At 45.0% G+C, this 72,089-nt stretch overlaps 1 long non-coding RNA gene across 1 annotated transcript; it reads right to left on the bottom strand.

The window, feature by feature from the left end:
- Positions 1-10,642: 10,642 nt before the first annotated feature.
- LOC121004404 lies at positions 10,643-42,394 on the bottom strand. Its single transcript, XR_005779710.1, has 2 exons — positions 42,220-42,394; positions 10,643-10,679 (listed from the first exon to the last, which is right to left on the bottom strand). It is a non-coding gene; the product is annotated as an uncharacterized LOC121004404 (long non-coding RNA).
- Positions 42,395-72,089: the final 29,695 nt, after the last annotated feature.

A 72,089-nucleotide genomic window follows, 5' to 3' on the forward strand; every position in this document is an offset into this window, starting at 1 on the left:
GTTATTCCTTGTTTTAATTTCCTTTTTTCATTTATATATCTGAAGAATGTTTTATCCCCTTTTTTCATAGACTGAGCTAGTTTTTCTTCTGTGAAGGTACGAGTGGGATAACACTTCTGTAGTGGACGGGGCCAAATCTATAGCTCTCCTTGGCGCATGCGCAGATGAGGTGAATTCTGGAGTCATCATGGTGATTCTGAAACCGGGTAGTGTACAAATAAATGCAGAGACTTCTAAAGGCATCAGGGCCTTGTAATATAAGAAGCTGGTGCAACCCTATTATAATGCAAGTAGCAGCAGCGGGGCATGCTATACCCTTCACATGCAAATAGATTTAGTCTCATTCAGAAAGTCACAGAAATTGCACGACAAGTCTGCCGCATATGAATCTATCTATAGGCGTTGGGATACAGAGACACCGTATAGCCTCATAGTCTCGTACCCTTGTATATGAGGCATTATTCACACATGTAAGCTATCTCTGATGGTTGGAGAGGAGATTATGTGATAGTCCATAGAATTCCATAGGGAATGATAAAAACAGCGGTGTGGCTACAGCTTTCACATGAGAACTTTAAAGAAGACCTGTCTGCAGGATCAACACTATTAAACCATGTATACTGCCTGGTAGGGATGATCCTGCCGATTAAAAACCCTAATCCTAATCCTAACCTGTCTTGTGAAGATCGGTCTTGGTGTTCCCAAGAAAAAAAGACTTCTATGGCTTATGCAAATGAGGACTTCAGTGCACAGAGGGGCAGGTTCTAGCTTCTCTGTGCACCGAAGCTTTCCAGTGCTGGCCCCGCCATATGGTGCACTGAAGCCCTCATTGGCACAAATAATAAAAGTCTTTTTTTTGGGGGGGGTGGGGATAGGAATCATGCCACCGATTTTCACAAGACAGGTATCATTGTAATCAGCAGTATCAATAGTACCAGGCATGCCTAGTTTATTAGGGTTGATCCTGCTTACAACCTAAGAGCTTATGAACATGACCGTATTATAGCTCTATCTTGTACAGAGCCGTAATAGGACTTTAATAGAAGTGCACAAGGTGTGCTCCATAGCGCTGTGTATACAGTGGCAAGAAAAAGTATGTGAACCCTTTGGAATGATATGGATTTCTGCACAAATTGGTCATAAAATGTGATCTGATCTTTATCACAACAATAGACAATCACAGTCTGCTTAAACTAATTACACACAAAGAATTAAATGTTACCATGTTTTTATTGAACACACCATGTAAACATTCACAGTGCAGGTGGAAAAAGTATGTGAACCCTTCGGCAGCAATAACTTCAACCAAACATTTCCTGTAGTTGCAGATCAGACGTGCACAACGGTCAGGAGTAATTCTTGACCATTTCTCTTTACAGAACTGTTTCAGTTCAGCAATATTCTTGGGATGTCTGGTGTGAATCGCTTTCTTGAGGTCATGCCACAGCATCTCAATCGGGTTGAGGTCAGGACTCTGACTGGGCCACTCCAGAAGGCGTATTTCCTTCTGTTTAAGACATTCTGTTGTTGATTTACTTCTATGCTTTGGGTCATTGTCCTGTTGTTATACCTATCTTCTGTTGAGCTTTAGCTGGTGGACAGATGGCCTTAACCCCTTAAGGACACAGGGCGTACCTGTACACCCTGTGTATTTCTGATCACCGCCGCCCGGCGGGCGGTGATCGGAACCCGGTGCCTACTCAAATCATTGAGCAGGCACCTTGGCTAAATGCGAGGGGGGGGTTCGGTGACGAGCCTGTGAGATCCAGCCCCCTGGATCTCACAGGCCGGAAGCTGTATGAGTAATACACACTGTATTACTCATACAGCCAATGCATTCCAATACAGCGGTATTGGAATGCATTGTAAAAGGGATTAGTTGAAATCCGAAAGTGGGACAAAAAATAAAGTAAAAAAAAAAGTTGAAAAAATAAAGTTTTCCCCCCCAAAAATTAAAAGTTTCAAGTAAAAATAAACAAAAACGTCATTTTCCCCAAATAAAAATAAAAAAAATAGGTAAAAAATAGGGAAAAAAAATTGACATATTAGGTATCGCCGCATCCGTATCGACTGGATCTATAAACATATCACGTGACCTAACCCCTCAGATGAACACCGTAAAAAATAAAAACTGTGCAAAATAAACCATTTTTTGTCACCTTACATCACAAAAAGTACAACAGTAAGCGATAAAAAAGGCGTATGCCCACCAAAATAGTACCAATCTAACTGTCACCTCATCCCGCAAAAAATGAGACCCTACCTAAGACAATCGTCCAAAAAATAAAAAAACTATGGCTCAGAATATGGAGACACTAAAACATCATTTTTTTTGTTTAAAAAAAGCTGTTATTGTGTAAAACTTAGTAAAGTAAATTAAAAAAGTATAAATATTATGTATCGCTCTATAAAAATATCACACGACCTAACCCCTCAGGTAAACACCGTAAAAAAAAAAAACGGTGTAAAAAAGCAATTTTTTGTCATCTTACATCGCAAAAAGTGTAATGGCAAGCGATCAAAAAGTCATATGCACCCCAATATAGTGCCAATCAGACCGTCATCTCATCCCGCAAAAAGACCCTACCTAAGATAATCGCCCAAAAACTCAAAAACTAAGGCTCTCAGACTATGGAGACACTAAAACATGATTTTTTTTTGTTTCAAAAATGATATTATTGTATAAAACTTACATAAATAAAAAAAGTATACATATTAGGTATAGCCGCGTCCGTATCGACCATCTCTATAAAAATATCACATGACCTAACCCCTCAGATGAACACCGTAAAAAAAATAAAAGGTGTAAAAAAAGACATTTTTTGTCATCTTACATCACAAAAAGTGTAATAGCAATCAAAAAGTCATACACACCCCAAAATAGTGCCAAAAAAACGTCATCTCATCCCGCAAAAATCCTACCCTACCCAAGATAATCGCCCAAAAACTGAAAAAACTATGGCTCTCAGACTATTGAGACACTAAAACATGATTTTTTTTGTTTCAATAATAAAATCATTGTGTAAAACTTACATAAATAATAAAAATGTATACATATTAGGTATCGCCGCATACGGGACAACCTGCTTTAAAAAATTCCACATGATCTAACCTATCAGATGAATGTTGCAAATAACAAAAAAAACTGTGCCAAAACAGCTATTTCTTGTTACCTTGCCTCACAAAAAGTGTAATATAGAGCAACCAAAAATCATATGTACCCTAAACTAGTACCAACAAAACTTCCACCCAAATGCGGTCACTTTTTGGAGTTTCTACTCTAGGGATGCATCAGGGGGGCTTCAAATGGGACATGGTGTCAAAAAACCAGTCCAGCAAAATCTGCTTTCCAAAAACCGTATGGCATTCCTTTCCTTCTGCGCCCTGCTGTGTGCCCGTACAGCAGTTTACGACCACATATGGGGTGTTTCTGTAAATTACAGAATCAGGGCCATAAATATTGAGTTTTGTTTGGCTGTTAACCCTTGCTTTGTAACTGGAAAAAAAATATTAAAATGGAAAATCTGCCAAAAAAGTGAAATTTTGAAATTGTATCTCTATTTTCCATTAATTCTTGTGGAACACCTAAAGGGTTAACGACGTTTGTAAAATCAGTTTTGAATACCTTGAGGGGTGTAGTTTCTTAGATGGGGTCACTTTAATGGAGTTTCTACTCTAGGGGTGCATCAGGAGGGCTTCAAATTGGAGATGGTGTCAAAATAACCAGTCCAGCAAATCTGCCTTCCAAAAACCTTATGGCATTCCTTTATTTCTGTGCCCTGCCGTGTGCCCGTACAACAGTTTACGACCATATATGGGGTGTTTCTGTAAACTACAGATTAAGGGCCATAAATATTGAGTTTTGTTTGGCTGTTAACCCTTGCTTTGTAACTAGGGAAAAAAATATTAAAATGGAAAATCTGCCAAAAAAGTGAAATTTTTAAATTGTATCTCTATTTTCCATCAATTCTTGTGGAACACCTAAAGGGTTAACGATGTTTGTAAAATCAGTTTTGAATACCTTGAGGGGTGTAGTTTGTAGAATGGGGTAATTTTTGGTGGTTTCTATTATGTAAGCCTCACAAAGTGACTTCAGACCTGAACTTTGTCCTTAAAAAGTTGGTTTTTAAAAAATTTCTGAGAAATTTCAAGATTTACTTCTAAAATTCTAAGCCTTGTAAGGTCCCCCAAAAATAAAATGTCATTCCTAAAATGATCCAAACATGAAGTAGACATATGGGGAATGTAAAGTAATAACTATTTTTGTAGGTATTACTATGTATTACAGAAGTAGAGAAATTGAAACTTGGAAATTTGCTAATTTTTCAAAATTTTTGGCAAATTTGGTATTTTTTTATAAATAAAAATGATTTTTTTTAACATCATTTTACCAGTGTCATGAAGTACAATATGTGATGAAAAAACAATCTCAGAATGGCCTGGATAAGTCAAAGCGTTTTAAAGTTATCACTACATAAAGTGACACTGGTCAGATTTGCAAAAAATGGCCTGGTCCTTAAGGTGAAATATGGCCGTGTCCTTAAGGGGTTAAGTTCTCCTGCAAAATGTCTTGATAAACTTGGGAATTCATTTTTCCTTCGATGATAGCAATCCGTCCAAACCCTGACGCAGTAAAGCAGCCCCAAACCATGATGCCCCCACCACCATACTTCACAGTTGGGATGAGGTTTTGATGTTGGTGTGCTGTGCCTCTTTTTCTCCACACATAGTGTTCTGTGTTTGTTCCAAACAACTCAACTTTGGTTTCATCTGTCCACAGAATATTTTGCCAGTACTGCTGTGGAACATCCAGGTGCTCTTGTGCAAACTGTAAACGTGCAGCAATGTTTTTTTTGGACAGCAGTGGCTTCCTCTGTGGTATCCGCCCATGAAATCAATTCTTGTTTAGTGTTTTACGTATCGTATATTCGCTAACAGGGATATTAGCATATGTCAGAGACTTTAGTAAGTCTTTAGCTGACACTCTAGGATTCTTCTTCACCTCATTGAGCAGTCTGCGCTGTGCTCTTGCAGTAATCTTTACAGGACGGCCACTGTGCTAGGGAGAGTAGCAGCAGTGCTGAACCATGGACTGATGAACAGCAAGGCTTTTGGAGATACTTTTATAACCCTTTCCAGCTTTATGCAAGTCAACAATTCTTAATCGTAGGTCTTCTGAGAGCTCTTTTGTGCGAGGCATCATTCACATCAGGCAATGCTTCTTGTGAAAAGCAAACCCAGAACTGGTGTGTGTTTTTTATAGGGCAGGGCAGCTGTAACCAACACCTCCAATCTCATCTCATTGATCGGACTCCAGTCTGCTGACACCTCACTCCAATTAGCTCTTGGAGATGTCATTAGTCTAGGGGTTCACATACTTTGTCCACCTGCACTGTGAATGTTTACATGGTGTGTTCAATAAAAACATGGTAACATTTAATTCTTTGTGTGTTATTAGTTTAAGCAGACTGTGATTATCTATTGTTGTGACTTAGATGAAGATCAGATCACATTTTATGACCAATTTGTGCAGAAATCCATATCATTCCAAAGGGTTCACATACTTTTTTCTTGCAACTGTATGAAGCTATATTGCATAGGGAGAATATCTATGTACAAAAACCTCTGTGTGTCCTGTGTTTTATGTTTCCCCTGACATCTGGAGCTGACATTTTTTACTGCAAAAAACGCAGGGGCAAAAAAAGCCAGCAAAAACACACAGAGCACAAAAAAAATCACAAAAAACCTATGTGTCAACCCACTGTCATAGAGTACTTTGTTTGCTATTACGTCATTTTGTATAAGGCATCCTGCACACGAACATTTAATTTTTTCAGTTTACGGGCCGTTTTTTGCGTTCCGCATACGGTCCGTATACGGAACCATTTATTTCAATAGTTCCACAAAAAAAACAAAATGTACTCCGTATGCATTCCATTTCCGCATTTTCGTTCCGTTGAAAGAGAGAACATGTCCTATAATTGTAAACAAAAATACACTGGGCACTCTCTGATCTCGACCAATACTGAATTTATTATATATACTAGAGATGGGACGGGGGATTCGTCGAATCCACGAATCCCTCGAATCTTGCTGGATTCGTGGGATTCGTGGACTCAAATCCCGACGTAATTTGCCTGAAACGAATCCGACGAATCCGGTGGGAGGGACTGGGAGGCGGAGCTGGGGGCCGGTGCGTTCACTGTGCTCCGGCCCCTCCGCTCCAGTAGTTATAAAAAATGTGTAATTGTGATTAATATTCATGCTGCCCCCTCTGTCAGTAGTATTACATTCTATAAATCTTACTTACAGGGCTACTGCTATCGTGACAGGCCGGCCGGGCAGACGAGCGGCAGCGTCACTGACTGACGTCACCTGCCTGAGCCGCCTGCTTCATTCATAAAGCAGGCGGCGCAAGCAGGTGACGTCAGTCAGTGACGCTGCCGCTCGTCTGCCCGGCCGGCCTGTTACGATAGCAGTAGCCCTGTAAGTAAGATTTATTGAATGTAATACTACAGACAGAGCGGGGCAGCATGATTATTAATCACAATTACACATTTTATAACTACTGGAGCGGCAATGGGGGGGTCTGTGGATGACACTGTTAAGGGGTGGGGGGGGTCTGTGGATAGCACTGTTATAGGGTGGGGGGTCTGTGGATGGCACTGTTATAGGGTGGGGGGGTCTGTGGATGGCACTGTAATAGGGTGGGGGGGGTCTGTGGATGGCACTGTTATAGGGTGGGGGGGTCTGTGGATGGCACTGTTATAGGATGGGGGGGTCTGTGGATGGCACTGTTATAGGATGGGGGGGTCTGTGGATGGCACTGTTATGGGGTGGGGGGGTCTGTGGATGGCACTGTTATGGGGTGGGGGGGTCTGTGGATGGCACTGTTATAGGATGGGGGGGTCTGTGGATGGCACTGTTATGGGGTGGGGGGATCTGTGAATGCCAGGGGGAGAGGTGAGAGGCACTATGATACTACTGGCACATTGGGGGGAGGCACTATGATACGGGCACATTATGGGGGGAGATGGCACTATGATACGGGCACATTATGGGGGGAGATGGCACTATGATACGGGCACATTATGGGGGGAGGTGGCACTATGATACGGGCACATTATGGGGGGAGGTGGCACTATGATACGGGCACATTGGGGGGGAGATGGCACTATGATACCGGCACATGGGGGGGAGGAGAGAGGCACTCCGCACTTGATACTGGCACATGATTAGGGGGGCATCTATGGGGACACTTACTGGCACATTATTGGGTGGAACTGTGGGGCCACTTCTTATTGGCACATTATTGGGGGGCACTATGGGGGCATCTACTGAGGCCACAAAGAAGGGGTATTTTATATGGGGGGCTCTGTGTGGTACTAGTATTATCAGGGGTATTATCTGTTTCTGCAGTATAGTATTGGGGAGCACAGCGGCACAGTATTGGGGGTGTTAGGATGATTTGTCCAGAAGATGGGAGGATGATGGAAAAGTAGTAAACTAAGATTTTTTTTTTTGTCAAGCTGCAGAGACGAAAAATGGCTGAAAACTGGTGGTCTGTTCTGAAGGTCTGAAAGGAGAAGATGAGGAAAGAGAACATCTACAAGAGACGTCACTGGATGTAAGAGGTATGGGGCTGTATTACCCTGTATGTTCTGTAGTGATAGGAGCAGGGGTCATCGCGGTCATATAGGGTGCGACCGTGACTGGGAGGTGGAGGTTCAGACAAACTGACGCGGTCTGACTTTGTTTCTTACACCGTGCGTTCATACAATTATGTACAGGATTCGTAGGATTCGAGATTCGAAAGATTCGATATATTCGAGAACCTTTTCGGATTCGGAAAAAATTGGATTCGTCCCACCTCTAATATATACTAAGTGCTACCCTATAGTGAAGGGTACTGGGCACAATAAAATATCACATAAAAATCGAGGACATTAACAATCAAACATCACAATAAAATCGATAAAATAATCGATAAAAGAATCGCTGAATAAAATGCCTATGCTAATTTTCTAACCATTAATGAAACAGCATACACAATAGTAGCATTCACAGGTGTGGAATATAAAGCCTTTCGATCATAAAGATCGATGGTTGTTCGATCAAGATTTATAGCATGAAGATAAAAGTCTTAATCCCATATGAATCACTTTAGAAGAACAAGATTAGTCACTGGGAACTCATATACAGCTTGTTGTAAGCTATTCCCCAACAAAATCTCCTAGCGGCGTCCCGCTATATTAGAATCTCAGCGGCGTCCCGCTGAAACACTTAGCTGTGTTTTCCCAACACACATAAGACGGCATAAAAAAATCGAACAGTCTTACCATTCGATGAAGCGAATGCCCATACGTTGCTCTGGACTTTGGTCTTTCAGTAAAATCGACCGTAGTCTTACGAGTTTTGCGAATTTCTTCCGTCTGGATCCCCACGCCGGCGGGCTTGTTTGCACGTGAACCTCGATAGTTGTGCACGATCTTTACTTCGACAAGCTATAGGTCACCTATTGCGCGGCAGACGGTATTGGACGGGCAATTTCATATAATATTATTTCATCACACTTGGCAAGAGATCCTTTGGGGGGTTCGAACCAGACGTGTTTCGGGGTATTGAATAACCCCTTCCTCAGTGGTTACTAGTCCCCCCAGAATGTCCCTCTTTTATAGGGGTTATGATGTCATACAAAATCCGGTCTGGATCTTCTTGTTCTTGGAACCAAATGATAATTAGATATTAATCGAATATAGTCAATGCTGCTATGTATGAATAATACTTTCAACATCAGTTTATAAATATAAAAAATCTAACCATCTGATTAATCATAAAATTAAAATAAAAAAATAATGATCAAAAATATTTGTATTTTTTTATATTTTTTATTTTATTTTATGATTAATCAGATGGTCAGATTTTTAATATTTATAAACTGATGTTGAAAGTATTATTCATACATAGCAGCATTGACTATATTCGATTAATATCTAATTATCATTTGGTTCCAAGAACAAGAAGATCCAGACCGGAAGATAGACTGTCATTCTGCACACTGCCTATCTGTCCTATTACATTTTTTGTTTGGTGGTTGACCTATGGAGAGTCAGGCCCTCTATTTAAATCCCCTTTTGTAATGTAACTATTGCCAGTGATAGTCTTTTGGCTCACTAACGTTGTCCCTGGTTCCCTGTTTCTGGTTTACTGATTGATATTCTTAGCTTCTGACCCCGGCTTGTCTCCTGACCCCAGCTTGTCTCTCGGTTTTGTAGCCCGTTCTGGCTCTGACCCATTTCTGACGACTTGAACTTTGTGTTTGTCTGTGTGTTGTTGTTCGTCTCTGCACCTATATAGAGTAGGGACCGTTGTCCAGTTGCGGTTCTGCCTTTTAGGGCTTATACTGCAAGTGGCTAGTAGGATGAGTTTAGTTCAGGGATTCACTGTCCTCGTCTGTCCCTGCTCTGACATAATGGAGTTAAAAATGTAAATAAATATTGTCTGAATTTTGGTCCAGTTTTTACTTCAACATACTAAAAGGGGGCATGTATACTAAAAGGGGGCATGTTTAAGGGGCTTTCCTGGACTTAGATAGGTCATCACTATCAGATTGGTGCAGGTCTGAAACCTAGCACCCCGGCCATTTAGCTGTTTCGGACTCAAAGCTGTAGAGTGGACAGAGCCAGACTGATCACTGTATAGTTTCCAGCACCAGCGTACTACACTCTATACTACACTATACAGTGGACAGAATGATCTGGTTCTTGTTCTGGCCACTATATAGTCTCTGACACTAGCGGCTGCCCGAAACAGCTAATAGGTGGGGTGCCAGGTGTCGGAGCTCAGCATTATGATATTAATGACCTATCCTGATACTTTAAAGGTCTAGTCTGTTTTAGACATTCACTTCTTGTTCAGCATCTACAGCACCTCTAGAGGAGAAATTAAGTATTACACAGTGATCTCTAAAATCGATGTCATACACATTGGTCCTCCAGAGATGCTCTATGTAGCCATTTTGCTGTCCACCCCCAATCAACTCCCTTTTTCTTAATACGGTATTTGAAATTGGGTTTTCAACCCATTGAATCAGTTTCTATTGGTCTAAACATATCACAAGTTTATTTTCTAAACATATCACAAGTTTATTTTCTAGGAGTACATATGGGGCAGGCTAAAGCCTGTTATAGTGGAGGTCTTTTCCAGTTTAATTTGCAAGAACATGAATCGTCCTGTAAGATTTTCATTATCTAAAGCAAAACAAATGTGTCCTACTAATTTGACCTCAACTGTCCTACATTACAAAGCAATATATTTCTCCCAATCATGTCATGTCTTCGGTTCTGGAGAGCATAGGTATCATGGTCTTCTGCAGATTGAATATAATGGTGCAGAACCCCAAGCAACCAGACAGAGGTTAAACAATAGGGGATTTGTTAAATAAACTTCAGTACAGTCCAAACCAGTAAGCGTATACAGGTAACCAACCCAAATAATAACCTGTGCAGGGAAACACCAAGGGGACAGCCAGTGACCAGGCCAAAGTTCTTATGCGCAGTATTAGTCCGTGTAACGTGGTACCTAGGAATGAGACGTCAGGATTTCCAGGGTCTGATCCAAGGTCATACACGAGACAGTTTTGTCTACCATAAATAGCCATTCTATGTAAGGCCATATACCTGTAGATATATAAGAAATACACTGCTATAACCACCCAGTGGACTATCCCTGCCTGTTCAGTCAACTATTAATCATATTACGGATCAACTAACAACCTAACATCCGTATATTCACAGGCTATATTGACTGTTAACCAACCAAGGGGCTTCCTAAGGGCAATTCCACCACTGATGAACTGAGACTTTCATACTTTAAGCCCTAGGAAGGCAGGTGTCGAATATTGTACTACCACAAGTGATTAAAATTTTAAAAAAAATCCTTTGTTCTCTTTTTTCTGTTTATATTTATTTTTTCTGCCACCGTACTGATTTTTATATACTGTATTTTAAAAGGCAATCAATTAATTTATAATATACCCACCCTGTCTGCTCTCTACTTGTCTCCAGATATAGTGTGCCAGTCTATCTACCACACCTTTCGTTACGCAATTTTCCACTGGCTGGGTGAGCCAGTTAGACTTAGAGCACCTTACATGACAATAGACGGGTGAGCATCTGCAAAACCCAGTGTCTTTCCACATACACGAGACAAACTGTTCAGCAAAGATGAGGTATCCAGAGGCAGTTTCTAGAGATAAATCAAGGAAGTCAGAGGTCATGCACAGGTAAGTCTGGGAGAATATGAACCGCAACATACACTTGGGGTGTCAAAACAACAGTGGGCACTGACCAGCCAGGGAGATCACCTTTTAAGTACCTGCTAGCCAATCACAAAGTGCCATGTGTCTATTCCTCATAGGTCATACAGTCCTGATCAAAAGTTTATGACCACTTGAAAAATTGCAAATAATCATATTTAGCATGGCTGGATCTTAACAAAGTTCCAAGTAGAGCTTCAACATGCAACAAGAAGAAATGGGAGTGAGACAAAACATTTTTTGAGCATTCAATTTAATGAAAACAACAAATAAACTGAAACAGGCTGTTTTTCAGCTGATCAAAAGTTTAGGACCACACCTCCAAAAAAAAAAAGAAACCCCCAAGTTTAGAAATCCAACTTCCAAACATGAACTCAGTAATGAGTAGCTCCGCCGTTATTGTTTCGGCATGCTTGATGCAAGCGTTTCCATGAGGTGAGTGGGAACATTTCTCCAAGTGGTGAAGACGGCCGCACGAAGCCCATCTACTGTCTGGAACTGTTGTCCATTTTTGTAAACTTCCCTTGCCATCCATCCCCAAAGGTTCTCAATTGGATTTAGATCAGGGGAACACGCAGGATGGGCCAAAAGAGTGATGTTATTCTCCTGGAAGAAGTCCCTTGTCCTGCGGGCATTGTGTACTGGTGTACTGTAGCGTTGTCCTGTTGAAAAACCCAGTCGTTACCACACAGACGAGGGCCCTCAGTCATGAGGAATGCTCTATGCAACATCTGGTCATAGCCAGCGGCCGTTTGACGCCCCTGCACTTCCTGAAGCTCCATTGTTCCACTGAAGGACAAAGCACCCCAGACCATTATGGCGCCCCCTCCACTGTGGCGCGTAGAAAACATCTCAGGTGGGATCTGCTTGTCATGCCAGTAATGTTGGAAACCATCAGGACCATCAAGGTTACATTTCTTCTCATCAGAGAATCAAACTTTCTTCCACCTTTAAATGTCCCATGTTTGGTGCTCTCTTGCAAAGTCCAAATGAGCAGTTCTGTGGCGTTCAAGGAGACGAGGTCTTTGACGTTTTTTGTTTTTGAATCCCTGCAGTCTCAGATGCCGTCTGATGGATATGGGGCTGCAGTCAGCACCAGTAAGGGCCTTAATTTGGGTCTAGGATCGTCCAGTGTCTTGACGGACAGCCAATTGGATCCTCCGGCTCAGTGCTGATGACATTTTTTTGGGTCTTCCACTTGACTTTTTTGTTCCATAACCCTCAGGATCATTTAAGAAATTCCAAATGACTGTCTTACTGCGTCCCACCTCAGCTGCGATGGCGCGCTGTGAGAGACCCTGCTTATGCAGTTCAACAACCCGACCACGTTCAAAATGGGAGAGTTTTTTTTGCCTTTGCCATCACAATGTGTGACTACCTGACAGAAAATGACAATGAATCCACATCTTTGCACAGATTTGGCCTTTTAAAGGCATGTGGTCCTAAACTTTGGATCAGCTGAAAAACAGCCTGTTTCAGTTTAATCGTTAGTTTAAATTAATTGAATGCTCAAAAAATGTTTTGTCTCACTCTCATTTCTTCTTGTTGCATGTTGAAGCTCTACTTGGAACCTTGTTAAGATCCAACAATGTAAAATATGATTTTTTGCCATTTTTCAAGTGGTCTTAAAATTTTGATCAGGCCTGTATAATGATCCTAATCCCTGACACTTTTGCGGCCTCGGCTTAGTGACTTAACCCATGCCTGCCCTCTAATCTACTAGAATTTACGTACAGGTATTTTCCCCATCAGCCACCAGCGTAGCAAATAAGATGCGCGTACGTACGGCCGTGTATCCTTTTGCTAACATCCTCTCGAGCATGCATGCGGAGCATGAATACACGATTGCGTTGCCACAGACGCCGGAACGGAACCCGTAGGTGATACCGGAGACAGGACCATCCGCTGCGTGCCACCACCAGTCCGGGCAATCTGCCTCCGAGACCCCGGCGGTCTTCCCCTCTGGCGACCATGCGGACCCCTACCGCGTCTGCCCGCAAAGGAGTTGGAATCTAAGACTCCCCAGCCACATGTGTGACCTGTCCCACTACTCCAATGGGGTCACCCTAAGGCCAAGCCCAACGAGGACCCCTGGGGGCCCCAGTGGATCGCGGAACAGGAGAGTGTCTTACATTGGACTTGATTGCCCTTTGACATTTTCAAACTTATGTAACTTTACAATAAAGTCATACCTCATAAAACTTTTAGATCTTTTTACATGAACATCTTCATTCATCAGGAAATTATTTGGTTAAGATAATCTGAATGACTCACAGAGGAACATCATTTAAGGTGAGGAGTTGCTGATAAAATCAGTGTCCTCTCATGACTTTCTGCTTTACTGTACATGCATCTTAAGGGTTCATTACCTAAAAATAGAAATGATAGCTTCAGAACCTATTTAATTATGGTTATTTGGCTTGCTATGTAGTACACATCAAACCCATCACTAATCATGTGAACTTCTTACTAGTAGGCCCTGTCCAAGTCATAGTCAACAACACCAAAGGTAGTGTCAGCCTCAGGTTTCTTAGCATCAGAGGAGACGATTCTGAGGTCCACAGTCCATCTATTCAAACCATGCGCACATCCACTTTTAATTGCCCATCGTAATCTTTGTTTTTATTATTGTACACACAAGACATACCATCAATAAAGTCTATTTGGTTAAATGTTGGTGATCCAAAGTGATGGACTCTAAATGTGGTTATGTTATGCTGGATCTTTGGGGACCATGTTTGCATCTGAGCCTTGAGCTATGCTAGTTCGAGCTTTTTAATTGTTTTCTATGTCCATATGTATATATCCAGAGAGGAGATTTGCATTCTACCTTGTATGCAGTACAGTTGTATATGTCATGCCTGACTGCCACTTTAAAAATGTACATCATATAGGCATTTTTGCTGGTTCCTTTGTATAGTCAACTATGCTTTTCAATACAATTACAAAAAAAGTTATGCTAACACATTCTGTCAGAATATTTGAAAAAAGGACACTAAAAGGTAGGCCCATTAAAGTCTACAGACATGTTCACCTCCCAAAATGGTCCCAATGCAAGAGTGGCTTGACTGGAGCAAAACAAAGACTGGCTCCCACTTGGTTAGACCCATCTCGTCATGTATTACAGGGCAGGCCATACATTTAAATAACTGACATGTACAAACCGGCTTCCAAAAAAGTTGGGACACTAAACAAATTGTGAATAAAAACTGAATGCAATGATGTGGAGATGGCAAATGTCAATATTTTATTTGTAATAGAAAGTAGATGACAGATCAATCGTTTAATCCGAGTAAATGTATCATTTTAAAGGAAAAATACGTTGATTCAAAATTTCACGGTGTCAACAAATCCCCAAAAAGTTGGGTCAAGTAGCAATAAGAGGCTGGAAAAAGTAAATTTGAGCATAACGAAGAGCTGGAAGACCAATTAACACTAATTAGGTCAATTGGCAACATGATTGGGTATAAAAAGAGCTTCTCAGAGTGGCAGTGTCTCTCAGAAGCCAAGATGGGTAGAGGATCACCAATTCCCACAATGTTTCGCAGAAAGATAGTGGAGCAATATCAGAAAGGTGTTACCCAGCGAAAAATTGCAAAGACTTTGCATCTATCATCATCAACTGTGCATAACATCATCCGAAGATTCAGAGAATCTGGAACAATCTCTGTGCGTAAGGGTCAAGGCCGTAAAACCATACTGGATGCCCGTGATCTCCGGGCCCTTAAACGACACTGCACCACAAACAGGAATGCTACTGTAAAGGAAATCACAGAATGGGCTCAGGAATACTTCCAGAAACCATTGTCAGTGAACACAATCCACCATGCCATCCGCCGTTGCCAGCTGAAACTCTACAGTGCAAAGAAGAAGCCATTTCTAAGCAAGATCCACAAGCTCAGGCGTTTTCACTGGGCCAGGGATCATTTAAAATGGAGTGTGGCAAAATGGAAGACTGTTCTGTGGTCAGACGAGTCACGATTCGAAGTTCTTTTTGGAAATCTGGGACGCCATGTCATCCGGACCAAAGAGGACAAGGACAACCCAAGTTGTTATCAACGCTCAGTTCAGAAGCCTGCATCTCTGATGGTATGGGGTTGCATGAGTGCGTGTGGCATGGGCAGCTTGCATGTCTGGAAAGGCACCATCAATGCAGAAAAATATATTCAGGTTCTAGAACAACATATGCTCCCATCCAGACGTCATCTCTTTCAGGGAAGACCCTGCATTTTTCAACAAGATAATGCCAGACCACATTCTGCATCAATCACAACATCATGGCTGCGAAGGAGAAGGATCCGGGTACTGAAATGGCCAGTCTGCAGTCCAGATCTTTCACCTATAGAGAACATTTGGCGCATCATAAAGAGGAAGGTGCAACAAAGAAGGCCCAAGACGATTGAACAGTTAGAGGCCTGTATTAGACAAGAATGGGAGAGCATTCCTATTTCTAAACTTGAGAAACTGGTCTCTTCGGTCCCCAGACGTCTGTTGAGTGTTGTAAGAAGAAGGGGAGATGCCACACAGTGGTGAAAATGGCCTTGTCCCAACTTTTTGGGGATTTGTTGACACCATGAAATTCTGATTCAACATATTTTTCCCTTAAAATGGTACATTTTCTCAGTTTAAACTTTTGTTCCGTGATTTATGTTCTATTCTGAATAAAATATTAGAAGTTGGCACCTCCACATCATTGCATTCAGTTTTTATTCACGATTTGTATAGTGTCCCAACTTTTTTGGAATCCGGTTTGTAATACTTCATCTATCCACCAGTGACCACTGGTCTTTGCTGAGAGTTTCAGAAGACGTAGACCAGAGGCGATTGGCTGATCCTATTGAGAAAACACCTTTAAAGGGATTTTCTGGCTATAATGCTTTTAAAAAAAGGACCTGTCCCCTCTCTATGTTGTGCCATTCCTTAATTATTTCTACTAGAAATTATGAAGGAATTGCTAGCAGTCTGCAGTAAGGGTACAGAGGGGAGGTAACCAGTTGGGGGTGTTACCTGCACAACACTCACTCTATCCAATCAGTGCTGCCATTTTCAGACTGTGCAAGTACACACCCCAACTGGTTACCTCCCCCTCTGTACCCTTACTGCAGACTGCTAGCAATTCCTTCATAACTTCTAGTAGAAATAACAAAGGAATGGCACAACATAGAGCCATAAGAATAGATGTTCCAGAACTGTTACATGGGGAATGCATGAAGCTATTAAAACAGGCGTGTCAGGAGAGGTGACAGGTCCTCTTTAGGTAAGTGCCCACAGCCTGCCTGCTGAAACAAAAGATTAATACTTACCTTGCTCCATGTCACTACGTTCTCCATATTGCCTCCACTGTCTCCATCTTTCAGTCCCTGCACTTTTTATACCCGGTGGTGCATGGGCATGGTCACATATACCACTCCAGCCAATGACTGGCAGGGACCAGAAGATGGAGACAGTGGGGGCAGTGCAGAGGACAGGAGTTGCATGGAGCAGGTAAGTATGAATCTTCTGTTTCAGTAGTCAGGCTGTGGGCACTTGCTTATAAATCTTTATACCCGGGGGAAAAAAACATTTAAGTATTCACAGCTGTTCTCTTTAATTAAAGGAGATTTTCAGGAAGTAAAAAGTGGTCTACTTTTTCCCATCATGTCCATGTGGATTTTTCTCATATTGTGTTTTACCTCCATTCAAATAGATCTGAGCTGCAATACCAGACTTGGCCAATGGGCAGGAGTAACAAATGTTAGTGAAAAAAAGCTGAATGTTTTTTCTTATCTCACACCACCCCGTTAAAGCATCCTAATTATGTTATTACGTGTTGATGAGTAGTAAGCGGATGATATATGTCATCATCAGAATTACAACACAGGATTATTTATTATGTTAAGACAAAGGGGCAATTAATACCCGCCAAGAAAAAGTACACGGGAAGCTGCAGTTTACTACATTGCAACACAGTGATTGAAAATGTCATTGAGATGAACCGTACCTATTTGTAACTGGCATAACTAGGTCAAGCTAAAGCTGGCTGTATATACGGTACATGATACAGCTTTTGTCCAAACTATTGCTCTGCCGAATGCTATCTCTCCCAACTACTGCCTGGTTGGTTATTGGGAGAGGAGTAGAAGCTGTTGCTAAAGGGGACTCCAACATGCTCAATCCTTCTTTCCCTCGACATCTGCTGTTATGCAAGTCTCGAGAATGCAAAGTAAGATCTTGAGGCTCTTGAGTCCGGTTGCACCATTGAGCCCACCACCTACCACATGTTATTTATAATACTGGTACAGTATATATTTACAGTATGTGGTCTATGTGTCCTCCAAGGTGCATCTTCTACCCTACATATAGTTATGTCCCTGCCCATAGATAGTTTATTAGCCACATTAGATAGTTGGGTGATCTTACCAGCAGGTCAACTTCTGGCCAATGAATATGACCATCTTAACTCTTGGTTGAAATTTGTTGTTTGTTTTTTGTTAGTTTTTTTGTCTTGTGACAGTTTTATCTTTTTTCTTCTTGTTGACAGTAAGTGGTGGAAATGTCTGTTTTGAAACTTTCCACTTCATGTCAGGTCTACACCAAATCTCCAGGGGCCCTTGGAGACATTACGATCAATAGTCTTGCCAGTAGTAACTCCCTAGTCTGCAAGACATCACTACATGTATTCTGGATTCAGTTTTAGGTTTTATGTATTGTATAAAATACACAGGTGTTGCACTCACTCCATTCATGGCTCCTACAAGCTCTGAGGTGGATTCCAGAAGTCTGTGGGCCGAAATTGGACCTCCATATGCCTCTGAATTCATACTGATCCAAAGGGAATCCAACACAACAAAAATTCTATATTTCACTGATGTATGGCATAAAAAATACCTCCATGGTATGATGTCATGCAGGCATGGTAGACTACCACATGGAATGCCAACGAGAGGTAGGCAGAGAAGGTGCCTGGTTAGGGTGTCATTAAGTAGGGAGCAACATATAGATTACAAAACTGAATGTTTTGCCTTTAATTCACATAGCACAACCAATCATAGCACAGGGTTGCAGCGAAATTTGGAGTATGTATAATTTATAAAAATGTTTGGAAGGAGTAGACAATGGTGGTGGACGATATAACGTCATGTACTAGAGAAGTGGATTCTCTAAGCTGCAATCTATTTGTCAATAGTAGACTGGGGTGTAGAGTCTAAGGGACCCCCTGATTGTCTTCTTTAACCTCCACAAGGAAGTGTGGACTTTGCTGCAGGAGGATCTCCCTGTCACTATCCCCATAATAGCCTAGGACTGATGGAGGTCATGCTGATGCAGTCTGTATTGGAGCAAAGAGTGGTCACCACAAGAGCAGTCAGGGTGTGATAGTCCAGGGTAGGAGACATGAGCACAGTCAAGAATGGAGCCAAGGGTCAGAACCAGCAGTCGCACAGTAGCTACTAGACAATCCAAAGAACAGAAAGAGAGAAGAGTAGTCAAGGACAAGGCTGAGATCATGTACAGGTAGAAGTCAACAGGGTACCAGACCTGATGGCATCTCCTGGCACCGATTACCCTTGCAACTGGAAGTTATTGTGTAATGCTACCAAACCACAGGGGAAAACACCTGAGGCTCACGGTGGTCCAATGGGTGCAATAGTTCAAGTACTCATGGTTAGCAGATGCCTCCCTGGGCTGGCGTACAGTGGATGGGAAGACAGCACGAAATCTTCCGGGGCACTCTCGGTTACAGGGAACACCAGCCAGATGGAAGTTGAGGTGCCCTTGATGGTAATGGGTGTAAGGTGCTTTTGCGACTGGGCCCCTGGTTCATGACGTCAGCACCGTTAGGTGCAAATGTTGAGAGTAGTAGTAAGAATGAGGAGTCGGTTGTTATAAACCAGTTGAACATTTACTGAAGAATCAATAGTCTCTGGACAGTTGGTACAGTTCATCAATGGAAAGCTTTTTGTATAGCACAGATAATAATACGTTCACTGGTAATCCTATTAGCAGGTAGTGGCAGTTGTCAATGGAGGCATTCTTCTACTGCTGATACTTTACAGGCAGAGATCCTGGTGGTAATCCTAAATTCACCCTTTTCAGCACTCTGGCACTAAAGATGCTATTAACTATTTATTTAGGAGTTATCCTTTAAGGATGTTCCCCTCACGGCAGGCAAACACATCTGCTTCATTATTTGGCAGGAAACTCTTCTAGAAAGGTTTTGGGTTTTCACTACTACGCAGAAGGTTTAGTTAGTGATAAAGACAATTCTGCTCACTAACTGTCCATTTGTGTCCAGGCACTCGGAAAGCTACTCCTGGTCACTTGTGCTGATGAGGTCCATAAGCTATAGTTAGCTGTTACCCTCGCTAGTCTCTCTGCATCTTGGTGTATAGACTTTCTGTCTGGTGCTTGGGTTCTGTAGTTATCTTCTCTAGGCTTGATCAGGGCCCAGAGGAAAGGAACGCAGCTACATGGTGACTTTAGCCTGTCTCTCTCCTCCATGAACTTGCTTCTCCTAACTCTGACTACATTCTAATGCTCTCAGCTAGACAGCCCCCCACTTATATATATATTATGTGGATGTAAATGAACTTGCCAGCCAGATAATAGAGAATACCATAAAATGCAAATAAACACATGTACATACATTAAGATGTTTGAAGTGTCCCATTTACACACATACAGTATGTCGGACGCTGCAATTGTATATAATGATCAGAGAGGCCGAGGCCTAAGCCAGCAGGTCCACAGAGGAAGCTGGGGCAGGAGAAGAAGAAGGATTAAGTTGCCCCGTATTCAGATGCAAACATTAGGGAGAACTGCCGCTTTTGGTGTTGGAACCGTCTGCATGAGCAACATATGGGGTAAGTTGCAAATGCATTGAAAAGTTGCAATTCCAGTGGATTTGCGAATTTTCGATGCCAAAAAGAGGCTTAAAGGGCATGATAAATTCCCCCCTTTATCTTGATCATACACATTAGGCCAGTTGGGTTGACAGCAATATTCCCCGAAACCCCATAAGCATGTGTACTAAGAGCAGTCCACCACCATGTGACCATGTGGTGAACCACATGACCTCTTACGATGAATGGGAACAAAACTGAAGAATATTTTTTTTCCCGTTATTGAGCCCCTATGACGGAACTCAATACCGGAAAACTTTAACGCTAGTGTGAAAGTACCCGTGGAAGCAACAAGGAACAGCAAGGAGCATGTGTGAGAAATATTGTGCACGCGTGATCACCCAATGAAGCCACATCAGAGGGGTGGGCACAACTCAAACATGTCCTAAACATAGGGAGGGGGGGGGGGGGGGCATTTCAGACTTGGAATTGACATATAAGCCCAAGTTCACATCACTGTTTATTTTTCCATTCTTCTGATCCGTCAGAGAAACTGAAAAATAAAGGGGGGAAAAAAACGGATCCTGAGCGCAGTACCTTTTTTTTCTGTCTACAATAATGGATCTCAGATGGTAATGGCTAAAACAGATGCCAAATGTGCATAATGGATGCTTTAAATACAGGATCCGTTTTTTTGTTTGTTTGTTTGTTTTCTGACAGATCAGACGAATAAGCGGTGATATGATGCATTTAATTAGTGTTTCAGTTTCCAATGCTCCATTGGCCTGACAAGATATAAGTGCAGCCTGCCTCATGAACATTTTTCAAAAACATTGTGACTCTGCCCTGCAGAAATGACATGAGCCATTTTGATTCAGTCTCAAAACACACAAGTGACAGCGTTATTTCCCTCCCTGTTTAGTCATTGTACATTCACACACAGCCAGTTTACTTCCTTTTTGAGTTGCAAAATATTATCATTTTTGCTTAAGAAAATGACCTTTGGAACTAAATAAGACTTTTTTTTTATATTAAAGGGGTTGTGGCAAGTATGAAAGGTATCCTCTATCCACAGGTTAATAGCTGACACATAGAGAATGAATGGATCGGCAGGGAGTATGCTCGGCCTGCTGCCCCATCGGGATTGGAACCAAAGATCCCTATTCTTGGGATCAGTGGGGGACCCAGAGGTCAGACTTCCACAGAGACTGTTCCTGGTATAACTGCACCATTGCTAGATGTCTCTGTTCCAGCTGCTCTGTTCCAGGCTGGCTCTGTTATAGGTGCACTGTTGCAGGGGCAGCGAGCCCCTGAGGAGCTGGTGCAAATGGGCGTGGCAGTGGCCCCGATGAGATGTTTTAGCACGGTGTACTCCCTCAGTCCAATGCTCCCTGGGGATCAGTGCTGTGGCATGGCAGTATTTAAAAACAGTTTCAATAGTGCAGTTTCTGGCACCAGATTCAGAGGTATGGTAGCTGGTTGGATGGAGATGTAATGGCTCTTGTAGATATAGGCGTCCACTGTGAGACAGGTGCTAGGTGATGGGTGTCTGAGTTGTAGTCCCTCACCTGTGGCAGTGTCTGCAAAGCTGAATTTTCACTGATGACTCTGCTGTCATGGCACTCTGGTGCTTTCTGGAAGATGTGTTCTTGATTTTGAAGATCTATCTGGAGTAAGTTTCTCCTAGGAGAATTGGATACGGATCCTAGGAGTAGGAGCCCTGGCATGTGCTTCCTCACCCTTTGCTCTCTGAAATGTAACTCCTCCTCCTTGTAGGAAGCAGGACAAGCCCACTCCTACCAAGAGGAGAGGAACAAGGTGGCCAGCGCTGTCCCTGCCAACCACTGCCGACCATACTGTCTCTGCGGGAACATATAGCCCATACATGAAAATACATAAAATGACATAACAATAAACAATAAAACATTGGTAGATACCCCCCAGGTGTGAGGGCTGTTATAGGTGCACTGTTGAAGGCTGGTTCTGGTATAGGTGCACTGTTGCAGGCTGGCTCTGTTGTAGGGGCACTGTCATAGGCTGGCTCTGTTATAGGTGCTGTAGGAAGGCGCAAGGGGCCGTCATTGATGGAAGGTATGTGTCACCGAGATTCCTGGCATCAGTGAGGTAAGAGCCGGTAGTTTTAAGTGTCAGCGGCAGCTAGTGCTGAATGACACTGTTTTGTTGTTAGTATGGCTGTAAAGCCGATCCGGGCCGGCTCTTACTGGGAGTAGCCAAAGTGCAGGGTGGGTGGCTGCTCCCCACGCTCCAGGCCGTTTCTTTTTTGGCCTATATAAAACCCAGCCAGCAGTCTCAGCTGTGTGTGGTTTATCCTCCATCTGACAGAGAAGCTGGGTAGTCTCTGTGTTTTGGGACCTGTGAATTTGTGCCGTGCTAAAGGGCTGAGAGCTGCATGCCAGAAAACAGGCCCCTATAGCCTTCTGTGGACTAAGGGTGGAAAACTGCTAACCAGGTGAAGATTTTGTTATTGCATGGTGTGAACAAACACCAAGACTGTGAACGGTCATTTTGTTTTTCCTTATGTGTGAATAAACACTGAACTGTTCAAGTTAAAGACTTTGTGGTTACCTCTATACTGCATCCGCTAGCCTGTCTACCAGAGCAAAACCCCACAGTCCACTGTCACAGGCTGTCTCTGTTGTAGGTGCACCGTCCTAGGCTGGCTCTATTAGAGGTGCACTGTTGTAAGCTGTCTCTGGTATAGGCGCACTGTTGCAGGCTGGCTCTGGTATAGGTGCACTGTTGTAAGCTGGCTCTGGTATAGGTGCACTGTTGCCGGTTGGTTCTAGTATAGGTGCACTGCTGCAGGCTGGCTCTGGTATAGGTGCACTGTTGTAGGCTGGCTCTGTTATAGGGGCACTGTTGTAGGCTGGCTCTGGTATAGGTGCACTGTTGTAGGCTGGCTCTGGTATAGGTGCACTGTTGCAGGCTGGCTCTGGTATAGGTGCACTGCTGCAGGCTGGCTCTGGTATAGGTGCACTGTTGTAGGCTGGCTCTGTTATAGGGGCACTGTTGTAGGCTGGCTCTGGTATAGGTGCACTGTTGCAGTCTGGCTCTGGTATAGGTGCACTGTTGTAGGCTGGCTCTGGTATAGGTGCACTGTTGCAGTCTGGCTCTGGTATAGGTGCACTGTTGTAGGCTGGCTCTGGTATAGGTGCACTGCTGCAGGCTGGCTCTGGTATAGGTGCACTGTTGTAGGCTGGCTCTGGTATAGGTGCACTGTTGTAGGCTGGCTCTGGTATAGGTGCACTGTTGTAGGCTGGCTCTGGTATAGGTGCACTGTTGCAGGCTGGCTCTGGTATAGGTGCACTGTTGTAGGCTGGCTCTGGTATAGGTGCACTGTTGCAGGCTGGCTCTGGTATAGGTGCACTGTTGCAGGCTGGCTCTGGTATAGGTGCACTGCTGCAGGCTGGCTCTGGTATAGGTGCACTGTTGTAGGCTGGCTCTGTTACAGGTGCACTGTTGTAGGCTGGCTCTGGTATAGGTGCACTGTTGAAGGCTGGTTCTGGTATAGGTGCACTGTTGTAGGCTGGCTCTGGTATAGGTGCACTGTTGAAGGCTGGTTCTGGTATAGGTGCACTGTTGCAGGCTGGCTCTGGTATAGGTGCACTGTTGCAGGCTGGCTCTGGTATAGGTGCACTGTTGCAGGCTGGCTCTGGTATAGGTGCACTGTTGTAAGCTGTCTCTGGTATAGGTGCACTGTTGCCGGTTGGTTCTAGTATAGGTGCACTGTTGCAGGCTGGCTCTGGTATAGGTGCACTGTTGCAGGCTGGCTCTGGTATAGGTGCACTGTTGTAAGCTGTCTCTGGTATAGGTGCACTGTTGCCGGTTGGTTCTAGTATAGGTGCACTGTTGCAGGCTGGCTCTGGTATAGGTGCACTGTTGTAGGCTGGCTCTGGTATAGGTGCACTGTTGCAGGCTGGCTCTGGTATAGGTGCACTGTTGTAGGCTGGCTCTGGTATAGGTGCACTGTTGAAGGCTGGTTCTGGTATAGGTGCACTGTTGCCGGTTGGTTCTAGTATAGGTGCACTGTTGCAGGCTGGCTCTGGTATAGGTGCACTGTTGTAGGCTGGCTCTGGTATAGGTGCACTGTTGCAGGCTGGCTCTGGTATAGGTGCACTGTTGTAGGCTGGCTCTGGTATAGGTGCACTGTTGAAGGCTGGTTCTGGTATAGGTGCACTGTTGCCGGTTGGCTCTTTTTTAGTTGCACTGTTGCAGGCTGGTTGTGTTATAGGTGTTCTGCTGAGTGTTTCCAGGTGCTTTGGTGAGAGGTTCTGTTATAGGTGCTCTGTTACAGGCTGATTCTGTTACACTGCCTCTGTCTCTGGGCTGTTCCCCTAAACCCCACAGGCTGGTTTTTGTGAACTGTGGCTGACACTACAATGGAGGGCAAAGAGGCACCTGTAAACTAACTTTGTCCAGACTTTCACAACGCATATCATGAAATGCACCACAAATTACATATGGAAGTGCATAGGATGACCACCAGGTTAAAGAGACTGAATTTGCACTTTTGGTATTACAGTAAATACACTGTAGCAGGAAATTCCTGTTTCAGCCTTAGGCCCCTTATATTGCATTCATTCATACTGATATACAAACTTGCATTGATAAACAATACAGATCCTCTTTTGTAAGCGATATTGCGTAGTAAAAAGTTTGGACATTTTTGTGAACAGAACAGCCTGTGGTATTCACTCGTAACTTCTACATTTTGCAATATACTCATCTACTGTTTATTTTAGCCACCTACACACAAGGCAAAGTTCGGGTCACTTCACCTCTATTATAATATTAGAGCAAAACATCCAGGGGAAGGGTGGGACATGCGACAGATTCATGTGTCCCCTGGAACCCCTCTTCTGGGTAGCCTTCAGATAGTGGGAAAAGGAACAGGTGTATGAGAGTAAGGGTCCATTCACACGTCCGTAGTGTATTGCGGATCCGCAAATTGCAGATCCTCAATACACCCGGCCGGCACCCCCATAGAACTGCCTATTCTTGTCCACAATTGCGGACAAGAATAGGACATGTTCTATTTTTTCCAGTGCCGCATACCGGAAGATCGGGGGCGCGCTCCGGAAATGCAGATGCGGACAGCACACTGTGTGCTGTCCGCATCCATTCCTGCCGCATAGAGAATGAATGGGTCCGCACCCGTTCCACAATTTGCGGAACGGATGCGGACCCATTCTACGGACATGTGAATGGAGCTTAATACATGACTGCAGCATCAGACTACACACAGGGTTTGTTTGTAGTCTGCAGTCATGGAGATCCATAGGTTTAGGCCTCATGCACACGACCGTTCCGTGTTTTGCGGTCCGCAAATTGTGGATCCACAAAACACGGAAGCCACCCGTGTGCCTTCCGCAATTTGCGGAACGTAACAGGCGGCCCATTGTAGAAATGCCTATTCCTGTCCGCAAAACAGACAAGAATAGGACATGTTATTTTTTTTGCGGGGCCACGGAACGGAGCACCGGATGCGGACAGCACACGGAGTGGCCTCAAAAACTGTGGCTCGGATGCGGACCAGAACAACGGTCATGTGCATGAGGCCTTAGAGACAGATTTTCCTCCGGGTCAGAGACACTGGTGCGGGGCACTGAGAATCAGGCAAAACCTTAGTCAGGGACAGGCTGAGATCTGGGCAGTCGGAGTACGAACTAAGTGAAAGGTCAGCATGAAGGTCAAGCAGAAATCAGGCCAGGCAGCGGATGGTCACAGTCCAGTAAACAAGCAGAGATCAGTGCATGACAGACAAATGAGTACAGCATACCCTTGCAGGAACTAATAAGCTAAGGAACCTATTGCTCAGGCAACTTCCCCTGGGTTGCCAGTTTTTGGCTGGTGAAGATACAGGTGCACGGGCTTGCCCTTTAAGAGCCGGAGGCCGCACTCGCTCCCTATGGTCAGAGGAGCTGAGGACTTGTTGGCAGGCAGGTCGCAGCCAGGGTGGAGAAGCAGAGCAGACCCTGGGGCTGGACCAGCCAGAAAGAAGGAATCTGGAGGCAAGTCCTGGCCAATGGGCAGGGTAAGCAAGACAGCAGCGGCTCACAGTTGCTGCTGTAACAGTGCCTCGTCGGAGGTCTCATCGCTACACCCTAGCTAATAAGAATGGTTGAACAAGGGTCATTCTTTTATGATGTCCATGTGCTCTATGGACAGGCATTGTCCTAAAATATTTCAATATAGCCCAAGAGTCTCCAGCCCAACACTGACCAATAAATCTTCCCACACTTTGCGTATGTCCTGATATTTTGCTTCATCACTATAAAATCATCGTCATTACGTAAGTGAAGCAATGTTTTGTAGACTCCAGTCATGGATTCGCTATGCCCGGGGCAAGAAATACGAGTCTTGAGCAGAAAATAAATCACTGTAACTAGTTTCTCTAGTTCTTATGACTATTGGAACATAGTGTGCACCAGTTCCAGTGAACAAGCCTGTACTCAACTGAGAGGGCGGATGTCGGCATACAGATGTCTGTCAAACTACTTCTTCCATTACGCAATGATGTATCTTATTAAAGTGCAGGGTCACTTTAAATCTAATATATGGAGCTACGGGTAGTAGACTACACATCCAGACTGCTGTTATAGGGGGCGCTCCAGACTACACATCCAGACTGCTGTTATAGGGGGCGCTCCAGACTACACATCCAGACTGCTGTTATAGGGGGCGCTCCAGACTACACATCCAGACTGCTGTTATAGGGGGCGCTCCAGACTACACATCCAGACTGCTGTTATAGGGGGCGCTCCAGACTACACATCCAGACTGCTGTTATAGGGGGCGCTCCAGACTACACATCCAGACTGCTGTTATAGGGGGCGCTCCAGACTACACATCCAGACTGCTGTTATAGGGGGCGCTCCAGACTACCCATCCAGACTGCTGTTATAATGGGTGCTCCAGACTACACATCCAGACTGCTGTTATAGGGGGCGCTCCAGACTACACATCCAGACTGCTGTTATAGGGGGCGCTCCAGACTACACATCCAGACTGCTGTTATAGGGGGTGCTCCAGACTACACATCCAGACTGCTGTTATAGGGGGTGCTCCAGACTACACATCCAGACTGCTGTTATAGGGGAGCTCCAGACTACACATCCAGACTGCTGTTATAGGGAGTGCTCCAGACTACACATCCAGACTGCTGTTATAGGGGGCGCTCCAGACTACACAGCCAGACTGCTGTTATAGGGGGCACTCCAGACTACACATCCAGATTGCTGTTATAGGGGGCGCTCCAGACTATACAGCCAGACTGCTGTTATAGGGGGCGCTCCTGACTACACATCCAGACTGCTGTTATAGGGAGTGCTCCAGACTACACATCCAGACTGCTGTTATAGGGGGCGCTCCAGACTACACATCCAGACTGCTGTTATAGGGAGTGCTCCAGACTACACATCCAGACTGCTGTTATAGGGGGCGCTCCAGACTACACATCCAGACTGCTGTTATAGGGGGCGCTCCAGACTACACAGCCAGACTGCTGTTATAGGGGGCGCTCCAGACTACACATCCAGACTGCTGTTATAGGGGGTGCTCCAGACTACACATCCAGACTGCTGTTATAGGGACGCTCCAGTCTACACATCCAGACTGCTGTTATAGGGGCTGCTCCAGACTACACATCCAGACTGCTGTTATAGGGGCTGCTCCAGACTACACATCCAGACTGCTGTTATAGGGAGTGCTCCAGACTACACATCCAGACTGCTGTTATAGGGGGCGCTCCAGACTACACATCCAGACTGCTGTTATAGGGACGCTCCAGTCTACACATCCAGACTGCTGTTATAGGGGCTGCTCCAGACTACACATCCAGACTGCTGTTATAGGGGGCGCTCCAGACTACACATTCAGACTGCTGATATAGGGGACGCTCCAGTCTACACATCCAGACAGCTGTTATAGGGGCGCTCTATACTACACATCCAGACTGCTGTTATAGGGGGCGCTCTATACTACACATCCAGACTGCTGTTATAGGGGGCGCTCCAGACTACACAGCCAGACTGCTGTTATAGGGGCGCTCCAGACTACACATCCAGACTGCTGTTATAGGGGGCGCTCCAGATTACACATCCAGACTGCTGTTATAGGGGGCGCTCCAGACTACACATCCAGACTGCTGTTATAGGGGGTGCTCCAGACTACACATCCAGACTGCTGTTATAGGGGGTGCTCCAGACTACACATCCAGACTGCTGTTATAGGGGCGCTCCAGACTACACATCCAGACTGCTGTTATAGGGAGTGCTCCAGACTACACATCCAGACTGCTGTTATAGGGGGCGCTCCAGACTACACAGCCAGACTGCTGTTATAGGGGCACTCCAGACTACACATCCAGATTGCTGTTATAGGGGGCGCTCCAGACTATACAGCCAGACTGCTGTTATAGGGGGCGCTCCTGACTACACATCCAGACTGCTGTTATAGGGAGTGCTCCAGACTACACATCCAGACTGCTGTTATAGGGGGCGCTCCAGACTACACATCGAGACTGCTGTTATAGGGAGTGCTCCAGACTACACATCCAGACTGCTGTTATAGGGGCTGCTCCAGACTACACATCCAGACTGCTGTTATAGGGGGCGCTCCAGACTACACATTCAGACTGCTGATATAGGGGACGCTCCAGTCTACACATCCAGACAGCTGTTATAGGGGCGCTCTATACTACACATCCAGACTGCTGTTATAGGGGGCGCTCTATACTACACATCCAGACTGCTGTTATAGGGGGCGCTCCAGACTACACAGCCAGACTGCTGTTATAGGGGCGCTCCAGACTACACATCCAGACTGCTGTTATAGGGGGCGCTCCAGATTACACATCCAGACTGCTGTTATAGGGGGCGCTCCAGACTACACATCCAGACTGCTGTTATAGGGGGTGCTCCAGACTACACATCCAGACTGCTGTTATAGGGGGCGCTCCAGACTACACAGCCAGACTGCTGTTATAGGGGCGCTCCAGACTACACATCCAGACTGCTGTTATAGGGGGCGCTCCAGACTACACAGCCATACTTCTGCTATAGGGGGCGCTCCAGACTACACATCCAGACTGCTGTTATAGGGGGCGCTCCAGACTACACATCCAGACTGCTGTTATAGGGGGCGCTCCACACTACACAGCCAGACTGCTGTTATAGGGGGCGCTCCAGACTACACATCCAGACTGCTGTCATAGGGGGCGCTCCAGACTACACATCCAGACTGCTGTTATAGGGGGTGCTCCAGACTACACAGCCAGACTGCTGTTATAGGGGGCGCTCCTGACTACACATCCAGACTGCTGTTATAGGGGGCACTCCAGACTACACATCCAGACTGCTGTTATTGGGGGCGCTCCTGACTACACATCCAGACTGCTGTCATAGGGGGCACTCCAGACTACACTTCCAGACTGCTGTTATAGGGAGTGCTCCAGACTACACATCCAGACTGCTGTTATAGGGGGCGCTCCAGACTACACAGCCAGACTGCTGTTATAGGGGGCGCTCCAGACTACACTTCCAGACTGCTGTTATAGGGAGTGCTCCAGACTACACATCCAGACTGCTGTTATAGGGGGCGCTCCAGACTACACAGTCAGACTGCTGTTATAGGGGGCGCTCCAGACTACACATCCAGACTGCTGTTATAGGGGGCACTCCAGACTACACATCCAGACTGCTGTTATAGGGGGTGCTCCAGATTACACATCCAGACTGCTGTTATAGGGGGCGCTCCAGACTACACATACAGACTGCTGTTATAGGGGGCGCTCCAGACTACACATCCAGACTGCTGTTATAGGGGGCACTCCAGACTACACATCCAGACTGCTGTTATAGGGGGCACTCCAGACTACACATCCAGACTGCTGTCATAGGGGGTGCTCCAGATTACACATCCAGACTGCTGTTATAGGGGGCGCTCCAGACTACACATCCAGACTGCTGTTATAGGGGGCACTCCAGACTACACATCCAGACTGCTGTTATAGGGGGTGCTCCAGATTACACATCCAGACTGCTGTTATAGGGGGCGCTCCAGATTACACATCCAGACTGCTGTTATAGGGGGCGCTCCAGACTACACAACCAGACTGCTGTTATAGGGGGCGCTCCAGACTACACATCCAGACTGCTGTTATAGGGGGTGCTCCAGATTACACATCCAGACTGCTGTTAAAGGGGGCGCTCCAGACTACACTTCCAGACTGCTGTTATAGGGAGTGCTCCAGACTACACATCCAGACTGCTGTTATAGGGGGCGCTCCAGACTACACAGCCAGACTGCTGTTATAGGGGGCGCTCCAGACTACACATCCAGACTGCTGTTATAGGGGGCGCTCCAGACTACACAGCCAGACTGCTGTTATAGGGGGCGCTCCAGACTACACATCCAGACTACTGTTATAGGGGGCGCTCCAGACTACACATCCAGACTGCTGTTATAGGGGGCGCTCCAGACTACACAGCCAGACTGCTGTTATAGGGGGCGCTCCAGACTACACATCCAGACTGCTGTTATAGGGGGCACTCCAGACTACACATCCAGACTGCTGATATAGGGGGTGCTCCAGACTACACATCCAGACTGCTGTTATAGGGGGCGCTCCAGACTGCACATCCAGACTGCTGTTATAGGGGCGCTCCAGACTACACATCCAGACTGCTGTTATAGGGGACGCTCCAGACTACACATCCAGACTGCTGTTATAGGGGGCGCTCCAGGCTACACATCCAGACTGCTGTTATAGGGGACGCTCCAGACTACACAGCCAGACTGCTGTTATAGGGGGCGCTCCAGACTACACATCCAGACTGCTGTTATAGGGGAGCTCCAGACTACACAGCCAGACTGCTGTTATAGGGGGCGCTCCAGATTACACATCCAGACTGCTGTTATAGGGGGCGCTCCAGACTACACATCTAGACTGCTGTTATAGGGGGCGCTCCAGATTACACATCCAGACTGCTGTTATAGGGGGCGCTCCAGACTACACATCCAGACTGCTGTTATAGGGGAGCTCCAGACTACACAGCCAGACTGCTGTTATAGGGGGCGCTCCAGACTACACATCCAGACTACTGTTATAGGGGGCGCTCCAGACTACACAGCCAGACTGCTGTTATAGGGGGCGCTCCAGACTACACATCCAGACTGCTGTTATAGGGGAGCTCCAGACTACACAGCCAGACTGCTGTTATAGGGGGCGCTCCAGACTACACATCCAGACTGCTGTTATAGGGGGCGCTCCAGACTACACATCCAGACTGCTGTTATAGGGGGCGCTCCAGACTACACAACCAGACTGCTGTTATAGGGGGTGCTCCAGACTACACATCCAGACTGCTGCTATAGGGGGCGCTCCAGACTACACATCCAGACTGCTGTTATAGTGGGCGCTCCAGACTACACATCCAGACTGCTGTTATAGGGGGCGCTCCAGATTACACATCCAGACTGCTGTTATAGTGGGCGCTCCAGACTACACATCCAGACTGCTGTTATAGGGGGTGCTCCAGACTACACATCCAGACTGCTGTTATAGGGGGCGCTCCAGACTACACTTCCAGACTGCTGTTATAGGGGACGCTCCAGTCTACACAACCAGACTGCTGTTATAGGGGGCGCTCCAGATTACACATCCAGACTGCTGTTATAGGAACGCTCCAGACTACACATCCAGACTGCTGTTATAGGGGGCGCTCCAGACTACACATTCAGACTGCTGTTATAGCGGGCGCTCCAGACTACACATCCAGACTGCTGTTATAGGGGGCGCTACAGACTACACATCCAGACTGCTGTTATAGGGGGCGCTCCAGACTACACATCCAGACTGCAGTTATAGGGGGCGCTCCAGACTACACATCCAGACTGCTGTTATAGGGGGCGCTCCAGACTACACATCCAGACTGTTGTTATAGGGGGCGCTCCAGATTACACATCCAGACTGCTGTTATAGGGGGCGCTCCAGACTACACATCCAGACTGCTGTTATAGGGGGCGCTCCAGACTACACATCCAGACTGCTGTTATAGGGGGCGCTCCAGACTACACATCCAGACTGCTGTTATAGGGGGCGCTCCAGACTACACATCCAGACTGTTGTTATAGGGGGCGCTCCAGACTACACATCCAGACTTCTGCTATAGGGGGCGCTCCAGACTACACATCCAGACTGCTGTTATAGTGGGCGCTCCAGACTACACATCCAGACTGCTGTTATAGGGGGCGCTCCAGACTACACATCCAGACTGCTGCTATAGGGGGCGCTCCAGACTACACATCCAGACTGCTGTTATAGGGGGAGCTCCAGACTACACATCCAGACTGCTGTTATAGGGGGCGCTCCAGACTACACATCCAGACTGCTGTTATAGGGGGAGCTCCAGACTACCCATCCAGACTGCTGTTATGGGGGCGCTCCAGACTACACATCCAGACTGCTGTTATAGGGGGCGCTCCAGATTACACATCCAGACTGCTGTTATAGGGGGCGCTCCAGACTACCCATCCAGACTGCTGTTATAGGGGGCGCTCCAGACTACACATCCAGACTGCTGTTATAGGGGGCGCTCCAGACTACACATCCAGACTGCTGTTATAGGGGGCGCTCCAGACTACACATCCAGACTGCTGTTATAGGGGGCGCTCCAGACTACACATCCAGACTGCTGTTATAGGGGGCGCTCCAGACTGCACATCCAGACTGCTGTTATAGGGGGCGCTCCAGACTACCCATCCAGACTGCTGTTATAATGGGTGCTCCAGACTACACCTTCAGACTGCTGTTTTAGGATGCATTAAACTTTAAAAGTGAGAAAGCAAGGGGTTAATTGAGTTTTCCAGTAATTTGCCAGACTGTATGCAATAAATTACATACAACAAAGAGATCCGTTTTGTATTCCAACTAACACCATGTAATTTCTTTCTACATGTTCAGGCAGGCGACAGAGAAAGCTTTCCTTTGCATAATGCTGCATAATGTGTGAAGGGTGGGGACTGGAGCTAAATAATTCTTCCTGGTTCCCATGCAGCGGGTAACACTGTGCGTAACCTTCCTAGATTCTAAGTAAGGTTTTGGATGTAAAATTCTTTATTTCTATTCGAGGTATGTATGATGTCAGACACTTGGTTTTGATCAGATAATTAAATCAGCAGCACGTTATCTGAATTATAAAGTATAATATAAAGCCTCTGCACAGATGTAGCAAAGCTGAATTTATCATTGAACTCAATTGAAATTCTCTTTGTTAAAGGGTTGTCAGTAGTGACGGACGAACATCTGCTGGGAGGGTTCGCGAACGTGATCGCGCGAACGCGATCAAATGTTCGCGAACCGCAAGTTCGCGGCGGGTCCCATTCATTTTAATGGCAGGCGAACCTGAAATACCTTCAGCTCATATTTGCAGCCAAGAAATAATTACTAGAAGTGTGCAAATAGTCCCACAACATGGTCAGTGACATACCAGATGTATTATTCGAATTTGCGATCTCCAGAAAAAAAAATTTCAATGCAAAATATCGGCAATATAATTTTCGCATACGCGCATGCGCAAATGGACTATACAGTACTCAAATGCACTATAAAGAAAATATATTGGTATATAACACCCCGTTTAAATCAGTTTTTTTTGGGGGGGACTGGTATATCACACCAGTAGAAATTATTTGTTCCAATAAGGCTTGTCCCTCTATATACCTGCAGTATCGCAGCAGAACCGCACACGACTGCCGCACAATACAAATGCACTATAATATGCTTTCTAACATAGAAAGTATATTATAACATTGTACAAGGAAGGCAATCCATCAGAATATACATGAAGATAAAACGTAACCTTTAATAATTTTACTATGAGGGTCCATTCACACGTCCTTAAGTGTTTTGCGGATCCGCAAAACACGGACAACGGCAATGTGCATTCTGCAATTTGTGGACCGCACATCGCCGGCACTATAATAGAAAATGCCTAATCTTGTCTGCAATTGTGGACAAGAATAGGTCATGTTCTATTTTTTTGCGGAAACCGAAACACAGATGCGGAAGTGCGGATCCGCAAATACGGATGCGGACAACACATTCCAGCCCCATTGAAAATGAATGGGTCTGCACCCGTTCCGCAAAATTGCGGAACGGATGAGGACCCATTTTGCAGACGTGTGAATGGAAAAGATATCCCTCAAAATGAAAATAAATTTAATTATTAAAGTTAAGTAAAAAGCATAGATGTGGTCGGCAATAACAAGTGCTCGGCGGCACTAAATCAGGTGCTCGGCGGCACCAAATCAGAAACCATATGTCCTACCACAATCCGGGGGGTTCCAGTGCACATCGATGAATCCCGGAAGGAAAGCAAAAATCATCCATCCCTGGGCTAGATGATGATGTGGTATTGAAGGACAGGGTGGACAAAGAACTGTCCCTGATATTGCCCTACAGGGGGTGCTATTCTGGCCCTGATAGTCTAACCACAGACCAGCCGCCCTGATAAGAGCGACCCCGTCCGGAACCTTACCCTATATAAAAATGGCCCTAGTAAGCCCCTAGGCCCCTGACTTCCATGTGATCACTATATAGATCTATGTGTTTTTGACTCATTATAAAAGTATAAGTATATCGCACCCCTCTGTGTATCCAGACATCCCAACCTGCAAAAACTCATTTCAGGGAGGTTTTCTTTTTTTTCTTTTTTTCACGAACTTTTTATTACATTTTCCAAACATATGCAGTATCTGCACACTTTGCTCTATGGTGTGGAGGACGGGGCTCATTACCCTGCCCCAAATTATAATATTTACGTATATGATTAAAGCATCCTGGGGGTGTGAATTTAACACTGGGGTAAATAATATAATTAAAATGGAGGGTTAAATGTGTAAATGTATTTAAAAAAAATACATCTCTCAATAGTTCTATAGCTACTGAATGAGACAGAAGGAGGGATGCCTTTAACATATAAATCTCCTTGAGAAGCCAATTTGACCCTAATGGGTTAATTCAACCTGTAATCTAAACTCTGTGTCCTGTCACTTCTCTTATCTCTCTGCTCTGCTATCAGTAAACCTTTCCGGGATATATTGTCTCACATGTGTCAGGGAGCCCTATCTAATAGCAGGAGACTCCCTGAACCTCCGGGAGACTTGAGATCCCTGGTGTATCACACCCATCGATAGCACACCTATACTAGTGCTTAAAATGACTTTTGTGGCCCTATTAGCTAGCGTTTGGTGTCCCTAACAGCCTGTCCCTGCTCCACACAGCAACCTCTCCCTACACTGGCAAAACACTGAATGTAAAATGGCGGCCAGATCAGGTTTATTTATGAGGTAGGGGGTATGTCCATGTGCTGAAACGTCTCAATTGGCTGTCCTGTACCACCTGATGGATGTGACATGGGTCAAAGTTCTTCACAATGTAAAAGAATATGGCGGGCGCAAATTACTCCATATGTTCGTATGTTCGGCGAATCGCGAACACGCAAAGTTCGCCGCGAAACGACCGCCGGGCGAACCACAAGGCCATCTCTAGTTGTCAGATCCCCAAAAAGCAAGCTGATGCCAGGAAATTGTGGACAAGAAAGAAACAGCCTCAACTTTTCAAAGCCACTCTGTTCCAGCGCTATAATCCTATTCCTTCTGTCCTCTGATCAACCAGAAGTGTGACATCCCATCCGTGGTCACGTGCTGGCCTCAGCTTTGAAATTTCCGCGAAGGGCACGTGACTGCTGAACCTCTGCAATCGTGTGGTGTCTGAGAACACCACTCTGGCCAATGTGGAGTAGAAGACTCAGACATGGGAGCCTCGGAGCTGGAACGGAGTGGTTTTGAAAAGGTGACCCTGTTCCTTTCTTTCTTGTCCAGAGCTAATTAAATTCCATAGCTAACAGTTATTTTTGGATTGGTAGTTGAATAGAGAAACAAATCAAATTCAACCTGAATTTAGTAAAAATTTGAGTTCCAGCCAAATCCAAAGTTTTAGTGATTTGGAGTTTTAGAGAGAAAGAGAGAGAAAAAAAAGAATAAAAAAATGTTTAAAAAAAAAAAGAGAAAGAAAAAGGAGAAAGACTATCTCCTAGGAGAATTCAGAATGTCATACATAAATTTTCTGGCCAATGGTTGATTTTTGTTGAATTGATTAAGCCCTAAGTCGAAACTGATTTGGCCGAATTGAAACAAAATCAAATTTTGAGCAATTGTCTTATCTCTATAGACAGACAGAGCAGGGTACGAGCATGGAGCCTATATACCTTTCTTACACGGGGACCCTGTTCATTTGGAAAGTCTTCATAGCTTTCACTTTTTCCACATTTTGTTATGTTGTAGCCTTGTGCTAAAATAAAAAAATAACTTCCCTCTATCAATCTGCACTAAAAGTGAAACCAGAGATTTAGAACGGTTTGCAGAAAAGAGGTAAAACAAAAATTTCACATGAATATAAGTATTCAGACATTTTTCATTGACACTTCCATTTCTCTTAATCAACTTTGAAATGTTTCTACACTTTAGTTGGAGTCTTGGACATGATTTGGAAAGCTGCAGCCCTGTCTATATAAGATCTCAAAGTTGACAATGCATATCAGAGAAAAAACCAAGCCATGAGGAGAAAAGAACTGCCTGTAGAGCTCAGAAACAGGATTGTGTGGAGGCACAGATCTGGAGAAGGGGACAACAAAATTCTGTGGCACTGAAAGTTCCCAAGAGAACAGTGACCTCCATCATTCTTAAACAGAAGAAGTTTGGAACAACCAGGAGTCTTCCTAGAGCTGCCCCAAGAGCTGTAACCAAGAACCTAATGGTCACTATGGCTTAGCTCTAAAATTTCATCATGGTGTGGAGATGTTTTTTAGCTGCAAGGACACTGGTCAGGGTTTTGGAAAGCTGAATGGAGCACAGTACAGAGATATACTTAATGATAACCGTATCTAGTGTGCTCTAGACCAAAAGTTTACTGTCCAACAAGACAATTTCTACGGGAGCCTCCCCCTAGGGCCCTCTATATAACGTCCCAGGTGTAGGAATTGCCGAGTGGTATAGTGCGGCCAAAAATGTCTCTTTATGTGTGTCACGGTGCTGCTACCTGGATATGGCTGGACCCCAGGCTTAGGCTCCAAAGCAATAAATAGGGGGAGTAATTGAGGGATGAAAGCATAACTGGAGTTCAGACCTTGAGATTAAGTTCAATGGCAGCTTTACTTTGCATAAACATTCTCCAAAACGGTTTACAGGCTTTGTCTTGGTTCCAGAAGGCTTTAGCATGAAACTGGCAGGCAAACTCCACTCTGATATATCTGTTTCTATCTGACTATGCTGTACTGACAGGCTGGCTGTATAATTCAGCTTCTTCTGTATGCTGCACTTCACTTTGTAGTCTGAATCTAGGTTATGCCAGGTAACTTTCCTCCTGGCTCCTGAGGCTTCAAGCTCTGGCCTCTATGGCCAGCAGAGCTTAAGGTGCTCTGACTGGCGTGGGCACCTCCAGCAGAGACGTGCCCCTGCACACCTTTCTCTTAGCAGGGGGTAAGCTTTACTGACTAGAACTTCTGCCCCAGCCTTGCTGCAGGAAGTAGGACAAGCCCACTCCCCTACAGAGGGGGGTTAGAATGGAATGGTAAGTTCCATTCTCTGCCATCTTTGCTGTCCTCTGCTGGTGAACCAGGCACATTACATGAACATACCAGTTGCAAACAGATTAGGAATGCACATTGTGGAGGACCTGGACAAAATACATAGATGGCATTGGTGTTAGCCCAATAGAGACAGTAGCAGGGTTCAGGAGTGGTAACACCAGTCTGGGGTGTTACACAATGACCCTAAGCACACAGCCAAGACAACACAGGAGTGGCTTAGGGACAACTCTGTGAATGTCCTAGAGTGGCCCAGACAGAGCCTTCAATTGAACCCAATCGAACATCTCTGCAGTGACCTGAAAATGACCCCATGTCCACTGACCCCATCCTACCTGACAGAGCTTGAGAGGATCTGCAGAGAAGAATGGCAGAATGTCCTCTAATCCAGGTGTGCAAACATTTTGGCATTATCCCCAAGAAGACTGGAGGCTGGAATCACTGCCAAATGGGCTTCAACTAAGTCCTTGCGATGCATCTCCTATCCCAAAATCCGGAATAAGGGGATAAATAAAGGGGGTAAGAGCAAGAAAACGTATATATTCCAAATCCCCTATATCCTATTGCATTTCTCCTCAACATTTCTTTGCTTATAGAGAATATTTTCATATCCTTTGATCTTTGTAACCAAATTTAACCAATTTAACCATGAATTCATACTTGGAGTATCTCGGAAAAACCAAGCTTGTGCAATCAAAAGTCTTGCCACAAACACTATTTTTAATCAAGAAAGTCCTTTTATACTTGTCACACTTTACTTTGGAGAGATCACCCAACATCCAACATTCTACCATACATGTGTTAGCTTTATTACTCAAGAATTGAAAATAGCAATTAATTGCCCCCCAATATTTTTTTAATTTTCTACAGGACCAAAACATATGTAAGTGTTCAGCCCCCGGTGAATCAATCACACGTGGACAATTAGAAGTATTTCTTAAACCACATATATTATATGTAAAATATTAAATTGCACCACAACGTGATTAAAGTTATGTGACACAATCTTAAATTTGCTAATATATCTTCCCAATCATCCATTTGAGTCATTAAACACTCCGCACCCCAAGCCCTTTGCCCGGGGGAGCATGTATTATTAAATAGTGCTTTAACTAATCATTTATAAAGTTGAGCAATCTTAACCTTCTGCCCACAATTCCCCATCAAATCATTCAGAGGTGTAAATGTGTCTATTTCAAACAACCACTTTTCCTTTACACCAGAAAGTGCTGAACGTAACTGAAAATATCTAAACCAAGATACATCGTGTATATTCTCTCCTCATGCTAACTCCAAAAGGTAAAGTATATCTCCATTTCTCACCACCTGTGCAAGATGAAAGATATTGTTTTTTTGCCAGTATTGATCCCTCACTAATTCATCTAGCTCCTGTAGATAATAATTATGCCAGAGGGGCGTGCATCAAAGTGATCCCCTTATTCCCATCCATCCTCTAATAGTACCCCATGACTTAGTAAATAGCTTTCCAAATTCTCTATACTCCTGTTGGGCGTTACTTAATTGCCCAGACTCAAGTAAAGTAAACATTTTATCATATCCAAAACTCCTAACCAAGGTTCTACAAAATGGGCTTTTCTCCCATTCACAATATAACCATAGTTGTGAAGCAATGAAATAGCCCTTAAAGTAGTGAAGGTTTAATGGTCTAATCCTCCCCATCTCATCGGCTTGCAGAGATAGTCCATTTTAAGTCTTACCCGCTTTCTTCCCCAAAGTAAGTCATTGATAATTCTCTCAATTAATTTTAAAAACGTATCCTCAATCCATATTGGGAAGTTCCTAAGGATATAGAGGAGTTGGGGTAACATTACCATTTTCACTAGGGATATTCTATCAGCTCTAGATAAAGGAAGTAGAAACCATGCCATGATTTTTTACATCAATTTACTCAACAGTGGAATCAAATTAAGCTGTATGAAATCTTCAATTTTGGGAGATATTATCATACCCAAATATTCAAAGTATTTGCAGTCTTCAAGATATTCAAGGGCCCCTCCCTATAAAATTGACATCTATCTACCGACATAAGGATAGTTTTTGACCAGTTAATATCAAAGCCCGAGACCGCACTAAAGGCATTAACTATACAAATAATTCCTGGAAATTAGGTATTGGTGTGATTTACAAAAAATAGTACATCATCCGCATATAAAGAAATACGGTCTTCTCCTCCTAATGTCCCAATTCCTTCAATCTCAGCGTCTTGTCTGACCCTAGCAGCAAGTGGCTCCATATAGATATGAAATAGTAATGTGGAGAGTAGACAACCTTGATGGGTTCCTCTACTCAAAGAGAAACTCCTTGTCAGGCCCCCGTTAATATTTAATCTTGCCTTAGGAGACTTGTACAGAGTCTTAATCATATTTATAAACCTGGAACCAAATCACATTTTCTCCAAGATCTTCCAGAGGAATCCCCACTTGACCCTGTCAAATGCCTTAGAGGCATCTAAAGTCTATATTATTTCAACAGTGTTTTTTCCCTCAATACCTTCAGGTAAACCCAGAATTCTCACATTGCATCTCCTTGACCTGTCCTCCAAATCCACCACCTTTTTTTTTGCATGTTAACTTCCATCTGCAACATGGAATTTTCAGATTTAAATATTTTAGCTTCGCTCTCCAAAACCCCAACCAACTTCTCTGTAGTTGTAACTCTGTCCCGTATTTTTGTGACATCGTCCCTTATCAGGCCCACATCCGACTGGATTGCCCCAAGCTGCATTGAGATATCTTGTATCAGTTCTCCATTTTGTTTAACCGCAGCCAATATTTCCTTTAGTGGAGGAGGTTCAGCACAAGACAAAGCATTTACTTCTTCTCTCTCCGCCCCCTCATCCTGGGAGAAGTCATCCAATACTTCCACTCTCGGTCACACATTTTTTTTAACATTAGAATCCTGTATCCCTTTTTGTCCTGTTCTTGTAGTTACACTTGGGGATTTTAGAAACTGATCAATTTTTGCCGAATCCAGTGGCTTCTGTCCCATTTTTAAGGACGAGTGGTCCCCTGATCGCCTATTTTGCTTTGGCCCCATTTTTTTTCCTTTTCTTTTCTCTCTTCTCCCTTTTTTTAAATTTTTTTTTTCTCTCCCCCCCCCCCCCCCCCGCTCTCCTTTCCCTCTTCTCTCCTCTCTCCTACTTTATCTTATTTTATTTCATAGGGGGTTTCTCCCCTCGTCTTTAATTATATTTTACTCTTCCATCTGATATTAAAAGACAGATAGAAAAAATAAAAACATCGACCCGATATGGCCAAATCTCAACGGTCTTCTTATGCTATGCAGACAGGCCACCACAGTTCATCCACAGCTAAGGAAACATAAGTCCAGTGACAGGATCAAGGAGAGCACAAAAAACAGTAACTGCAAGACAAGAACATGTGGAGATCGGGAAGTAAATGGAGAAATTGAAGAAGGGGTGGGTCAACTGTGAAAGCAGGAGGGAGCCGAGGAGCCACACGTAGAAACCACTTCAAACCTTCATTCAGGAACCACCAGGGAGCGGAGAGCGGAGAACAGAAGGCGACAAAATCAGGAGTTACCAGGGAGCGGAGTCACCAGGGGGCGGATAACAGAAATCAGGAGAAGCCAGGGGGGACCAACGGAAGCCCGGCACACCGCATACCCACGAGACACCGACCAGACATCAAGCTCTCAAGGCACAGCACTTCCACCGACCATGAATATGTTCAGACGGTATGTTGCACTCCCGTCGCTCAGTAGCAGCTCCGTCATGTGGGCAGGACAGAACACAGCGTGGCGGGGTGAGAAGCGAGGGTGAAGGGCGCGACGCAGCACCTCCCTACATTATCACGATTTCTAACATTCTGTTTTCTCATTATGGGGTATTGAGCGCAGAATGATGGGGAAAATTACATTTTTATTATTTTAATACAAGACTGCAATATAACAAAATATGAAAAAAGTGAAAAGGTCTGACGACTTTCCGAACACACTGTATATGTGTCCGCCTCCATACAGTGTATACCATATTTTTCACTTTATAAGACACACCTGATGATAATATGCACCTAGGTTTAAAAAAAAACAACATATCATACAGCAGTTTAGATCCTCATATCAGACCTCTGATCAGACCCCCATATCAGACCTCAGATCAGACTCCCATATCAGACAGATCAGAGCCCCATATCAGATCCTCAGATCAGACCCCCATATCAGATCCTCGAATGGGACCCCCGTATTAGACCTCAGATGGGACGCCCATATCAGACCTCAGATAGATCCCCATGTCAGACCCTCAGACCCCCCTTATCAGATCCTCAGATCAGACCCCCATATCAAACCTTAGATCCGACTCCCATGTCAGACATCAGATCAGACCTCTATATCAAACAACAGATTAGACCCCATCAGAGATAAAATAAGTTACCTCTCTTACTTTGCTGCTTCTCTTCAGGTCCGGTGATCTCTCCTGCAGTCACGCTCCCTGGTCTTCTCCGAGCCTGTGCAGCACTGCGCCCTGACTGCGTGCAGCATCTTGTTATTGTGCACACAATGTCCTACAATGTACACAGTCATGACAGGCCTGCAGAAGGGATTGGTGAGTAAAGTCCCTGCTAGCAGCATACTGCATAATGAAAGTGCTCATTAGTATTAGTTTTATAAGATGCACTGACATTTTTCTCTAAATTTTGGTGGAAAGTGACAAATACGGTAACTCCAAGGACAGGTGCAATATCAAATTCAGCCTGCAAGGGTTGCAACTGAGTGGCACGGCACCATTGCAACACAGTAACTGTCCAGTGCTTTGCTGGGTGTAGTAGTGCACACAAATGCTAAAGTGCTGAATACAAATAGTAACAACTCCCTGTCAGGCAGGCAGCCCTGCTTCTACATACAGTTTTTTGAGGTGGAAGATGAGTAACCAATTATAGAGTTCAGAAAGTCAAGGTGGAAGTGCAGCATCGAGGGCTCTCTATAAACCTACACAGTGACCTGTGCATGACATCCTCTCCATTCACTGCTATGGAACTTCCGAAAATAGCTGAGCCAGCTCTCAGTTAAGGGCTGTTTCACATAAGCGTGTGCAGTCCTGAAATCACGCTCCGTGTGTGATCATGATCCTCCATTCTCAACACTGTTCGTCTTGCACGAGCGCACGGCATTAGGATCCATTCACGCGTCCGCAAAACAATGTGCGTTCTGCATTTTGCACACCACACATGTCCGGCCCTGTGATAGAAATGCCTATTCTTGTCCGTGCCTGTGGACAAGAATAGGACATGCTCTATCTTTTTTGCGGCTGCAGAACGAAAATGAATTGGTCCACACCCATTCCACAAAATTGCGGAACGGAGGCGGACCCATTCATACGGACGTGTAAATGGACCCTTCATTCATGTACATAAGAGCAGTATTATAGCAGTTATATTCTTGTACATAGGAGACAGTATTATAGTAGTTATATTCTTGTACATAAGAGCAGTATTATAGTAGTTATATTCTTGTACATAGGAGACAGTATTATATTACTTACATTCTTGTACATAGGAGCAGTATTATAGTAGTTATATTCTTGTACATAGGAGGCAGTATTATAGTAGTTATATTCTTGTACATAGGAGGCAGTATTATAGTAGTTATATTCTTGTACATAGGAGGCAGTATTATAGTAGTTATATTCTTGTACAAAGGAGGCAGTATTATAGTAGTTATATTCTTGTACATAGGAGTATTATTATAGTAGTTATATTCTTGTACACAGGAGGCAGTATTATAGTAGTTATATTCTTGTATATAGGAGCAGTATTATAGTAGTTATATTCTTGTATATAGGAGGCAGTATTATAGCAGTTATATTCTTGTACATAGGAGCAGTATTATAGTAGTAACATTCTTGTACATAGGAGCAGTATGATAGTAGTTATATTCTTGTACATAGGAGCAGTATTATAGTAGTTATATTCTTCTACATAGGAGGCAGTATTATAGTAGTTATATTCTTGTACATAGGAGCAGTATTATAGTAGTTATATTCTTGTACACAGGAGGCAGTATTATAGTAGTTATATTCTTGTACATAGGAGCAGTATTATAGTAGTTATAGTCTTGTACATAGCAGCGGTATTATAGCAGTTATATTCTTGTACATAGGAGCAGTATTATAGTAGGTATATTCTTGTACATAGGAGCAGTATTATAGTAGTTATATTCTTGTACATAGGAGCAGTATTATAGTAGTTATATTCTTGTACATAGGAGGCAGTATTATAGTAGTTATATTCTTGTACATAGGAGCAGCATTATAGTAGTTATATTCTTGTACATGGCAGCAGTATTATAGCAGTTATATTCTTGTACATAGGAGCAGTATTATAGCAGTTATATTCTTGTACATAGGAGGCAGTATTATAGTAGTTATATTCTTAACCATATTTCTTTTTATTGAAAGAAAAAGTAGAGGCCAAATGCCCACACATGACAATAACACAATGACAATGAGTCTCAAGATGAATAAGACATACACATCATGTATAAACATCATAAATTATCATGTTTATCAATCAGAAGTTAATAGTAAATAGGGAAAAGGGGGAACATAGGAAAGGGACAGACAGGGAAAAAAAATAAAAAAAATGTAGCGGGGAGAACAGGGAAATAGGGAATTCTGCTCTTCTAAATAAAGTTTCTATGTGCTTTCCATGGAGACCACAATTTTAGGAAGCGAGAGCGTGAGTTAGTTTCCCAATGCGCTAGCTCCTCAAAATGGTAGATCTGGTCTACCTTATCTGTCCACATAGGAAGAGTCGGAGGGGAGTCATTTTTCCATAGGAAAGGAATAAGCAATTTAGCTGCAGTAAGCATCAATGTCGGGAGATTATCCTTGGCAGGAGTGAGAGTACTATTGGGGCACCATAATAGAATGAGTTTAGCGTCCAAGATGATCTTGGTATTGCATATTTGGTTGATCAAAGACTCAATTGTCTTCCAAAACGGCTGGATTTTCTGACAAAGCCACCAAATATGAGACAGGGAACCCACTTCCAAGCCACACCTCCAGCATGCTTCCGGGACCTCTGGGTTCAGTTTGTGCAAGAACTCAGGTGTCTTGTACCACCTACTAAGAAGCTTGAAGGAATTCTCCTGAATCCTCACGCAGCGGTTGAAGCCGTGCAAATGCGTCAGGATAAAGGCTCTTTCCGGCTCCGTAAGGGTCAAATAGAGCTCCCTCTCCCAGGAGGTCACATAACGGAGCTCCGGTGGAAATGAGGAGAGCATTTCCTTATACATCTGAGATAGTGGCCTAAGAGGGGGTTTAGTGGCCGTAACCTTCCTCTCAAGCCAGGAGGGTGAGCTTTTCCCAGAAAGGGATCCAATACCCAATTTAGTATCTCTTTTAAAATCAGCGAGATGAAAAAATGGTGCAGTCTTAACCTCTGGGAGCCCCATTATCAAATCCACATTCAAACTGCCATCCGGGAGAAGGACATCTCGCAAAGATATATCGGCGAGCTTAGACCAAATCCCGGAGGGGTTCAAAATGGATGGATGAATGTAGCTTTGTAGTAGTTTAAGTGGCATACAGGGATTAGGGAAGCTAAATGTTTGGGACTGGACCATTTTGGACCACTCAACCAGCATACCCTTCCAAACCGGAGAGGAGGCATAGTGATTAGCTGAGAAGGCCCTGATACCCCACAGAGTAAGTCGTTCTTGTTTGGAGAGCAGCACAGACTCAAGGCGAGAGCAAAGGGAGCTAGACTGACGGGACATAACAGCTACGCATCTACATAGCTGTACAGCTGTGTAATAAAGCTTTACATCTGGCATCCCAAAGCCTCTGAACTTCCTATCCCTTGTGAGAACTGAGTAACCAATACGAGGTGATTTGCCATTCCAAAGAAAGCATGTGAACACTCGGCGGACTTCTGTGAAATATGAGTTTGGTAACCAAATAGGGAGGGATTGTAGCAAATAGAGGAATTTGGGGAGAATAAAGGTTTTAAGGTAGTTTTTTCTACCAACCCAGGAGACAAATGGAAGTTTTAGATTTTGAAGGTGGGTGCGAACTGATTGGAGGAGCGGTGTGTAATTGAGGGAGGCCAACTCTTGGACATTAGCCGAAATATGAGTCCCTAAGAACGTAATGTCTCTGGAGGCCCAAACAAAAGGTCTGTTACACTTGAGAGCGTTAATCACCGCTTGGGGGCAAGAGATGTTAAGTGCTATGGACTTCCCATAGTTAATTTTAAAATTGGAAATGAATCCAAAGTCCTCAAATATCTTCAGTAATTTGGGCAAAGATTCTTTAGGATTAGAGGTCATGACTAAAAGGTCATCCGCAAATGCTGCAGTAATATGGGTATGAGTGCCAATCTGAAGGCCTTTAATGTCCGGGTCTGCTCTAATTCTACATAAAAGGGTCTCCATCACTAATATGAATAGTGCCGGAGAGAGGGGACACCCTTGCCTCGTCCCATTAGTGATGCGAAACGGCGGGGACAATGCACCATTGACCTTGACCATGGCAGAGGGGGCCGAATACAAGGTATGTATGGCACTAATAAACTGGTCGGGTAAGCCAAACCCTGACAGGGCCCGAGACATAAATTGCCAACTGACCCTGTCAAAGGCCTTTTCCGCATCCGTGCTCAACAAAACCAAGGGCTTCGAGGATCTCTTGGCCCAGTTTACAAGGTGGAGAAGCCGGATCGTATTTTCAGACCCCTGTCTGCCATGGACAAAGCCAACTTGCTCCTCATAGACAATGTCAGGAAGGACACTCTGAAGCCTTGTGGCCAGAATCTTCGCCCACCATTTCACATCATTATTAAGCAAGGAGATCGGCCTATAGTTACTGCAGCAAGTCGGGTCCTTATTATCTTTATGTATGACCGTAATATGCGCCAATAGGGAGTGAGGAGCAAGGAAGCCTCCAGTAAGAAGGAAGTTGCACAAATTTATGAAACTGAGGATTAAAACGTCTTGAAAGGACTTATAGTAAGTGATGGAAAATCCATCAGGGCCCGGGCTTTTGCCCGAGGGGATAGACATGAGAACCTCACGGATTTCCAAGTCAGTGATAGGCCTAGTCAGCTGGGACGACTTGGTAGGGGATATGGAGGGAAGGCTTAGGGTCTGTAGAAATTTATCCGTAGCCTCTGAGAGGTCACTAGGAGTGGTCCCAGTGGGGGAAGGTAAATTGTATAACGCCTCATAGAAGGCGCAAAATGCCTTGGCGACATCAGGAGTGGATTTATGTACATTTCCCTTAGAGTCCTTAATAGAGGAGACAAAGGAGTCAGAGAATTGCTTCTTGGCAATGGCCGACATCAGTCTGTTTCCCCTATTTCCATGAGCATAGGCTTTAAAACGTGAGCGCAGTACCAGCTTTGCAGAAGTGATATTCAGTAAATTTTTTAGACGAGTTCTAGCTTCAGTGAGCTCCGCTAGGGGCGAGCACAGCCTGTGATTCCTTGTGAGAGGACTCAAGGCAGGCGATCCTCTTCAACAAGGAATCCAGAGCTTGTGTCCTCTGTTTTTTCACAAATGCCCCTAAGGCAATGAGTTCTCCCCTAAGCACAACCTTATGGGATTCCCACAGAATGGAGGGGGAAGGAGGTGAGTCTTGTGTGTCATTAAGCATAAAAAACTCAGATATCGAGGCTCTAACTTTGGAGGTATGAGTGGGATCCAAAATCAAAGTATCATTTAGACGCCAAAGACGCTCTTTCCTCTGAGAACCAGACATAGTGAAGTTAATAAGAACAGGAGCATGATCTGATAATGTAATGCTACCTATTCGGGCCCCAGAGACATTACGTATATGTGAATCTGACAGGAACAGATAATCTAATCTGTGGAAGGAAGCCTTGGCATGTGAGTAATACGTATAATCTCGGCCATTGGGGTTCAAAGCACGCCCTACATCCAAGACTTTCAGTTTTCTCAGGGAAATTTTCCACCTTCTCAGGAGTTTATAAGACACAGACGGTCTATCTGTGGAAGTGTCCACGGCCGGATTCAGAGTGACATTGAAATTACCCCCTAAGACCAGTAGTCCATCAGAAAAGGATGACAACAAATCAAGGGTCTGAACGAGCCATGGTACTTGGCCTCTGTTAGGGGCATATAAGTTAGCGAATGTCACTGGGGAGTCACCTAGTACACCTTTTACAAAGATAAACCTGCCCTCAGGATCCGCAGAAGTAGCGGTGTGCTTAAAGGGAAGGCATTTGTGCACAGCTACACTAACCCCCCTACTGGCAGAGTCATGCGTGCTGTGAGACCACTGGGCAAATTTCCTAGGAGGGAGGTTGGGGATTTTACCAGTTTTGAAATGGGTCTCTTGCAGAAAAGCCACTGAGACTTTATCCCTTAGAAGGAGAGAGAGGATTTGAGTCCTTTTGCATGGCTCGTTCAGCCCATGTACATTAAGCGAGGCAACTACTATGGAAGACATTTCATCAGGCAATCAAGGGATTGACAGCACTTATTATCCACAGAAGCATCAAAGAGCAAATAATAGATATGAGCAGAGAAGAGGAAAAGGGGGAAAAGGGAAACATATAAAATAAAATAAAATAAAATGAGGAAGGTAACAAATAACATGTTGAACTGGTAAGGAACCAGCTCGCTAAGATGTAGTGAATGCTTCACTTATCACCAGCCAAGACAGGATTGGACTGGCGAGGGGGCAAGTAAAGCACCTTACGGTCTAAAACAAGAGACCGACAACAAAAAAGGAAATGTCCAGCATCGGTAACTATCCGGTCTTTTACCCTTCATGCGGGGATCCGGTTCTGCAACCGCAGAAGTGACGTTAAGTAAAAGCAGCAAAGCGTCCCAAGGTCGACCCGCTATTAATAGCAAAACATTAGCCATATAACACGGAACAAGTTCCATAAAAAATTTAGAAAAAAGATAAGATCATCCAAGATGAGCCTATAAACAGGGAGATGGAAGACAGTCCTCTCCAAGCCTGGAGAGAGAATGCATCAACAGCACAGGCTCACATATGGAGCTGAGGAAGACGGTGTTCAGGTGAGGGCTCTATCCATCCTGCCCTTTCCTGGACGGACCGGTTTACCTGCTGAGGCCATCTGCCAGGCAGCTGAACGAGGTGGAACAGGCAGGGGGCCATCTTGGTCAGCCAGTAGCCATGAGGGGATATCCACAGGAGGGACATCGAAAGACTTCCAGACAGAAGCGAGGTCTGTGGGAGAACGCACGGTAAGTAGTTTACCATTTCTTGAAATCGCCAGGCCGAAGGGGTACAACCAACGGAAAGGAGTCAACGTTTTCCTCAGGACATCTAGAAGAGGCTTTAAAAGGCGCCGCTTGGCCAACGTGGATGGCGCGAGGTCTTGGAACATTTGGATCGGAGTGTTCTCGTATTCTAGTACCTCTAACTCCCGTTTTTTCAGGAGGGCCGCTGTGTCGGCGTAACTTAACAGGCCACAGATCACGTCCCGCGGTGGCTCTTGCGGCTTCGGCCTGGGTAGCAAGGCCCTGTGGATGCACTCCACCACAACTCCCGCCGCTCTGTCCGGATCCAGCAGCATGGAGAAAATCTCCCGCGCCACTGTCGGCAAGGCCTCGCCTTTCTGAGGTATCAGAGCTGCTGCCTGCGTCGGAGAGGTCTCCTATATCGGAGTCATGTGCCGTAGACGACGCCATATTGGGGCCTTTCTGAGCAGCAAGCCTCTGCGTTTTCCGAAGGAATTTCTCCATCTCCGGTTGTTTAGTGTGCAGCGGGGTAATCTCTGAACTTCCTCTGGTCTTATCCTCGCCAGACTTCCCCATAATAAGGCAAATTATAAGCTTAATTAGGGCAAATGAGCCGAAATGCTGGAGGAGCTCAAGCGTGTGCAGCCATTCAGCAGCGTGGCTAGGCTCCGCCCCCCATAGTAGTTATATTCTTGTACATAGGAGCAGTATTATAGTAGTTATAATCTTGTACACAGGAGGCAGTATTATAGTAGTTATATTCTTGTACATAGGAGCAGCATTATAGTAGTAATATTCTTGGACATAGGAGGAAGTATTATAGTAGTTATATTCTTGTACATAGGAGGCAGTATTATAGTAGTTATATTCTTGGACATAGGAGGAAGTATTATAGTAGTTATATTCATGTACATAGGAGCAGTATTATAGTAGTTATATTATTGTACATAGGATGCATTATTATAGTAGTAATATTCTTGTACATAGGAGGCAATATTATTGTGGTTATATTCATGTACATAGGAGGCAGTATTAGTTATTTTCCTGTACAGAGGAGGCAGTATTATAGTAGTTATATTCTTGTACATAGGAGCAGTATTATAGTAGATATATTCTTGTACATAGGAGCAGTATTATAGCAGTTATATTCTAGTACATAGGAGCAGTATTATAGTAGTTATATTCTTGTACATAAAAGCAGTATTATAGTAGTAATATTCTTGTACATAGGAGCAGTATTATAGTAGTTATATTTATGTACATAGGAGCAGTATTATAGTAGTTATATTTATGTACATAGGAGCAGTATTATAGTAGTTATATTCATGTACATAGGAGCAGTATTATAGTAGTAATATTCTTGTACATAGGAGCAGTATTATAGTAGTTATATTTATGTACATAGGAGCAGTATTATAGTAGTTATATTTATGTACATAGGAGCAGTATTATAGTAGTTATATTCTTGTACATAGAAGCAGTATTATAGTAGTTATATTCTTGTACATGGGAGCAGTATTATAGTAGTTATATTCATGTACATAGGAGGCAGTATTATAGTAGTTATATTCTTGTACATAGGAGGCAGTATTATAGTAGATATATTCTTGTACATAGGAGCAGTATTATAGTAGTTATATTCTTGGACATAGGATGAAGTATTATAGTAGTTATATTCATGTACATAGGAGCAGTATTATAGTAGTTATATTCTTGTACATAGGAGCAGTATTATAGTAGTTATATCCTTGTACATAGGAGGCAGTATTATAGTAGTTATATTCTTGTACATGTGAGCAGTATTATAGTAGTTATATTCATGTACATAGGAGGCAGTATTATAGTAGTTATATTCTTGTACATAGGAGGCAGTATTATAGTAGATATATTCTTGTACATAGGAGCAGTATTATAGTAGTTATATTCTTGTACATAGGAGCAGTATTATAGTAGATATATTCTTGTACATAGGAGCAGTATTATAGTAGTTATATTCTTGTACATAGGAGCAGTATTATAGTAGTTATATTCATGTACATAGGAGCAGTATTATAGTAGTTATATTCTTGTACATAGGAGCAGTATTATAGTAGTTATATTCTTGTACATAGGAGCAGTATTATAGTAGTTATTTTCTTGGACATAGGATGAAGTATTATAGTAGTTATATTCTTGTACATAGGAGCAGTATTATAGTAGTTATATTCTTGTACATAGGATCAGTATTATAGTAGTTATATTCATGTACATAGGAGCAGTATTATAGTAGTTATATTCTTGTACATAGGAGCAGTATTATAGTAGTTATATTCATGTACATAGGAGCAGTATTATAGTAGTTATATTCTTGTACATAGGAGCAGTATTATAGTAGTTATATTCTTGTACATAGGAGCAGTATTATAGTAGTTATATTATTGTACATAGGAGCAGTATTATAGTAGTTATATTCATGTACATAGGAGCAGTATTATAGTAGTTATATTCATGTACATAGGAGCAGTATTATTATATTTTTGTACATGGTATTATAAATTTTTTATACATATTTTGTACATAGTAATGGTAGTAGTTATAATATTGCAAATAGGGAGACATCAATATAATTGTTATATTCTTGTACATACTGTATGTGCAGTAGCAGATTATAATGTGAGCAGTTTGCGTGGCTGTCCAGATCCCGAGGCTTCCAGGGTGCCATGGCTGCCTAAACTGCCCATTATTATGAAAGATTGCACAAGGTCATAAAAAAGTGGCCTGAGGCTACCACAGCTGTTCTGCAGCAAGCCCGGGCTGGACTTACATTAAGCAGACAGTGACAGATGGGATGAGGTGAACAGTAACATGTTCAGCTTGCACACTTAATTGGTGTCCAGCCAGACTGTTGGTTGGTGTCAGGAACCAATGCACAAACATCTGTACATGAAGTGGAACCAAATAGTGAGGATTGGAACCTAAGTATAAGCCTGGTTTTGGGTCAACACCGGAAAGTAAAGTTCTGCTTTTGATCTCTACTCTGAACCATGAGAAGGAGGTCCACGGTGTAAGACACTAGATGTAAGACAAAGTGATAAAAACACAGTGCCCTTCTCCTTCATATGTCAAGTGTCCTCCTCCACTCTATTCCATGTCCACGGACGTGTGAATGGACCCTTTAACTGACTTCTAATACTATGTTTCTCTGCTTTACCTTATTGCTACAGAATCATAGTGACAGCTTTATGGGCAGAGGCACATAGCATTATAAATCAGTATAATGCACACAGAACGTGATTTTCGGACTGCACACGCTGGTCTGAATGAGCCCTAAGTCTCATAGCGGTGCATGGAGAAAACCCCACACGTCTAGTGTGTCTCTCCTCTCCATCCACACTGGGGCCCCATTTATGAGTTTGGAGCTGGTCCCAGAATTGTCCAATCCGTATGTCGTAAATGTCCAGATGAGATATTGTACTGCGGATTGCATTGCAATCTTTAGTCGCATGACTAAGTCACTATGTTACTCTAGCCGAACACCACAGGGCATTAGGGGGGCTTGGTAGTGATATTGATTGTGGCTGAGGAGAAGGGGGGTTTGGCCCAGTTGAGGAGGAACCTGTGTTAGAAAGGGTAACATTTTATCTTCTTTCTTCCTATACTTCCTATGTTCATCTCTTCTATTGGCAGCATTGGACTGGGGTATCGATGGTAAGTGCATGTTAATGTTAAAGGGGATTCCAGGTGGATTAAGCAAAAGGTCTCTGCAGGATGTTGGGGAAAATATTGTCCCCCGAAAGTGTAGGGTGAGTGGAGTCGTTAACCCTGGAGAACATAGCTTGGTCCAGGCTGGTGCGCTGAGTACAACCTACTGTGCTGAAGGTCCCCAGCTTTGTGTCGTCAGCTGCAGGGTCGTTGGAGCAGATTACAGCTCAGGATGAGGATTCGGTGTAGGAACCAGACGTGATCGCATTCTTCTTCTGGTACTTTTTTCTATTGGAAGTGTCACTCTCCTCAGTCCTTCTCCACAGTCTCCCAACCCCGATTGTACTACATGTGTCCATATACCATGCAGCGTTTCTGCTCCAATGTGAGCTCTGACACTGCAGAATAAACTAGATTTAACATTTTCAAATCGAGGGCACATTCTTGTCTTAAAGGGTTTCTACCACCACATTTTCACCTAATTAGCTGTCAGACACTAGCGATCTGCTCGTGTCTGCTCTACCTAACCATGCTATTGTAATCCCTTTCTGTGCAGCGGTTAACCTAAAAAACGTAGTTTTATTGGTATGCAAATGAGCCTCTAGGTGCTATGGGGGCGTCTTTTCAGTACCTAGAGGCTCCGTCCACTCGCCATGTCTGCCGCCCAGCGCGCTCCAGCCCGCCCCTCTCCTCTAGATTGACAGCCTACTCGCGCCTGTGCCGTGTGCTTCTGTATTCGGCGCAGGCGCAGTGACTGTTGGACGGCTCCCTGCGCCGTAATCGGCGCAGGCACAGTGAAGATGCCAACGCAGGGAGACAGTCACTGCGCCTGTGCCGAATACAGAAGCACACGGCGCAGGCGCGAGAATTCAGCCGAGATGCAGAGAAGTAGTCTGTCAATCTAGAGGAGAGGGGCGGGCTGGAGCGCGCTGGGCGGCAGAAATGGTGAGTGGACATAAAAGAGTCATATCTTACTTGTGTGACCAGAGAAGAGTCATATTTTCAAGCTCTGACTCATCTCAGGTTAATTTGGCATATGTATCAAATCGTTTTTTTTACACAATAAAAGCACACAGAGCTATGGGGACTGGATATTGCGGAATGCTAGCGGCCATCTATCAACCCATGTCCTCAGCTCTATACTCAAAATCCTGGTGACAGGTTCCCTTTAAGTGTTGACTTACACTACACATACACACATTACACACACACTACATACACATTACACACATTATGCACACACCCTACAAATATATTACACACACACTATACACATACACACATTATACACGCACTACACCCACATAGCAAAATGAACAATAGCAACCAATGCCAGGTAGCTAATGCAAAGGCAGACACGTCTGCCCCGTTGCATGGTATCCTCCTGACCTCCTATGTTCCTCTGCATCACACCGATCTGCTGTGGACCTCCTGCATATGCAGACTATTGCCTCTTAACCATTTAGGGACTGTCCACTCATATGATTGATGGTGGTGTAGGTCCTCAGTCTGCAGTTGACGTCTTGCAATACAGGAGAGTTGGCAGCTCCCGGTTGGAGAACCAGCTGTTACTCACAGTTTTGGTTCTTAGAGCAGGTCACTGCCATAGTCCATTTTAAGGAGGACACCCCCTACAATTGGGTCCCCAGGTTTCCCAATGACCCGATCAGAGACTGGGTAAGCCACCTGCAGTCAGCCCGTAGCACTTATGAAGGCTGTTAGTTCTGTGAGCCGGCTGTTAGGGCACACTCGTGTTTACCTAAAAGCATGCTGTGTCATAGTGAAACAGAGTATAATTTGCAGTTATACAGATTATGAAAATACATTGTAAATGTAAAATAAAGTTATAAAATAGTGATCCCATAAAAAGAAAAATGGTAAAAATAATGTAATATAAATAATATAAAAATTGTATGCAGAAATGCTTCTAGTATAAAGTAAATGCTACTGTGCACACATTAAATAAAAAAATAAAAATAAATTAGGCTGACATTTCCTGTCCTGTAAAGATCACTTCTCAGCAGTCATCTCATCATCATCAGAGCCAGGATTACACTTACAGATTACACCTCATATATATATAACACAGGACCCACCATTCACAATAGGTAACACTTCACCCCCTCCTTGCACAATCACCTCTGCACACCTCACAGAGAAAAGCATGCCCACGACACTCTCCCACAGAATACAATGCACATCTCATGTCTAATGTGTCTATATGGCTGCTGTAAGCATATTTCTAAATGTTACCAACATCAGCTCGGCCAAGATGGCCACCACAAAAATAATGTACAGAAAGCAGAATAAAGCAATCTACAATCAGAAAAAAAAATGGTTAGAAAAAAGAATATGTATCGACATTTAGTTTTAGTTGTTAAAAACTCTAGGTGACACATTCCGATTAAGTAATGGATTAGCAGGATTAATGGACCATTGGACATTAAAGGGGTTATCCCATGACTAATGAAAAAAATGAAAATCAGACATCATATAGTAAATGTGTAACATCCTGAAGTATGTCACTAAACTTCTGTTCCCCTGCTTCATAATGTTAAGCGTAAATGTGTATTACCATCTTGTGTGATCTAACCGTGCATTGCCAATGTATGTATTTCTATGCCTGTTTTATATATTTGCTGTAATGTCAATGTACACCAGCAGGTGGCAGCAGTATGCAGCAGGTCGTAGTTAGTATCTAGCCTGGAATAGTCCATTCCAGTCTAGTCTCCCCTACATGAGCAGAAGTGGGATGTCCCATGCCATGCTTTATGAGGAGGAGAAGGAAGTTCTAGTGAGTGTGAGCCACCCCCCTGCTGGGGTAGGCTGTGTTAGTAGGAGCTCCCAGAAACAGGGACCCCAACCAAGGATCCGAGCCTCGGCTGAGGCCCAAGATCAACCTTCCCAGCCTGAGTCCCTTACCTCAGCTGTGGACAAAGAAAGCAGCCCTTCACAGAACTATCAGATCTCCAGGAAGCCACCATCATACCCTGCGAGCAGTCCTGTAAGTAAAGATCCCAAGACAAAGAGAAGATAAGTACCTCTTCAGCTAGTCAGACCCAAACTAAGCAGACTAAAGACAGAGCAGAAGATAGATACCTGCCAGATTCTAATAGGCGTATGATCAGATGCAGAATACATATAAATTCCTGCCACATATTGCCTCTACCTGCTGGGATCCTAGACTATTGCACACTGTATGGATCAAAGCTGCATATCACCAAGTAAAGACAAGTTGGACCCTATTATCTGTGTGGATTTCCATCATTCCTCAATTACTCCTATTAACAGCACTCAATTTTGTTGCATGTGAGCCAGGATACAGAAGTCCAGCCGTACCAAGGTAGGAGACACCGTTGACACTACCATACCTGCTAGACAGAGACATTATCCCCCTCTGGCATTCCTCACCTGGTACGTGAGCTATAACATCTTAAAGGGCCCTGCTACTGTACCTGCGCAAGCTGCAACTGGCGTCACAAACTTATATACATATAAACTGACCCACTGCATAGCATTCCCACTGACCCAGTGTCCTGCTCATTGCATCAAGTGGCGTCACGAACAGGATCGGATTGAATTGTGTGTCCATCCCTAACAACAGAACTGCATCCAATTGTGCGCTAAAAAACGGACCTAAACCGCATGCTTAACAGTATTAGCAAGGCTGAGGATTGTGAAGAAATCGCTAAAAAAGTGACTTTCTTACTTGTATTGCTGTGTCAAGAAGGCGCTGACCGTGCGCTCCAGCATTCAAATAGTTAAATTCGGCATTATAGAATTCGCCATATTCGTTTAAAATGGCGCCTCATCTTCATGCCCAAAGACAAAGGAACAGAGGAACGCCCTCTCAGGAGCGCGAAAATGCTGTCTACGCCCCCCAGAAGCGGGAAAAACTAGCAACACCCCCTCAAGAAAGGCGCGAAGATGTCGAATACGCCCCTTCAGGAGCGGGAAAAATAGAGACTGCCCACCATGAACTTTCTATTGTGGACCGAGGTAATAAAGTCTCCACCCCCTGGGCTGCACCCTCAGAACCTGCTATTTGCCAGAGGGAAGAAGAGGCCAAGATGGCGTTTCCCCAACCTCGGTGGAACCAGATGGCGATTTGTGGAGAAGCCGTCTATGAGGAGCATCCACCGGAGATCCATGTCTCCCAGATCATGCACAAAGGTGGGCCCTCGGTATTCGCTACCATGTTGGAGGCTGTGGATTCCTCCCTGGCCAAGATAGAAGCACCGCTCACCTTGTCCAGCATTCCGGAGGAGACCGCCACTGAAGTCCCGGTTCCTGCTGCACAAGGCCCTGACCTGATGGAGTTCTCGGAGGCCGTGGATTCCTCCGCTTTGTCAAGCGCCCCCGCGGAAAGTGACGTGCCACGCCAGATGGAATTCGACGTCGAGACTGTTCCCGCGGAGGACGCCGCTGACGCAGCACCCATCGTCACTGAGAAGTTGCTGGCTGAGAGGAAGATGGCGCCAGAGTCCCATGATGGCATCCAGAAGGCACCGGAACCGGCCGCCCGGCCGCAACTTCAGGTAGGAGTGTAGTGTACGGGAACTGTAATACCCGTCACTACCAAAGTGTCACTTGGTGTGCTGTCGTCCCTCCTAATTATGGGGAGTTGTTGTATGTCAGTTTTATAAAATGTAATGTAATGTGTGTATTTCCCTGTCATTGAAACTTGCATGTGCAGGCCGGCTAGGGGTGTTATTACAGCTTCTAGTTCTTAGAGGGAGCTAGGGAGCCCTAGTTTATATAAGGCCAGACAAGGAAGGGAAAGGCAGTGTAACCTGATCTAGTGTGGAGTGCAGAAGTCAGTCTAAACCAGAGCTCAGAAGTTTCTAGAGCCTGAGGAAGCTGGGAGAGACAGAGGCAAAGATCAGAGGAGCCAGAGGTACTGAGAGAAACAGAGGAGGTACTTATTTAAGCCATAATCAAGGATATAAAGCCAGACTTAGGTTAATGGGCCTTGGTGAAGAATTGCTACATTCCAGGATCAGACAGAGTTAGAGTGCAAGCTCCTTTGCTGCAAATCCTGTGTTTAACACTCTGTAATTACCCTGCTGTACTGAATTGCCTGCATCGACCGAATTGCAAAATTGACTATATGCTGAGGAACTGCGTTTCCAATATTGTCTCTGCCTGCAAACTACTAAAGTTGAAGTTCTGTTTTAACACCACGTTTCCTCAAATTATTCCTGCATCCGCAAACGGCGTGCCACCGTTTACTTGGCACTGGCGTCACGAACTATTCCTACCTATACCTGCCCTTGCAGAGAGTCAGCTGTACCAGGTTAGTGTATATTGCACTACTACACTCAGAAACACCTACTACGCACAACTTGAGTACACTGCACCTCTCTTTTGGCGTGTCACGAACACGGATACGCACGCTTTATAGTGCAAGAAGCGTGAACTTTGTGCCTTATACAGTTGCCCTGTGACCAAAGTGACAATTTGCCTGTTTATTTCAAGTGGACTTTGTGGACTGAAAATTATACCCAAAGTGTACCAAAAACTTCTAAAAAGCGCTGTGCAGTATTGCGCTATACAGAGGAAGAAAATCGCCGCATTGGAGTGTGGATTTATAGACTTTTTACAATCCTGCTTGCTGTCAGTGAATGGACAGCGTTTTGCTAAAGATGGCCACCGGCTGCCTGGAGTAAAGTTTCCCGCGCCGCTGAGGACATTCGTGGGCGGATCCCTGCAAAGACACAGAGAGTCCCGCCCCTCTTGATCATCGCACCGCCGCGGCCCTGCTTCTCCTGCGTCATCGGGTGCTCAGGACGTCCGGAACCTCGCGAGACTTGGCCTGCGCAGGCCCGACGATACCGGTAAGCACTTGTAACCGGAGGGAAGGGGAGTGTACCGGCCCCTTTAGTCGCCAGCGGCCACCTCTAAATAGACTACCATGTCAGAGCCAGGAGTGCCTGAGCAGCCGGCCCCAGGAGAGCTTGCGGCTCCTGGTCATCCGGCGGCCCCCAGCATGATGCCCTTTACCATGCCCTACTATTTCGGGGCCCCATGGTTCCCCCGCTACAGGGGAGAGACCCATACCCTAAAGGACTTTAAAGAAAAGTTGCTGGCACTATTCCGATTGTACCCTATAAATGCCGACCAGCAAATGGAAATCATGCTGGCGCAACTGGAGGGGGCTGCCCGCAGGGAAGTGTTATCATGGCCTGCTACTGAGCGGAGTACTTTAGAACAGATCTTCACCCGCCTCAGAGCCACTTTTGAAACTAGGACTGCCTCAGAGATAAAGATGCACTTCTTTGGCCAGAGACAGAAGCCCGGTGAGTCCCTCCGTGACTATGCCCTATCACTTCAGGAGGCTTTAGGGGCTGTAATCCAGATAGATCCCAAAGAGGCTGATAACCGGGACCAGACCCTGAGGGAACAATTTATAACCGGGGTGTCTAGTGAACAAATAAGGACCCAATTAACCACCTCAGCCCCCAGTGCTTAAACACCCTGAAAGACCAGGCCACTTTTTACACTTCTGACCTACACTACTTTCACCATTTATTGCTCGGTCATGCAACTTACCACCCAAATGAATTTTACCTCCTTTTCTTCTCACTAATAGAGCTTTCATTTGGTGGTATTTCATTGCTGCTGACATTTTTACTTTTTTTGTTATTAATCGAAATTTAACGATTTTTTTGCAAAAAAATGACATTTTTCACTTTCAGTTGTAAAATTTTGCAAAAAAAACGACATCCATATAGAAATTTTGCTCTAAATTTATAGTTCTACATGTCTTTGATAAAAAAAAAATGTTTGGGTAAAAAAAAAATGGTTTGGGTAAAAGTTATAGCGTTTACAAACTATGGTACAAAAATGTGAATTTCCGCTTTTTGAAGCAGCTCTGATTTTCTGAGCACCTGTCATGTTTCCTGAGGTTCTATAATGCCCAGACAGTACAAACACCCCACAAATGACCCCATTTCTGAAAGTACACACACTAAGGTATTCACTGATGGGCATAGTGAGTTCATAGAACTTTTTATTTTTTGTCACAAGTTAGCGGAAAATTATGATTTTTTTTTTTTTTTTTTTTTTTCTTACAAAGTCTCATATTCCACTAACTTGTGACAAAAAATAAAAAGTTCTATGAACTCACTATGCCCATCAGCGAATACCTTGGGGTCTCTTCTTTCCAAAATGGGGTCACTTGTGGGGAAGTTATACTGCCCTGGCATTCTAGGGGCCCAAATGTGTGGTAAGGAGTTTGAAATCAAATTCTGTAAAAAATGACCAGTGAAATCCGAAAGGTGCTCTTTGGAATATGGGCCCCTTTGCCCACCTAGGCTGCAAAAAAGTGTCACACATCTGGTATCTCCGTACTCAGGAGAAGGTGGGGAATGTGTTTTGGGGTGTCATTTTATATATACCCATGCTGGGTGAGAGAAATATCTTGGCAAAAGACAACTTTTCCCATTTTTTTATACAAAGTTGTCATTTGACCAAGATATTTATCTCACCCAGCATGGGTATATGTAAAAAGACACCCCAAAACACATTCCTCAACTTCTCCTGAGTACGGGGATACCAGATGTGTGACACTTTTTTGCAGCCTAGGTGGGCAAAGGGGCCCATATTCCAAAGAGCACCTTTCGGATTTCACTCCTCATTTTTTCCTGAATTTGATTTCAAACTCCTTACCACACATTTGGGCCCCTAGAATACCAGGGCAGTATAACTACCCCACAAGTGACCCCATTTTGGAAAGAAGACACCCCAAGGTATTCCGTGAGGGGCATGGCGAGTTCCTAGAATTTTTTATTTTTTGTCACAAGTTAGTGGAAAATGATGATTTTTTTTTTTATTTTTTTTTTTCATACAAAGTCTCATATTCCACAAACTTGTGACAAAAAATAAAAACTTCCATGAACTCACTATGCCCATCAGCGAATACCTTGGGGTCTCTTCTTTCCAAAATGGGGTCACTTGTGGGGTAGTTATACTGCCCTGGCATTCTAGGGGCCCAAATGTGTGGTAAGTAGGTAAATGACCTGTGAAATCCGAAAGGTGCTCTTTGGAATGTGGGCTCCTTTGCCCACCTAGGCTGCAAAAAAGTGTCACACATCTGGTATCTCTGTATTCAGGAGAAGTTGAGGAATGTGTTTTGGGGTGTCTTTTTACATATACCCATGCTGGGTGAGATAAATATCTTGGTCAAATGCCAACTTTGTATAAAAAAATGGGAAAAGTTGTCTTTTGCCAAGATATTTCTCTCACCCAGCATGGGTATATGTAAAATGACACCCCAAAACACATTCCCCAACTTCTCCCGATTACGGAGATACCAGATGTGTGACACTTTTTTGCAGCCTAGGTGGGCAAAGGGGCCCATATTCAAAAGAGCACCTTTCGGATTTCACAGGTCATTTTTTACAGAATTTGATTTCAAACTCCTTACCACACATTTGGGCCCCTAGAATGCCAGGGCAGTATAACTACCCCACAAGTGACCCCATTTTGGAAAGAAGAGACCCCAAGGTATTCGCTGATGGGCATAGTGAGTTCATGGAACTTTTTATTTTTTGTCACAAGTTAGTGGAATATGAGACTTTGTATGAAAAAAAAAAAAAAAAAAAATCATCATTTTCCACTAACTTGTGACAAAAAATAAAAAATTCTAGGAACTCGCCATGCCCCTCACGGAATACCTTGGGGTGTCTTCTTTCCAAAATGGGGTCACTTGTGGGGTAGTTATACTGCCCTGGCATTTTCCAGGGGCCCTAATGTGTGGTAAGTAGGTAAATGACCTGTGAAATCCTAAAGGTGCTCTTTGGAATATGGGCCCCTTTGCCCACCTAGGCTGCAAAAAAGTGTCACACATGTGGTATCGCCGTATTCAGGAGAAGTTGGGGAATGTGTTTTGGGGTGTCATTTTACATATACCCATGCTGGGTGAGAGAAATATCTTGGCAAAAGACAACTTTTCCCATTTTTTTATACAAAGTTGGCATTTGACCAAGATATTTCTCTCACCCAGCATGGGTATATGTAAAATGACACCCCAAAACACATTCCCCAACTTCTCCTGAGTACGGCGATACCAGATGTGTGACACTTTTTTGCAGCCTAGATGCGCAAAGGTGCCCAAATTCCTTTTAGGAGGGCATTTTTAGACATTTGGATACCAGACTTCTTCTCACGCTTTGGGGCCCCTAGAATGCCAGAGCAGTATAAATACCCCACATGTGACCCCATTTTGGAAAGAAGACACCCCAAGGTATTCAATGAGGGGCATGGCGAGTTCATAGAAAATTTTTTTTTTTGGCACAAGTTAGCGGAAATTGATATTTTTAATTTTTTTCTCACAAAGTCTCCCGTTCCGCTAACTTGGGACAAAAATTTCAATCTTTCATGGACTCAATATGCCCCTCACGGAATACCTGGGGGTGTCTTCTTTCCGAAATGGGGTCACATGTGGGGTATTTATACTGCCCTGGCATTCTAGGGGCCCTAAAGCGTGAGAAGAAGTCTGGAATATAAATGTCTAAAAAATTTTACGCATTTGGATTCCGTGAGGGGTATGGTGAGTTCATGTGAGATTTTATTTTTTGACACAAGTTAGTGGAATATGAGACTTTGTAAGAAAAAAAAAAAAAATTCTGCTAACTTGGGCCAAAAAAATATCTGAATGGAGCCTTACAGAGGGGTGATCAATGACAGGGGGGTGATCAATGACAGGGGGGGTGATCAATGACAGGGGGGGTGATCAATGACAGGGGGGTTGATCAATGACAGGGGGGTGATCAGGGAGTCTATATGGGGTGATCACCACAGTCATTGATCACGCCCCTGTAAGGCTTCATTCAGACGTCCGGATGCGTTTTGCGGATCCGATCCATCTATCAGTGCATCCGTAAAAATCATGCGGACATCTGAATGGAGCTTTACAGGGGGGTAATCAATGACAGGGGGGTGATCAGGGAGTCTATATGGGGTGATCACCACAGTCATTGATCACTCCCCTGTAAGGCTTCATTCAGACGTCCGGATGCGTTTTGCGGATCCGATCCATCTATCAGTGGATCCGTAAAAATCATGCGGACATCTGAATGGAGCTTTACAGGGGGGTGATCAATGACAGGGGGGTGATCAGGGAGTCTATATGGGGTGATCACCACAGTCATTGATCATGCCCCTGTAAGGCTTCATTCAGACGTCCGGATGCGTTTTGCGGATCGGATCCATCTATCAGTGCATCCGTAAAAATCATGCGGACATCTGAATGGAGCTTTACAGGGGGGTGATCAATGACAGGGGGGTGATCAGGGAGTCTATATGGGGTGATCACCACAGTCATTGATCACGCCCCTGTAAGGCTTCATTCAGACGTCCGGATGCGTTTTGCGGATCGGATCCATCTATCAGTGCATCCGTAAAAATCATGCGGACATCTGAATGGAGCTTTACAGGGGGGTGATCAGGGAGTCTATATGGGGTGATCACCACAGTCATTGATCACGCCCCTGTAAGGCTTCATTCAGACGTCCGGATGCGTTTTGCGGATCGGATCCATCTATCAGTGCATCCGTAAAAATCATGCGGACATCTGAATGGAGCTTTACAGGGGGTTGATCAATGACAGGGGTGTAATCAATGACAGGGGGGGGTGATCAGGGAGTCTATATGGGGTGATAACCACAGTCATTGATCACGCCCCTGTAAGGCTTCATTCAGACGTCCGGATGCGTTTTGCGGATCCGATCCATCTATCAGTGGATCCGTAAAAATCATGCGGACATCTGAATGGAGCTTTACAGGGGGGTAATCAATGACAGGGGGGTGATCAATGACAGGGGGGTGATCAGGGAGTCTATATGGGGTGATCAGGGGTGATCAGGGGCTAATAAGGGGTTAATAAGTGACGGGGGGGGGGTGTAGTGTAGTGTAGTGGTGCTTGGTGGGACTTTACTGAGCTACCTGTGTCCTCTGGTGGTCGATCCAAACAAAGGGGACCACCAGAGGACCAGGTAGCAGGTATATTAGACGCTGTTATCAAAACAGCGTCTAATATACCTGTTAGGGGTTAAAAAAAACACATCTCCAGCCTGCCAGCGAACGATCGCCGCTGGCAGGCTGGAGATCAACTCTCTTACCTTCCGTTCCTGTGAGCGCGCGCGCCTGTGTGCGCGCGTTCACAGGAAATCTCGCCCATCGCGAGATGACGCATATATGCGTGACTCTGCGCAGGGCTGCCACCTCCGGAACGCGATCCTGCGTTAGGCGGTCCGGAGGTGGTTAAAGATGCTGTCCGCCCAGCACCCTAACAGTGCCTTTCTGGACTTTAAAGAACTGGCTATAAAAATTCTGGGGTCCACAGTATCTCCTGAGTTGAACACCCCACCTGAGTCATCAGCCTGCAGACCAAAACCGCTTGTCACTAACCGAGCTGAGGCCGGTCAAGCTGTTCAAGTGTCAGCTACCGATACTATTGCCATGCTGACAGAGCAAGTAAATCACCTCACTAAAAGTCTAGAGAAGGTGTGCAGAAAAATAGAGGAATGGGAAAAACCCATAATGCTAGAAGAAGAATTCCTGTCACCTCCTAGGCCGTTCCCACCTCCTTACCAAGAGACTCACCCCAGGGATCCTGGGAGGCGTAATAAAAACCGTAAGCGGCCCGTGTGTACATACTGCAAAAAGCTGGGACACACAGAATCCACGTGCTGGCAGTTAAACAGGGCAACCCCTGAGGCTGAGGACCACCCCTCGGGAGGTAGAACACTAGGTCCAGATGATCCAAATTGGATGCCGCGGTATGTAGGATCCCATCCTAAAATCAATATAGAGATCAACGGGGTCCCCTTTGAAGCCTTATTAGATACTGGGTCTCAGGTCACTACTATTCAGCTGCCTGCATTTGAAAAGTTCTGGGACACCAACCAGTTAACCCAGCCGCCTGAATCCTGGGTGGAGATTATCGCCAGCAATGGCAAACCAGTAAAGGTTCATGGATACTGGGAACCCACCCTGCAGGTGGGAGAAGTAACCTTACCACAACAGGGCGTGATAGTAGTGCAGGCCGGTGACAGAGGAGGACATCCTGTCATTCTAGGCACCAATGTCTTCAAAAATTGTTATTCAGAAATACTTGCTGTATTACATCAGACTTTGCCCACTGCTTCCTCTGCATCCAGGAGGGTGATTCAAAAGACTATTACTGTGTTAAGTGCCCAGCAGAGGTTTGCTAATGGGAAAGGAGAAATTTGTACTGCCAGGATCCGTGATATTAAGCCTGTGACTTTGCCTCCTAATTCTCAAACTCTTTTGTGGTGTCGTGCTGTCCTGGGAGTCGAAGGCCGAGATTATCCAGCCCTGGTGGAACCAATCCAGATGGAGGATTATCCTTATGTGAGAGCTGCCAAGTGCCTGGTGAACGTCTCCCAAGGTAAAGTACCTGTCCGCCTGATTAACCTGAGTAATCATCCTGTTGCGCTTACTAAGCATTGCCCTGTTGCCCAGCTGTCCCAGGTGTCCTTCCAAGACGTCATTCGTCTTCCAGTGACAGAAAAGCCGCCAGCTGCAGACAGCGGATGTTCGCCGGTGACCCAGCCACAAGTGCCCTGGTGGGAAGAGCTCCATGTAGGGGACGAGACTACCCCCCAACATCAACAAGAAGGGATTCTTCAGCTTGTCAAGGAGCACCACCAGGCCTTCAGTAAGCATGCCACTGATTATGGAGAGGTGAGTGCCATACAACACACCATACCTACTGGCTCTCATCCTCCTATCAAAGAGAGATACAGACCTTTACCGCCTACTTCATATCAGACTGTAAAGGAAATGATCCAAGAGATGAAAGACTCTAATGTAATCCGGGACAGCCGTAGTCCGTGGGCTGCACCCCTGGTCCTTGTAAAGAAGAAGGACGGTGGTATCCGTTTTTGTGTGGATTATAGGAAAATTAATCAAATAACCCACAAAGATGCGTACCCCCTGCCCCGCATTGAGGAGTCACTAACTGCTTTGGGCTCCTCTGCCTATTTCTCCACGTTGGACTTGACCAGTGGCTACTGGCAGGTACCCATGGCCCCTGCAGATAGGGAAAAGACTGCTTTCACTACTCCCATGGGCCTGTTTGAGTTTAATTGTATGCCGTTCGGGCTATGTAATGCCCCAGGAACTTTCCAGAGACTAATGGAGCGGTGTTTGAGTCACAAAAACTTCGAAACAGTGCTGCTGTATCTAGATGACGTCATTGTGTACTCAAAAACATATGAAGACCATCTGAAACATTTGGCAGAAGTATTTGAAATCCTTATCCAATATGGCTTGAAAGTAAAGCCATCCAAGTGTCACCTGCTCAAACCTGCAGTAAGATACCTGGGGCATGTGGTAAGCGGAGAGGGAGTGCAACCTGACCCTGATAAGTTAGCAGCTGTCCGTAATTGGCCGGTTCCTACTACCGTCAAAGAGGTGAGGAGTTTCCTTGGTTTTGCCGGCTACTATAGACGTTTTATCCCCCATTTTGCTCAAATAGCTGATCCTATCCAGGAACTCTTGAGGGGGCAACCCAAAAAGAGTCCTAGAACTCCTGTGCCCATTGAGTGGAATGAGGAAAGAGAGATAGCGTTCCAATTGCTAAAAAAGAAACTGACCGAGCCTCCAGTGTTAGGTTATCCAGATTATAGCAAGCCTTTCCATCTGTATACCGATGCTAGCAAGCAAGGCCTGGGAGCTGTGTTAGCCCAAATCCAAGAGGGAAAAGAGAGAGTGATAGCATATGCAAGCCGCTCCCTGAAAGGAGCTGAGAAAAATGACCAGAATTATAGTTCCTTTAAACTAGAGTTCCTGGCATTAGTGTGGGCGGTGACAGAAAAATTCAAGGATTATCTAGCCGCCACTCCGTTCATTGCATTCACTGACAATAACCCTCTGGCACATCTGAATACAGCTAAATTGGGGGCCTTGGAGCAGAGATGGGCCTCTCGCCTTGCCAACTATAATTTCTCTGTAAAGTATCGTGCTGGACGTACTAATGATAATGCTGATGCTTTATCCAGGCTTCCCACAGAGACAGCTCCTGATGATGTGCGAGATGCTTGGGAAGATGTAGAGATGCCGGCTTTCTATAACAAATTTGCTCAACAGGATCAGGCTCGAGCTACCAATAACAGAGCTGCAGTTCCTTCATCCTCCAATAGGCCTGAACCTAAAGAAGAAAGGTGGGTGAAACTACAGTCTGAAAGTAGAGTGCTGGGTGAGCTGTTGGACTTCATTACTAGTGGCAGAGCCCCTGAGAGGATTCGGCGTAAGAGTGCAGATCCTGAGCTCATCAAACTGTGGAGACAGCGCCATCAACTCTTCATACAAAAGGGCCTGTTGCTACGGAGGAGCCTAGACCCAGTGTCCAACGAAAGAGTACACCAGATTCTCATACCCCGACGAGATGCAGGTATGGTGTTGGAGATGTACCACAATCAATCCGGTCACTTTGGGGTCCAAAAGACTGAGGCTACTATCCGCCAGCGGTTTTACTGGGTGGGCATGAGAGAAGACACGGAGAAGTGGTGTCGAGAGTGTGTAGCCTGTGCCTTGAAACGAAGTGAGCACCATGATCAGAGGGCACCACTGAGACCCATTGTAAGTACCCGTCCTCTTGAACTTGTCGCCATCGACCATGTAAAACTGGAGCCTAGTCGCTCAGGGTATGCTTATGCCATGACTATTATTGACCATTTCACAAAGTTTGTTGTAGCAGTGCCTGTGAGAGACCAGACAGCCAAGACTACAGCCGAAATGTTCTGGAAGCACTTCCTCCTGCCCTATGGATGTCCAGAAAAGATCCTCACCGACCAAGGACCTGCTTTTGAGTCTCATCTGTTCCATGAACTGTGCCGCTTACACAACTGTAAGAAGATCCGGACAACGGCCTACCATCCTCAAGGTAACGGATTATGTGAAAAAATGAATCAGACCTTGATAGAGATGCTGAGGGCCGTGCCTCCTGAAAACAGAGGAGATTGGCCCAGTCTGTTGCCACAGCTCATGTTCACATACAATCATACCATACATTGTTCCACCGGGTATACCCCTTTTTACCTGATGTTTGGGCGCCAAGGGACATTGCCTGCTGATCATTCATTGGATGTACATGTGCCTGACTGCATTAACCCATTACCTAACACCGACTGGGTTGCTGAACATCAAAGGCGATTGGATGCAGCCAAGGCCATTGTTCAGGAACGTATGGACTTTGCTAGAGACCGGCAGCAGAAAGACTATGATCAGGCAGCCCAGGCAGAACCCTTGACCATAGGGGCCGTGGTATGGTTAAAGAATAACCGTCGTACCAGCAAATTGGACAGTAAGTGGGAGCGAAGTCCTTATGTTGTCACTGCAATCTCAAATGTTGGAACTCACACTTATGAAATCACCCGGGAAGACAAGGGATCCCAAATTGTACACCGAAACCGGTTGAAGCTCTGCCTGACACCAGAACCTAGTGCCGAGAGTTCTGGATCCGAATATCCTGTGTCAGAGTCAGCCATACAGCCCGAGGATCCTATGCAGGCTGTTAGTAATCTGAGGTATGACGCTGATCCCATGCATTGGCTTCTGACACCTTGGTTGAACTTGCTGGTGCCTGCTCCGGCGCCTACTGTGGCTTCACCTCCAGCAGAGCCGGTTCAAGATGCCCCGGATCCAGTTTCCCCTCTTGTGGATATTGTTGTTCCAGTTGTTCCTGTTGTTCCAGTTGTTCCAGTTGTTCCTGACCAGGGTCTCGCTGATGGAGACCCTCCTGTTGCTCCTGTCCCTTCTACTTCGTTGCTAAGGGAAGAGGAGACCCCTGTACTGAGAAGGTCTACCCGGATGACCAGGGGACGCCCGCCAGTCCGTTTAGGAGACTTTGACTATTCTGGTGGCGTCTCCTCCCAAACCGTTGTTACTGGGAATACCTTGTTGGACATTTGTGCGCAAGAATGGACTCCCCCACGTGAGCCCTTGCCTGTGCTACACCCACAGGAAACCCCTGGGTAGTTCCGTTGTTATTCTGTCATTTTATTGTGCAACTTCATACAAAAGTAATGTGCCCAGAGATGGACTCCACCGCATGAGAGCCTCTGTGATTTAATAAGAAATAACCTGGGTACGGACTCATGTTTGTTATTTGAGCCTCCAAGAACTTTTATACCGTTTTCTACTGTTTTATCATGGACTTATTCATTGTCATGGACTATCCTGGTTATAATGTTCCGCTGTGCCAGGTCAGCGCCCCCGTTCCATTCACTATCCTGAGAGAAGAGAACGACGCCCCTTGTCACTACCCTGCACCTTTGCCAATTGGACCTGATGTAAATGCAGTTGAATTGCATATATGTATGCCTGCATGTCTCTTTTTCTATTTCAGGTAGAGATTCCAGTTGGGCGACCCATGATGGAGTACGAGGGCGTACTCAGCTTAAAGCAGTGGGGTATGTAGTGTACGGGAACTGTAATACCCGTCACTACCAAAGTGTCACTTGGTGTGCTGTCGTCCCTCCTAATTATGGGGAGATGTTGTATGTCAGTTTTATAAAATGTAATGTAATGTGTGTATTTCCCTGTCATTGAAACTTGCATGTGCAGGCCTGCTAGGGGTGTTATTACAGCTTCTAGTCCTTAGAGGGAGCTAGGGAGCCCTAGTTTATATAAGGCCAGACAAGGAAGGGAAAGGCAGTGTAACCTGATCTAGTGTGGAGTGCAGAAGTCAGTCTAAACCAGAGCTCAGAAGTTTCTAGAGCCTGAGGAAGCTGGGAGAGACTGAGGCAAAGATCAGAGGAGCCAGAGGTACTGAGAGAAACAGAGGAGGTACTTATTTAAGCCATAATCAAGGATATAAAGCCAGACTTAGGTTAATGGGCCTTGGTGAAGAATTGCTACATTCCAGGATCAGACAGAGTTAGAGTGCAAGCTCCTTTGCTGCAAATCCTGTGTTTAACACTCTGTAATTACCCTGCTGTACTGAATTGCCTGCATCGACCGAATTGCAAAATTGACTATATGCTGAGGAACTGCGTTTCCAATATTGTCTCTGCCTGCAAACTACTAAAGTTGAAGTTCTGTTTTAACACCACGTTTCCTCAAATTATTCCTGCATCCGCAAACGGCGTGCCACCGTTTACTTGGCACTGGCGTCACGAACTATTCCTACCTATACCTGCCCTTGCAGAGAGTCAGCTGTACCAGGTTAGTGTATATTGCACTACTACACTCAGAAACACCTACTACGCACAACTTGAGTACACTGCAGGAGCTGCCGCGCTCCCTGAGGCCCCGGCCCGGTCCGTGTCCATCCATCCGCCACGTCCCGAAACCCCAGCACCGGCCATCAACCTTAGGCCTACCACGCCACTACCGCCTACTGGTGCGGCGGAGGCGGCTGGAGATTCCACTCCGCCGCCTAGCTATGAGAAGCTCCGCAGCCTCAACCCTGAAGTACCCCACAAGATCACTGCATTCGCCCAGACCGCATGGGAATATAAATCCGCGGTTGAAGAGTGGGTTAAGCAGGTAATAGACAACCCCCAGGCCGGAGACCCCAAGCTTACCAGGAGAACCGGAACCGTCCTGTGGTTCTCTGTTGAACGTGGTGTCGGTTTTGTGCAGGATAGCCACTCCGGCACAGAACTGTTTGTGGGACGTAGGTCCGTCAAGAGGCACTACTTGCCCCAGGCCCGGCACAACTTATACTCTGGTGATCAAATCGAGTACACCCCGATGCGGTCCATGCAAGGACTTTTTGCTGCTGGAGTCACTCTCCTTGATAAGCCACTTTCTCCTGCCATCACCCCAGAGACCTGGCAGGAGGATCCAGGCTCTGCGGGCAGGACCCATTGCCTACAAGAAGCTCCGGATGGCCGTCTCCAATTTAAGGAGAAATCATAACCTGCACCTGCGCCCCTCATCCCAGATCTGTCGCCACCACCAACCTTGAGAGTGGGACAGATAAACAACAGCATCCTGACCTTCAACCCTAAGGTACAGCCATGCTTTATGCCCCCCTACATGCTGCCCTGGAAGCAGCCCCAGCAAGCTGCTCCAGCTCTCCCTGCACCCATGCAGCCAGATGTTCTGCCAGTTCCTGCACCGGCTGTGGATTCCGGGTTTCAGCAAGCTACTGCAGAGTTCTCCAGGCTGTCGGCACAACCAATCCCTTCAGCCACCGGTAGAGGGCAGTGGCGCACCACTACCAATACTACCCTCAGCTACCAGCAGAGGCTAGAGCAACCTCTTATGCACTTCAGCAGCTCTAGCAGTGATGATGAGCTGGACACCTACCTGTAAGGTGTCCCCACTACAAGAAAGAAAACCAACAAGTGACATTCTGGGAGCCACTCCGTGGACTGCTACCTGACGGGTGAGGATCTGTTTGGCATTTTTGTGTGCTGTTTTAACCGTTTTGTTTCAGGTTGCCAGTGTTGTCCTCATCCAGATGGTCATGTCAGTTAGGACTCCCCCCATCAGCACTTAACCCCCTCATGTCCAAGTTAACCGTTTTATCCCCTTTCTCAGGTTACTTGATAGCCTGTTGCTGCTATTAACTTTTAACCCTTTGGATTACAATTAACTCTTTTGCCCTGTGGATTGCAAAGAACTTTTATTAATTTCCAGAGGATTCTGCAACTTCAAGCACTTCCAGGATTAAGGACTCAAGCTATTGTTGAGCCTATCCTTGCACTTAATAAATTTGCATTATTTTATATTAAATGTTTTACAGCAACATAAAAGCTTGCACCCAAAGAAAAGACTCAAACGTGATACCTGAGCTCTTTGTGCCAAAGAAAAGACTCAAACGTGATACCCGAGCTCTTTGTGATTGTCCTAGTATAATACTTTTGCACTAATGTAACAGTTTACAGTTATGTAACGTTTAAGTATCCTGCCCATTGTGTGTATTATCCGTTTAGGTGCCACAATGTGAAATTATGCACTGTTTCTAATGATTGCACTTAACCATTGCACTTAACCAAAATGTCGCAATTTACTTAAAGTGTGCATTTTCACAGCTCTTGTTCTCTCCCCCCTTCATATGGACTGTCATCAGAGGGACATTGAATACTAATGGCCTACATCCGGTGATGTATACCCATAGGTACCCAGGGTAGGACCAAATGGTAAGTCCAGGCAGATACAATTACTTCACAGGTACCCCTGCTGCTTCGGGAATCGTTAGAAGCCCTAGGCTGCTCCTTCCCGCTTGTTTGGTGTTCCGGATTGTTCCCATCCGGAGGTGACTCATTTCCAGGAGATCCACGGGAACGTAATGCCCTCCTCCTGTGACTTGGCAGAAGACACGGAGACGATAAATACCTCCCCTTCTGAGCGTTTGCCTAAGGTATGGTACCTCAAGCCTTAGAGCCATATATTCAAGCTTCCTCA

The sequence above is a fragment of the Bufo bufo genome, chromosome 6 (genome assembly GCF_905171765.1).
Source record: "Bufo bufo chromosome 6, aBufBuf1.1, whole genome shotgun sequence".
Lineage (NCBI taxonomy): Eukaryota > Metazoa > Chordata > Amphibia > Anura > Bufonidae > Bufo > Bufo bufo.